The 71,861-nt window shown below is 34.1% G+C and overlaps 5 protein-coding genes and 1 long non-coding RNA gene across 11 annotated transcripts in view; 4 read left to right on the top strand and 2 right to left on the bottom strand.

The window, feature by feature from the left end:
- Positions 1-806, top strand: part of LOC117922756 (ethylene-responsive transcription factor LEP-like) — a 1,271-nt gene extending 465 nt beyond the window's left edge. The window contains exon 1 of the mRNA XM_034840963.1: positions 1-806. This exon is cut by the window's left edge and continues 465 nt beyond it. Within this exon, the coding sequence (XP_034696854.1) occupies positions 1-568 (568 nt within the window). The 3' untranslated portion in view covers positions 569-806.
- The window catches only part of LOC117922757, a 6,469-nt gene extending 1,369 nt beyond the window's left edge, over positions 1-5,100 (bottom strand). Inside the window, exons 1-4 of one of the 3 annotated variants that reach the window (XR_004652540.1) lie at positions 4,801-5,100; positions 4,442-4,593; positions 3,426-3,925; positions 3,085-3,291 (exon numbers count right to left, since the gene is read on the bottom strand). This is a non-coding gene — a long non-coding RNA (uncharacterized LOC117922757). Of the gene's footprint in view, positions 1-3,084; positions 3,292-3,425; positions 3,926-4,441; positions 4,594-4,795 lie in introns of all 3 variants that reach the window. The other 2 variants (XR_004652541.1, XR_004652539.1) reach the window with 2 other exon arrangements.
- A 13,661-nt stretch (positions 5,101-18,761) lies between these two features.
- LOC117922043 (histone acetyltransferase HAC1-like) lies at positions 18,762-34,849 on the top strand. The gene is made up of 17 exons (XM_034840021.1): positions 18,762-19,105; positions 19,935-20,219; positions 22,124-22,235; positions 22,570-22,885; positions 22,967-23,452; positions 23,530-25,367; positions 26,670-26,966; positions 27,062-27,340; positions 29,004-29,132; positions 29,222-29,422; positions 29,533-29,675; positions 29,798-30,110; positions 30,357-30,496; positions 31,044-31,122; positions 31,249-31,641; positions 33,683-33,900; positions 33,982-34,849. The coding sequence occupies exons 2-17, from the start codon at positions 20,026-20,028 to the stop codon at positions 34,094-34,096; spliced, it is 5,253 nt and encodes a 1,750-aa protein (XP_034695912.1). The 5' UTR covers positions 18,762-19,105; positions 19,935-20,025; the 3' UTR covers positions 34,097-34,849.
- Positions 34,850-35,309: 460 nt separating this feature from the next.
- Positions 35,310-46,078, top strand: LOC117922044 (protein HIGH CHLOROPHYLL FLUORESCENCE PHENOTYPE 173, chloroplastic). Of its 4 annotated transcripts, XM_034840022.1 has the most exons (13): positions 35,319-36,019; positions 36,115-36,327; positions 36,625-36,829; positions 37,078-37,153; positions 37,289-37,424; positions 37,550-37,654; positions 41,393-41,473; positions 42,418-42,507; positions 42,635-42,700; positions 45,325-45,381; positions 45,453-45,530; positions 45,603-45,650; positions 45,757-46,078. In XM_034840022.1, the coding sequence occupies exons 1-13, from the start codon at positions 35,429-35,431 to the stop codon at positions 45,826-45,828; spliced, it is 1,818 nt and encodes a 605-aa protein (XP_034695913.1). In that variant the 5' UTR covers positions 35,319-35,428; the 3' UTR covers positions 45,829-46,078. The 4 variants fall into 4 exon arrangements, 2 of the variants coding, with proteins under 2 accessions (XP_034695914.1, XP_034695913.1); XM_034840023.1 differs by lacking the exon at positions 41,393-41,473 and having other exon boundaries at positions 35,310-36,019; XR_004652431.1 differs by lacking the exons at positions 45,453-45,530; positions 45,603-45,650; positions 45,757-46,078 and adding an exon at positions 44,267-44,371 and having other exon boundaries at positions 35,312-36,019; positions 45,325-45,363.
- Positions 46,079-50,591: 4,513 nt separating this feature from the next.
- On the top strand, positions 50,592-52,206 carry LOC117921493. Its single transcript, XM_034839374.1, has 3 exons — positions 50,592-51,168; positions 51,399-51,443; positions 51,908-52,206. The coding sequence occupies exons 1-3, from the start codon at positions 50,747-50,749 to the stop codon at positions 51,963-51,965; spliced, it is 525 nt and encodes a 174-aa protein (XP_034695265.1). The 5' UTR covers positions 50,592-50,746; the 3' UTR covers positions 51,966-52,206.
- A 239-nt stretch (positions 52,207-52,445) lies between these two features.
- Positions 52,446-53,327, bottom strand: LOC117921494. The gene is made up of 2 exons (XM_034839375.1): positions 52,937-53,327; positions 52,446-52,829 (listed from the first exon to the last, which is right to left on the bottom strand). Exons 1-2 carry the CDS (start codon positions 53,276-53,278, stop codon positions 52,659-52,661), a joined length of 513 nt encoding a protein of 170 aa, XP_034695266.1. The 5' UTR covers positions 53,279-53,327; the 3' UTR covers positions 52,446-52,658.
- Positions 53,328-71,861: the final 18,534 nt, after the last annotated feature.

Here is a 71,861-nt window from a genome sequence, read left to right as displayed (position 1 = left end):
CCGTTCCATGCGTGGTGTACGTGCTCGCACCAACTTTGTTTACTCTGACATGCCACCTGGCTCTTCTGTCACCACTATCATCTCACCTGATGAATCACAGAATGATATCTCAGCCCTCTTCATTCCTCCACAACAAAACAACCCCACCAACCAACTCGTCTTTAGTCAGGACCCAGTTAATGCATGCCAGTTTCCAAGTGAATTTTCAGGTGCAGGTGGATGGGTTCCTGGAAGTGTCACTGGTGGGTTCCAACAGGCTGTCACAGGTGTTATTGGTGGTAGTGGTGTGTCTTACCAGTTCAGTGGTGACGACACGCAGCTCCCTCCTCTGCCTCCTGACATTTCAACACCTTCTTTTGGTTCAGATATGGGTCAGGGGGTCTGGAATGAAGCTAGTTTCCTCGGATTCTCGGAGCAGACAACTGGGTTAGATTTGGTGAGTGGTGGATCATGTTTTGGAATGATGGACTCAGGAGAGTTCGTGCAACACAATCCACTATTTGGGAGGATCACTCCTTCAGCCATTAACGAGTTTGATTTGGGTTCAACATCCTCTTATTTCTTTTAATAAATTTTACTTATCAATGTTCAAGTTTTTGGTAGCCAGTGACTGGCTTGAGGATGTAGGGTTAACTGTTGATGAATCAGTTTGCTTTCAATATCTATATGTTTTAACATGCCTTGGGTTGGAGTGTAAGTGTACGGCATTCCATGAGTGCTCTGTTGGAGTGTTTTTGATTGTTAAATCATTTCCCTACATTCACCGCTATATAAGTTACAAAGCAATTAAGATTTTTCTGCTTTCAGCTTACATGTAAATTTAGCTATCTTAGAGTTTATACCTACACCTTACAATGGGTTTTGTATGTGGAGATTGACCACATAGATGCCAAGATTTTCCAATTCAAGCGAGAGCAAAGCAGAGTGAAAGGCAAGAGGTACTTTTTAAACAAGTTAGAATTATGGGTTGTTCACGTCAATTCATATATAAATCCAATCCAATCCAATCCAACTCATTTATTAAACAAGTTAAATAGGCCATGTCATATTCTAAACATATCTTATTTATATCTAGTCATCCCGATACAATTATTAAACAGATTAAATAAATTTTCGGTATTTCTTACCTAAACACAATGTAAACTTGACACAATCCGACCCCATAACCACCTCTTGAACCTTTTGGTAGGAAATGTAGTGGGAGCAGTACTCGTCCATGTAATGACACCCCTTTAATCTAAATCCAATCAAATTAGGCATGCCAATGTCTAGGCCGATCTCATCTCAACAACATGCATCCAACTCAAACCAACCCAACCCACAATCAAGATTCACCAGGACCATGTTAAGCTCCTAAAGCCTTGCTCTTGATTCAAGGAGGCATGAAGCCTCTTGGTGTTATACCAGTAGACACCTTCGAGGAAAGTCTCAGAGATTGCTTCTATACGATGACAACATGCTAAAGTGACCCTTGTGGACATAGCCATCAAGATATCCTCTTAATGCAGTGAAAATGAACTACCATGGACGACAAGTGGAAAGGAAGGGAGTGACATCGGGGGAAACCCTCGTTCATTCACCTAATGCCGTGAATGCTTCCAGCATGAGTTGGATAGGAGCAGTGACAGCCCCGACGCAATAGCGGTAAAGTAGCTGCAACAGTTTACTGGCAACGTTACTTATCAAAAAAAACAAAACAGTTTACTGGCAACGTGTCGCAGGGTAGGATTGAGTTTTCTGATAATGAAATTCCACTCATTCATCCACATGTTACTAATACAGCATGTGATGATAGTTGGGTGGCAAATATTTGTACACGTTGAATAAGAAATTAGGCATCTACGCCTAAAAACATTACTTTTGGTTCACTGTTGGTTTTGAATATTTTTTTTCCTTGTAAATTCTATTAAATATTAATCACGGATATGCGGAAATAATCTATATTAATTTATACATGCTTACCAAGCAAAATAATCACCAGAAAAGCTAAAGGTACTAAACTGATTAAGAATAGTATTTAAATTTTGATTTTCACATATTTCAACAAGTAAACCAAATTATCAAACAATTTTGTTTTGCCTATTGACAGAGATTGACAAAGCAGAGAAGACATATGAGAAGAGAAGATCCTGATTTCTATTTTTAAGAGATTTGTCTTCTTCCCTGCATTTGTTTGATTCACTCCAGTAATTATTGGCTAATGGTTACTGGTCACCTTCTCCCAGCAGTTTTGTTTTTAATCTTTGCTTTCATACAGTTTACCTGTTGAGGAAACTGATAAAAAGCCATTCGTGTGATCTTTGTACCATATTCCAAATTGATAAATCAAGTAATACCTAGCATTAAGAATCTAAGACCTCATATCCATGCCCTTCTTTATGCCCAACATCTACTGTGAAAAATTAGTGGGTACAGACATTTAAGATTACCAAGCCCTGGCTCCATGTTCTTTATTTACTGAGGTTTACAATTAAACATAGTTTCTAGGACTTGTGCATCATATTTTTTTTGGTCTAAATCAAGAAAGATATTTGTAACACACGAGATAAATATAGTTATGCTGGAAGACACCATCCCCTTGTATGCCTAATAAAGGGATGCATATTTTTATGCCTTAAGAGATGAGTATGTGCCTCATAAGCAAGCTACCCCTACATAATTTTAAATATCATTCATAACAAAATATAAAGATATTCTGCAACAAAAATTGCTCATTGCTATACCTTGTATTGCAGCTCTGTGACACTTGCAATATACCTCAACCAGGGCTTGGCAACAGGCTCATATTGCAGAAGGGAAAGATTATTGAAAACAACAATATCATCCCGTTGTGCCCTTGAGGCCTGGCTCAAGTGCTAAATGGGATGGGGAGGGTTTGTGGGAGGTTCTAGGTTCAAGTCTCAATGGTGACAAAAATTTACCTATCAAAAAAACAATATCATCCAGTTGTTCAAACAACTCAGACCAGAAATGCCTTCTTACCAGTAAAAATAAGAAACAAATACCAACCAAATACATCCTAGCACATCAATTTTCACTAAAATTTAAATGAATGAAATATAACAAGCATTGCATCTTACTAACCTCTCTCAGAATAGGGGGAAAGACATATTCATGTTTCCTGGACCATCAATACACATTTGCAAGAACTTTTTAGGAACTTATCTTCTCCAATCTTTGGCATCACGATAATTGATGTTCACTGAAGCCAATGGTGCTCCCTCGGCCATCCATTAGCCCACCATGATTTAAAATTTCAACCAGACCCACAAGACCATGCTGTTTATAGCACTAGGATGAAAAAAAGAATCGCAGCAACACAATCAGAAACTTGACCAAAACTCAAAGCATACCCTGCCTCAAAAAAGAAAAAGGGAAAGAAAAACAAAAAGGACAAACAAAAAAAAAGCCAGCCAGCCATTTACCTGATTCGAACACCAATAAGGCTTGATCAGAATACTAATTATGCCAAAATATCAAACTGTTTCCGCACGTTTTTGTTATCAAGGTGGAAAACTCTTGCTTCCCTAAGCTCTGCACCCCCAAGCCCCCTGCTGAACCACGTGGGCTACATAGGAAGGGAAATGAACCAAAACAGTGCAGACCCACTTCTTGCAGGCTTATATACTTGGTAAGGCATTGGCAACTTGAATTATACCTTGTTCTTGAACAACTGAATTATAACCTACAGAAACAAACGCCAAAAGCATGCTAGTTCACCTGACAAATCTCTGTAGCTCTTCTTTAGGATCTCTACCCATGTAACAACAATGCAAACAATGGATTCCACTTCCCCGCAAACATGTCACAAACCATAAGCCATATCCAGCCTCCACTTCTCTTCAAAGCTTCCTGTGAAGTTAGAACATTTGCCATTATTGTCACTCAGATCCTAGAATAGAAACAATATTATATCAGCCAATACCTGCAATAAACAAAGTTTGTAAGCATATAATTTCATAAGTATGAGTTGAAGAATGAGAAGAAAAGAAGGAGAGAGGGGGAGGTAGGTAGAAGAATGACGGTTGCCACAATGAGGATTCATAGAAAAAGATGAAAATAGTTTGAACAAATAGTAGGAGCAGGCAGCAGTGGGAAGATTTGACATTGGAGCTTTTGATATATCTTTATTAGACAATCTATACCATCTATATCGATTAGATCTTACGGATATAGATGTCTACTTGTTATAGTTATTCAAGCTCAAGTCAAGGGTGCTTTGGGATTGAACTAAATAATATTTTGAAAAAATAACATTGTCTCCTGATGTTCCTAACAACTAAAGGACCTTCTCTCTAGTTTTTAAAGCAATATTACCCTCTCTTGAATAGATGGATGGAATTTGTTTCCTTACATTTTAAGAATGTCACCTCCCCAAAGCTTAATTAAGGAAGGAGCCAGTAAATATAAGTCAGTTTTGAGAAGTTCTGCAATTACTTACTTCCCTTCTTGATTCTATTTCCAAAGCAATTGAAGCAAGTGGTGAGATACGTTCAGAAGACCATTCACAACATATTCAAGCCATTTAAGCAGTGTAAAAATCTCGAACTTATTCAATTCTTTCTTTGTTCAAGAGCTCAACTTTCCCACTCACTGCTAATCCACAACATGCAAGTTAGACAAAAAAAATCCATTCCAAGTTGCAAGAACCTTCGTACAGAGAAAAGGGGAAAGAGGTGCTAAGATCGATTAAACCCTAACTTCTACCTAATCTGCAGTATCTTTACATAATGAATCACTTCCAATCAACCCAACAATTCTCATTACAAGATTGCATAAATTAAAATGACATTACCCGACCTCATCTTTTATCAGGTCTACTATGTTGCTCCCAAAACCATGAAAGTTATTCAAAATGCCTTTTCCCAGATTGATAGGAGAAGAATATGAAAACGAAGAAAAAGAAAGGAGGAGCTGGAGGAGACAGTGGGGTGCCGAGCACGGGGCTGGCACATGGATGATGATGGCCTAGCGGAGTGGAGTGTGGGAGTTGGATGATAGCGGTGGAGGTGTCAACACCGGCACATCCTTGGCCGTGTCTGCTTCATTTGATGACGCTGTCTTTCTTTCACCTAGAGGCGTTTTTTCAGACATTTTGAGACAAATGTTAAAATTGTCTGTTTCATTTCTAAAGAGAAGTTGTAAATTTAAATATTTAAATTGAAATTGCCTTTTCAAGATACTTCAAAATGATATTTTTAAAAATAATTTTAAATTAACTTTTTTTTAATAAATATTTTTTTTAAAAGAAAACCTTATTTTTTTCAAAATCCCACCTTTTCTCTCTTTTCTTTTTTATCCGTTTATCACATATGAAAGGTTAATTTAAATTTTTTTGCAATTAGGTTGTTCGTTTTAATTTTGCATATTTATTTTTCAATTTATTTTCTAAAATTTGTATAAGTTTTTAAATAATTTTTTATTATATTTTTCTTTTTTTATAAAATAAGTTAGAGAATATGAAATTCATTTTTAAGTTTTTTTATCTTTTCTTTATATAATATTAGAATTTATCACTCATTTAATTAAAAAAGTTATTCAATGATTGAATTTATATATATATATCAATCTTTTGTCTTTAATATTATCAAAACATAAATATATTAATATTTTAAATTTAATTATAGAAATTATGTATAAAATTTAAATATGAAGATATATATATATATATTGAAAATGGAATAATAATTCAATTATTTAATTCTATCTATCTATTAAAAGTTATATATCCTATTATTTTATAAATTTAAAAATATTATATTATATTATTTTATTTTATTTATATTATTTGATATTCGTTATTATAAAAATTTATAAGAGAAAACCATATTACTTTACGTATAGGTATATTATTTTGTCCAAATACCAACATAGTGGTCACACGCACTACCCTTTAACTCTCAAGTCAAAGGATCAAGTCCCTATTTGTTCACATTCTTTAAATTACCAATACCACATCGGAATGAGATGGAGATATAGAGATATAGTGGAGTTCAAAATAAACACTAAAGCTTCCCTTACCCATACCACATCAAAAGTAGCCTCTCTAAATTGCCCATACCCCATTATAAGGAGATGGAGATGTTATGGAGTTCAAAATAAACACTAAGCATGATCAATCATGACTTCAGCAAGTCCAATAGGTGATCTAAGGCCTGACCCAATCATAAAGCTTCAATCTTTTGCTTAGGAGAAAGAAAAAAGAAAAATGAGAATTGATAAACCAGTTCACCGATTCATGGTATAACCATAGATTTGTCTCTTTAATATCGATTCAACATGTCCTTCAATTTAAAAAATGAACCAAATTGGACGAAGGCATAGTTGGCAATTTATTCAATTGAATTAGCATATCTATTTAAAACATTAAATATAAATTTAATTATATGTAATTGGTGGTTTATCCATGATTAGGTCAGAATCAATTCAACACCTTTTCAACAAAATGACCTCATGGCTTGGACAAGCCTATCAAACTGCTCAATCAAGCCAAAGCCTCATCCAACTATTCTAAAAGAAAAACTAGTACCTTTAAAGGTCAATCTATCCATAGGATAAGATCCATCCAAGTATAGCACATGCCCAGGGATAACCCAATTAATATGTCATCTATTTAAGCTCATAGGATGGTTAGAACATACTATGATGAATGGTCCTAACCCACTCTAACTAAAAAGTCATATGACTTCTTAATATGGTCATATCATGCTTGATGTCAACTAATTTTGAGAAGTCGATTAAACAAGGTTCTAATAGTTGGAATCAAGGTTAGAAGTTTATTAGTTGGTAGGTTATCCAAAAGAAATAAGAGATTATTACTTTTATAGTCAAGTCAATCAAAAGGTAATTGTTAGTACAAATGTTAAATTTCTGGAAGATGACTATATGATAAGTAATAAGGCTAGTAGTGATACCAATTGGAGAGCACTAATGACACTCCCACAATAGCATAGAATACTATGGATCCAATACCTACTATTCCTAGCATTTCTAAAACACTACTGCCTCATCGTAGTTAGAGGGTTGTTGTACAACTAGACTAATTCATGTATATGGGAGAGTCTTTTAAGACAATTCTATAAGAATATGAGATCGACCCCATAGATTATAGTGAAGTAATGAGTAGTGTGAGTGCACATCTTTGGCAAGGAGTTATGGAGGTAGAGTTAGAACCTATGCATTTGAACAAAATCTGGGAGCTTGTAAAAGCTCCTAATATGAAGAGACCTTCTTAACGATAGCCATGCTTCAATCCATTAGAATAATTTTGTCTATTGCAATATATCTCGATTATGAGATATAACAAATGAGGATGAGTCTTATGTGTACAAGAAGGTGTAGGGAAGCATGGTGGTCTTTATGATATTGTGTATTGATGACATTCTACTTATTAGAAATGATGTAGGGTTATTATCATCAATCAAAATTTGGTCGTCTACTTAATTCTAGATGAAAACATTTGGGAGAAGCATAATATATTCTTCTAATCAAGGTTTTAAGAGACCACAAGAATAGGAAGCTTGCACTATCTCAATCCACCTACATGGACAAGTTCTTGGTCAAGTATGTGATATAGGATTCCAAAAAATTGTTTCCTACCCTTTAGGCATGGAGTTATTTTTTCTCAAGATAAGTGTCTTACGACACTTAAGGAGAAAGAATGCATGTAGGTAGTACCCTATGTATCAACAATGGATAACCTTAAATATGTGATGTTATGTACTAAACCAAATATTTGCTTTGTTGTAAGGATGATAAGTAGATATTAATCTAATCCAGGTCTAAAAAACTAGACAATAGTCAAGCATATACTAAATCATCTTAGAAGAATGAGGGATTATATGTTTGTGTTCCATAGTGATGAGTTGGTACCCAATGGTTACATAAATTCAAACTTTTGATCTAATAAGGATTCTCATCAATATACCTTTGATTTTTTATTTACTCTAAGTGGTGCAGTTGTTAATTAAAGGAGTATGAAGCAATCTTGCATTGTTGACACCATTATGGAAGTCAAATGTGTTGCAACTTTTGAAGCTTAAAGGAAAATGTTTGGCTTAAGATGCTTCTCATGGGACTTAGGGTAGTATCCTTAGTTGTATCGCTCATAACATTGTTTTGTGACAATAGTAGGGCAACAACACAGTCCAAAGAACTAAGAAGCCATTGGAAGGTTATACACATTGAGAGAAAATGTCATTTGATTTGTGACATAGTATTGAAGGGTAATGGAGCAGTGAAGAAGATACTTTCTACAAAGAACCTAGCAAATCCCTTCACTAAGACTTCATCGAGCAGTGTCTTCAATAAGTCATAGGTGTTAGTTGCATTCTCGGTGTGTTTTGAGAGCTAGTGGGAGATTGTTAGGATAAATCCTTAAAAGCATGAGATGCAATCTATATACTAAGACCAATTAGGGTGCATGGAAAATCTACCTAAGGCTTTCTAGATCTATGCACAACAGAAACTATTGCATTTAAAAACTCCATCTAGAGATTAAGATGATTATACATGCAATTTGGATGTTCCTAAGTCGATTCTAATCCAATGAAGTAACTTTATAGACATAGATCTCATAGACCCCATAATCTTTCACCTGGTCACTCTTTTCACAAATCTTGATAAAAGAGAATGGTGATCTTCTCTTTAAAGGGGATGTTATTCTCTTTAGAGTTTGAAAAACAAAATGTTAAATTGAAGCCTTAAACCCCTAAGGGAGTTTACATAGGCTTCCTTATGGGTTTAAGTGAATTGAGTCCAATTTGTGTTTGACTTACTTAATCCAACCCACTTGGGTCCTAATTAATTAATTGGTTATATTAGACCCTAATTAATTAATTAACTCAATCTAGAAAGACCGTTTATAAGATCCAATGCAGTTTTACATTTTTACTAAAACGCCTTTATGCACCCATATAAACTAGAAACCCGAATTTCTTAAAAAAAAAAAAAAAAAAACTATCCCACATGAACCAGAAGCTCAAGTAAAGACCACTATAACTCATAGGAAAATATTAACTCATTCATAATTCAATTTTAAAATTAACTCAACATCCTACTATAGAGAGTTAATCCCACTGTAGTATCCTATGCATTACAATGAAGAAAAACTTGGATTTATGACCTACCATCCATTACATGTAAACTCTCTATAAACTAGTGTTCGTAATCTAACAAAACATGTGTTGTCATTCTTTCAAGATTATCTCTTTAATACTTGAGTTACAGATCCTTCTATTATGTAATCAATTGATATAAGAATGAGAATGCTTACTCTGCCCTAACTTGGGTTTGGGATAAGGATGGAAAATAATTTTAAATTTTGAGACAGGAATAGGATAGGGGTGCCTTGTTCGAAACCCGCCTCATTAACATCCCCATTGCTATCCAATATGTAAACATATACATTAGTGCACTTATCATAGAAAAACCATAACCAAGACAAATCATCCTTCAAATTAGGAAGTAGTACACTACAATATTTGATGGATAACCCAAATCTATGAACCGACTATGAACTACTTATGATCTTGCAAGGAACACCATTGTGGGGGTGGTTGTTCCCATTATGAACATGTCTAGTATTGTCTATTTAGAGAATCTATATCTCTTGATTCCTAGGATTGACCCTACCATGAGGGTGGTGATGAACCTAAATGAAGATGGGCTTAACAATGGAGACTCATGGGCTTTGTTAATGTCATCTCCTACTTAATCTCTTAAAAATAGATATTTTAAGTAATTTTGGTAATTTTTCTTAAAATAAATTCTTTATCATGAAATTTTCCAAATTCGTTATTTGTTTCTTAAATTATGATTCATGTGCCAAAGAGTTGCTCTCATATTCCTTATCCTTGAACTATTCATATCCATCATAGTTCTTTTCTTAGGGTAGGAGAGCTTAAAGGACTTGGTGTTATCCTTCTTCTCTTAAGGTAAGAGAGCTTAGAGGGCCGCCACCATAAGTGTCATTTTCCTTTTCTCAGGGTGGGAGTGTTTGAAGAACCACCAATCAAAACCAAATGAGTAGTTTAAAAAAGGAATAGAAATCTCCTTAGCAACAACCAATTTATATAAATAATATTGAAAAATGTCTTTTCATGAAAGTTTACTCTTCTAAGAAAAATCTAAAATTACTATTTATTATTATCTTTTAACAAATATTTTGGTAGGCCTTCTTAATTATAAATGATCTATCATGGATTTTCCAAAATTAACATTTTTTTTTTTAAAGTTAGAATCTTGTGCATAGTAGGAAAAATCTTATTTTATAAAGACTTGGAAAATTAAGAGCTCCTCCTTAAAAGGAAAAAAATTATTCTTGGATATCTCAAAATTTGAGAAGATTTTAAATGAAATTAAAATCTTTAAGAGTCAATTTTGGAAAAAAAAAAAACAAAAAATCTTATTCTATTTTCCAACTTGCCTTTTCCTAAAACAAAAGATTTCATAAATCTAGCACATTTCAATTTAATAAGTTATCCAATTTAGAAAAATCACATGAAAAATTATTTCCTTAAAAATACCAAAATATTGAATTTATGCTTATCACATTCCAAATAACATATATAGCATAATAACATAAAATATTTCCCATGGTCATAAGGACTTTGTTGCATATTTGGTAATTAAATTTGGACAAAATCCAAATTACCAAAATTACCATAATGATCCTGTAACCAAAAATTAGGATTAGTTAACCAAAAACCCTAAGCTAATACATAATATCCTAAAAAGCCATTTTTGCCCTTACCCCCCATCTAGCACTCGAGTGCACAGACTCTTGTAATGCTTAAGCTCTAATCTAAGCGTTTGAACTCTTATAATGCTCAAACTCTCTTTCTCCATGGATTTTGATAGTTTTTTCTACCAAAAAACTAATGTTGGCCACTTGATTTCTCTACCATGGACATGATTGAAGTCGTGGAATGCTTCTTCATATTGTTTTAGATTACAAAAATAGGGAAAAAAATACAATTTTTATATAGAAAACAAAACTCATGCTCCATGCATCTGAAGCTTATAACATATCTATCAAAAGGAAAACTTTTTACAAGAAAAAAAAAATTTCCTATGCTCTTAACCATGGAGCTTACAACCCATCTAGATAAATAAACAATTATTCATTAAAAACAACAATCAATATTCAATATATATGAATGAATACAAATCATTCATTCATCATTGGGGTCATAGGATAAATTAAACAACCCCTACAAATAGAGTTAGTACACCTTAGAGCAAATCTAACATGTAAAGTTCTATCCTAGAGCTTTGATACTAGTTGTTGGGAAATCTAAATTTCTTTGTTCTCTGGCCTTAGATCATATAGGGTGTATGCCTTCTATCCTAGGCTTCTCTAAATCTATCACAAAAGAAAATATGGTATCAAAAACCATAAAACAAACTAGATCTAGAGAACTAGAGAACATATCTTCAATCTAGATGTTCCTAGATCATTTCCAAGTCGATGAAGTCCTTGAAAATGCTATAGAACTCGTCTACGTTCTGTTTTTCCACCCAATCTTTCCTTCAAGGGTCTAGGCACGAGAAAATGGTAGACTTTTCTCTTAGAAGACAACTAGGGTTTCTCTTGTTGGAGGCTCTCTGAAAGATAACAGGAAGAAGACTAAAACCCTAACCCCTTAAGGGATATTCATTGGTCTGACTATGGGCTTAAGTGACTTGAGACCATATTGAGTTTAGGTCACCTGATCCAATCCACTTGGATCCCAATGGATTAATTTTTCCTATTGAGTTCCAATTAATTAATTAGCTTGATCCAAAAAAAACAACTCATAAGGTCTAGTTCAATAATGTGTTTTACCAAAACGCCTTTATGCACACTTATGAAGCCGAAAACCAAAATCCTCAAAACAAATATGCCACCAAGATCTAGAAGCTTAGGTGGAGATCACTAGAACCCTTATGAAAATACTAGCTCCTTTGTAATTAATTAACAACCTACTTGGGTTCTAATTAATTAATTAACTTAATCCTGAAAAACCATTTATAAGATTCAATGTTGATGGGAAACCTAGATTACTCCATTTTTAGGCCCTGAATTATGTAGTGGTGCATGCAATTTTGTCGTAGGCTTCTTTAAATCTAACGTAGGGGAAAACATGACATAAAAACCATTATTAAATATAAATTTAGAGATTGTAAGTTCATACATATGATTTAAATGTTCCTAGATCAAATCCAATCCGAATAAGAGGTTATAAGCGTCATAGACCTCATCTAGTCAAGGATCTTTCGCCTAATCTCACCCTTCACGAATCTTGGTAAGGGCGAGTTTCTCTTTCTCTCTTAAGGGTGGCTAAGGATTGTTTTCTCTCTTTGTTCGGAAGACAATGATAAAAAAGTTAAGCCTTAAACTCCTAATGAGGTAGATAAGCTTGAGTGACTTCAACCCAATTTGGACCTTAGTCACCTAATTTAACCCACTTAGGTCCTAATCAATTAATTAGCTGACCTAATCTATATGATGCAACTAGATATTTTCATAATAAAGGGTCATGTGTGTATAAGAAGAGGTAAGAAAGCATGGTGGTGCTCTAAGATCTTGTCTTGTGTTGGGAATATCCAAATTTCCCCATTCCTTGTCCCTAGATCTTGTAGGATGCATGCAAAATATCCTACGTTTCTCTAAATTTATCATAGTGAAAACATATGGCTATAGACCATATTAAAATAAAGATTTAGAGAAATAGTACTCATACCTACATCTAGATGTTCTTAGATCAATTCATGGCGGTAGAGAACATGTCTCAAGGTCTTGTACACCCAAGATCTTCTACCTTATGACTCGAACCTCAACCTTAACACTCCAAAGTATGGGCTTTAGAAAACTATGGTTCTCTCTCTTTTTAAAGGTGAAATACGGCTCTCACTTAAAAGTGATGGAAACTATTGTTTTAAAAATTGGATTAGATCGGTCAATCCAACCAATTGAACTGTCGACCAAAGCCTTGTCTAGTTCAATTCAATCTCTAAGCCACCTTTTTGAGTTGGCTTTTTTTCCCCTCAACTAAAAGGTTGGGTCATGGGTGGAACTGGAAGGTTAGCCCAACACATACCAAACCCAACCCACCTTATGGGACCATGACAAGCTTTGCCCTCAACCTCTTTAATGTTGTTGACATCATGAAATGAACATTTATTTTTTAAAGTGTTCTCATACTCATGAGCTTCCGATGTGGGATGAGTTATAAAAAATAACAAAACGATACGACAATTGATGGAGTGAACCATGGACCTTTAAATCATGTTTAAGCTATCACCACTTTACTATAATGGTTGTTATTTAAAAAATGTAAAGTAAACATAAATTAACATAATGATTTTAAATTTTTTTAATATATCTAAAATAATGTAATATAAGTAAAATAAATTGTGAATAAAAAATTATTTTATTTAAATATATTTCTTCATATTTGAATATTACACAAAATTTATTTATAAAATTTAAAATATTAATACATTTATATATATTTATAATTTAAGTTTGATAATTTTAAAGATGAAAAATAAATTTTAAAATTTCATAATTTATTCTTTAATATATAAATATATATTTATGATGTTACCGGTTCAATCGTGATTCAGCCATTGGTCCAACAACTGAACCGTGAACCGATAACTGATAACTTTTCTAATTCAATGATTGGTTCAATTCTAAAAACATTAATGGAAACCCTAATCCCTAATGAGACGTTTATAAGTTTCCTCTACTGGGCTTAAGTGACTTAAGCCCAATAAAGTTTGAGTCATTTAATCAAGTCTAAAATGGGTTCTAATTAATTAATTAACTACATAAGACTATCTAATTAATCAATTAACTCGATTTAGAGACCTTGTTCACTATCCTTTGTGCAACCTTATATAATTATCAAAACATTCTTATGCACTAAAGTGAACTTAGAGTCAATCCAACCTTCATAAACCGTGTCATCATGGTATATGAGCTCAAAGTGGGAATCACTAGGACACATAGGAGTACTGACTCCCTTAGAATTCAATTATGAATTTAATTCAACATTCCACTAAAGATAATTAACTGCACTCCAGTACCCTATGTAAATAACGAGACAAAGCTTGAGTTTGTGACTTACTATCCACTGCATGTAGACTACCCATGAATTGATGTTCGCAATCTAACAAGGTAGTGTTATCACCTATTAAGATTACCTCTCCAATTCTTGGGTTATAGATCTCACTTATTATGTGATTAAATGACATAATCTAGTTCATAAAAACCATATGTCAAATTCCACTTAAGGAATTACTACAACGCCATAGATTTCATGATTACATGTCATTTGGATCACCCAAGAGGACACACTATCTCAATCTTACGAGATATCATGGTGTCTATATTGAAAATATATATTGCTGCAAATTTTTATTAATAGTGACCTAATCCATAAGGATATATGACCACTTTAGGATCTCCCTTATAGGTTAAAACCACTTATTAATTTTGGTATAAGCTCAATATTCTCTCAAGGTTAAGAGTCTATTCAATACAATAGTTTGATGAATTATGATAATTCATAGTCTTGCTTCATGATTAACCATAGGTTATGTGTAGTGTACATCACATACATTTGTGCACTGAGCATGGGAAACCCATCCTGACATCCAAGACAAGTCATCCCTCCTATTAGGAGGTGATTCAATACAGTTTCTATTGGATTGCCCAAATTCATGAACTAACTATAGAAAACTTATCTACTTATAAAAAACTTATGACTTGTATCTTCTGTGCAACTCTTAATGCACTCAAGTCATGTACAATGTAAGAAACATGAACTAAATGTTCAAATCAAAGTCAATGCATAAAAGAGATATTAAGGGGATAGTCAAATATAATTTTGTTATATCATGTTTGGCTTTTAGGGGCTTAATCTCAATAGTGTTGTAGATGACAATTTATTCATTGAAAAAGATGTAAGGATATTGTCATTAAACATGATCTGGTTGTTTACTTGATTCCAGATGAAAATCTAGAAAGGACACAATATATTGTTAAGTTTAAGGTTCTTAGGAATTGCAAAAATAGGAAAATTGCGTTATGTCAAGCTTCTTACATTTATAAACATTTAGTCAATTACATGGTATAAAACTGTGAGAATTTGCTACTTTTTAGGTTTGAAGTTGCATTTTTTCAAGATTGATGTCCTTTGACATTTGAGAAGAGAAATTTCATTAAGGTGGTACATTATGCCTCTACAATGTGTAGCCTTATTTATATATGCAATTCTATATGTTAGACCAGATATTTGTTTTACTATAGGTATGGTGGGTAGATATAACTCAAATCCAGGTCTAGAACACTGAACAATTGTCAAGCTTATCCTTAAGTATCTTTGAAGAAAAAAGAATTATGTGTTTGTGTTCCATAATGTTGAGATAAAACAGAGTGGTGATATGATGGTTAACAAAATACTTTTGTGGAGAACCCAACAGATCCTTTCATTAAGACATTGATGGAGAGAGTATTTGTTGGTTATAGGGATAACATAGGTTTCAAATAAGTATCTAATATGCTTTGATAACACTATGCTTTGTGGGCTAGTGAAAGAATGTTAAGATAAAACTCTTAAAAGCATGATATGATGTAACATATTTGGAATTCATTATTTATATAATGATATTCTAGTTACACTTTTATTTATCATTATTCCATGTATTGTATTTTATGAGCATTCTCACCTAATATGTCTTGCATTGTACACAACATGGATGCATCTGGAGTTGCTTAAAAGATCTAAGTCATGAGTTCCTTGCAAGTAAACAATTTGTTCATAGCTAGTACATAGGCCAAGGCATATCTAATAAAGTTTGTAGTGTTACTACCTCTTAAGTGGATGGATGATTGGTCTTGGCCATCAGAATGAACTTTCCATTGTGAATGCACTAGTGTGTGATCATACATTGAACAATAATTATGATGAGTCATGACGTAAGACTATCAAGTAATTATGATTTAAACAAACTGTTATGTTGTATTTGTTGGGATTAAACCCTTAAAAACAAGACATGATATAACAAAATCAGATTTGACTATCCCCTTGCTACCTTTTTATGCAATTTGAGCATTCAACCCATACTTCTTACATTATATATGACTTAAGTGTATAAAAGTTACATGGATGATACAAGTCATAGGTTCCTTGTAAGTAAATAAATTGTCTACAATTAGTTAATGGATTTAGGCAATCTTGTAAATATTGTAATACTACTTCCTAATCGGATGGATGACTTGTCTTGATCATCGAGATGAGTTTCCCATGGTGAGTGTACTAGTGTATATGAAATACATTGGACAAGACCTTTAATGAATCATGACGTAAGACTATTAGTTGTCCTGATTCGCTGAGCTATTATACTACATAAACTTTCAACCTTAATAGAATATTAAGTCTGTGCTAAAATCAACAGAAGACTTTGACTTATGTCTTAGACCTTAAAGTGATAATATATTCATATGAATTGGGTCACACACTAGTGTATGTGATGTACATTGGGCAAGACCTATAGTGAATCATGATGTAGAACTATCAATTGTCATGATTCACCAAACTACTATATTGTATAGACTCTCAACCTTGAGAAGATATTGAGTTTGTGCTAAAATCAACAATAGACTTTGACTTATGAGTGAGTGAGACTTTAAATTGATCATATATTTCTATGAATTAAGTCATTGTTGATGGAGTTGGTAGCAATAAGTATTCTCAATAGAGTTACTATGATATCTCAGTAGGTTTAAAACAACATGTCCTTTGGATCATCCAAAGGACATGTAATCATGAAATTTGTGGTCTTAGTAATTCCTTTAGGGGGTGTTTGGTACACGGAAATGAGAAATGAGAATTGATATTTTATTTTCGTTCTTATTTATTGTGGAATAGAAATAAATTTGTGATTCCATTTTTAGTGTTTGGATGAACTTAGGAATCTAAGGTTGTAATGATTATTTGTTTTCATTCCAACATTTGATAACAATAAGAATGGAATGATGGAAATGAAAATAAATAAATTGACAATAATACACTTATGTTTTAAAAGAATAAATTTTGGATTTTTTTTTTGTTACTAAATGATAAGACTAAACAAATAATATATACTCAATAAATAAAGAAAATTAACCATAAAAAAATCATACAACCCTAATATAGAAATATTCAATTATTCTTTTTATAAAAAAAAATTGAATAATTGTCATGCTTAAAAGAAGCTATAAAATTATATTTTATCGAAAAAAGAGAAGAAATATATTTATTATCATATTTGAATTCTCAAAGTTAGCAAATACCTTTCCTATTTCTAAAAGAGGGAAAAAAAACTCAAACTTCATTCTAATTTTCAATAAGTATTGTATCCAATAAAATTCACAACCCTAAAATATGCAAAATATCCATTTATTCTTTTATTAAATTTTGAATAATATGTCATGTAAAAGAAGCTATAAAATTATATTTTACAAATATATATATATATATATATATATATATATATATATATATATAAAAGAACATTTAAATTTCCAAGGGCAAAACAATAATTTTATATCATTTTATATTATCTAATAAGATGAATGAATCATAATACTACTTACCTAGGATAAATTAAAATCCCACTTATAAGTGGGATTTGATTTCTACCAAAATCAATTTTGATTCCATTCCTATCTTAATAAAATTTATTAAAACATGAAAATGAACCAAAAAAGAATGAAATGCCAATTCTCACTTTCCATTCTCATGTACTAAACTCATGCGGTCCTATGAGTTAGAGTGTGTTAATTGTAGACACAATAACCTTGTTATGATTGATTGTAGAAGATTCTTGAGGTTGATCACTATGTATGAACACAATCATAAAACATTTGCGGAGATAAAATAATTAATTTTGGCTAGAAAAAGTGAATTCCTAAAAATATTATACATGTGAGTAAATACCAAATTGTTACACGAAGAATATAAAACTTTCTTTGATTCATTTTGTAGATAACATGAGAGTTGACCGGTTGGTATGAAGTTATGCTAGCTAGGTTTGGTTTGTATATCATTTTGCACCCTTTGTCATGACTCATGGTGCGCTTCTCCGTGTATTTACTTTCAATTTGCCAATAATAAAAAAAAAAAAAATCAATTTGGATTAGTCCTTATTGTATTTCTCTGTAGATTACTTAACAAACACAATTTAAATGTTTGGCTTGTATTTTGTCCATACATGGCTACAACCTTGTTTTGTTTTGTGCCAAGAGACTTGTACTAATTTTTTTAACCCCACCTAAAATTTATGGACTCTTTTCCTTAATCTATTTGGATTATTTAGTTATTGTATGGTGTTGATATATTTAGTTTTAACTTTGAATAGCTCTATATATTCTTATTAAATGAAAAACTTGTTAACAATTTTTATTCATATACAATTAAATAATTTGTAACTTAATAGGTGGATTTTTCAAGGTAAAACACATGGTTTTTTTTTTTAATTAATTAAGAGTAGGCATGAGATATTTTTGTCTTGCAATAAGAATGCACGTATTCTCAAAAAGGCTGTGCTTGGGTTGGATGGTTTGAAAAAAAAAAAAAAAAAAAAAAAAAAAAAAAGATAAATAAAAACATAGAAGGAAGAGTGTCAGAATGCGTTGCGACGGGCTAAAGGGATTGGGGGAGATTTGTGAGTAATGAGAAGGGCAATTTGATAAATTCGCAGAGGTAGTTTATTGGGTGACTACGAACCTCCCCGTTTACTCATCTCTCCTCCTCTCCGTTGCTGCTGTTGTTTTTTTTATTTTTATTTTTAATTTCCAATTTTATTGCTAAAATTTAAACTTTCGTATTATCGTCCAAAACTCCATATTTTTGATTTTCAGATTTTAATTTTTTAGCGATTAATCCCCATCATCAGATTCGGGAGAAAGAGAAAAGTCTATATCTTGGTCTGATTTCTGGTTGTGTTGGTGGTGGTGGTCGTGGTCGTCTTCTCATTTGGCGGTCTCCCGACCGTGCTTGCTCCTCTCTGCAATAATCAACCAACCGTCTGAATTCATCCTGCAATTTCGAGCTCCGATCGCTGCTCTCAGGTTTTGTCACACCCCTCTTTGTTAGGGTTTCTTTGATTCTATGTCTAGGTTAACCCTTCCTTAGGGTTTTGACTTTTATTTCCCAATTTATTCATTTATTCTTTTAATTTGTTATTAATTTTCTTAATTTCCATCCTGGTGAAGATATGCATATCATCAATGTGACTATTTGGTGCTTTTCTTGGGCCGATTGGAAAATTATGCAACTTTAGGCAAACCCCTTTCGATTCGATTTTGTTTCTTGCTTTTTTGTGTTGGTTAATTCTAATGGCGATCACCATCGCCCTCGTTCTTTGTCTCGCTTCCAATTACTCATACAAAACCCCTAAACTTGGTATTGCTGGAGGATGGCCCCAATTGTGGTTGTGTTTGTGTTTGGATATGTATTTGTAGTATGCTGTTACACCAGCAGTGTTATTATTGTGCAACTCGATTTGATTACACTTGTCCTACTTGCATGTGTTAACGAACTTCCGCCACACTTGAAAAAGTATAGGTTGATCTTCTACTTGCTGATTATAAGTTGTAGATCTACATTTTTGTTGTGTACTATGATTTATCCCATATTTTAGTAATATAATATTTTCCCTATTCAATTCTGGTGTTTTTCTGTTCGATTTTGTCAATTGCCCCCATGTAAACCTATGACTTGATTGCCCCCATATAAATCTATGACTTTTGGTATTGAACTCTCTTTGTTTTTAATAATTGCTGATTTGAAATTTTCACATAGTAACTTGAAGTTTGATTGATCGTTCTTGGGTTTTATAATACAAGGAAGCTTTTTAATCGATCAAACATGAGTAGTTAATGATGCATGTCGTGGCAGGTGACTCAAATATGGGATTCTGGTCTGAATTGTGAACGTGTGAAAGTCTGAGTTATGCGGTACTTGGTGTTCAGAAGCATACAAGGGAAAGATGAATATTCAGGCGCATATGTCAGGACAGATGTCAGGGCAGGTACCTAATCAAGCTGGAAGTCAGTTGCCGGGATTGCCACAGCAAAATGGAAGTTCTCTCCCTTCCCAGATTCAAAATCTAGGTGCTCATCGCAATACAGGCAATATGGATCCCGACATTGTGAGAGCACGAAAAAGCATGCAAGTCAAAATGTAAGGCATTCTTTGACTAATGTTTTCAGTTTATTATGGGTTATGTGTTGTTAGTGTGTTGGCTTTGTTATTATCTCTCCTTTTTTTTGGTATGAAATGATTCTTTGTTGGCTGATTACGTAGTCATTCATATAGAATGTGGATAAAAGCCATGCAATAAACTATGCATTTACATTGGCAACTTGAGGTGAACTCCATTAACCACGCTGCAGTTTGAATGCTATTAATGGCAATTAATGTACTTTTTACTTCTTCATCTTCCTGCCCTCTTTTTTGTGACCTCATCCATACTCATATATATGATAGGTTTTTGCATATAAATATATTGGAATTATGGAGGCTTTCTTTGCATTCCTTCGTCAGACAAAAGTTTTACAAGTGAGAAATATGGTTATTTCTTGCACATGGTTTCATAATCATAAATGATATTATTCCTTCTTCCGCCCACCCCCTTACAAAAACAATTCATTTTCCCTCATATGGAAACAAAAGCATCTTAATAGTTCTAATAATAAAGTTACACCTTTACATGTGGGGAATGTTGAAATGGGGTGTGAGCACTCAGTCGCATGGTGAATTGATGAGCGCTCAGTTAAACTTTTTCTGCTGTTCTCTTGTTAATGTTTTATACATTTGCTGGAGGAATAAAACATAGATTTGAAAGCATGAAAAGGACTTATAGAGTTGTCTTTTGGTATTCATTTGGAGTGGTAGTTCATAGAGGAGATAGAGGGAGGTTTCTTTTTTCATCATCCAGGGTCCCAATAATCTGAAATAAGGTTAGGTCATCCTAGAAAAAGTAGTGGGCAGTTTCTTTGTAGGGAATCCAGAGGCCTGAAAAGGTGAGTGATGTCACTATTTTTATGTCTAAAAGACTGTGAATGGACAAATTTTCATGGTGTAAAATGTTTTATGGGAAACAGATATGGACCGTACATGCTGTACAATATTTATAATTGTGTAGCATGCATCCAATATGCCTTTGCTTAGTTCATGTTTGAAACAAAAATAAATTGGGGTTCAGGAATGGATATGGATGATTTATGCACATTTAACTCTCTTTTGGCAGTTTTAGGGAAGTGTAGTTTTAAAATTTATTAAAAAGGTGCATTTGAGGTTAAAGTATAGCATTTCTTGCTGTCTTTTTGCCTTGCTTTCCAGTTGCTAGAATCTATTCCATTTCATGTGTAACAGTGTTTAGGAATTTGATCTCTTTTTCAGAAAATTCAAGCTGTGTCTCTTTGTGAATCTTCAAGTCCAATTCCCTTTTTCTTTTGTTTCTCTCTATCATTTTTTAACTTGTTTTCTACATCCAAGGAGAAATTGATATATTTTGCCAAGGTTGATCTTATGGCTTGTTTTTGGTATACTGGTGAAGAGTGGTTGAGTTTAAAAGTATGCTTAAGGGTTTATTTTTGGAAATTTGTGATGAATTAATGCAGTAAAATGTCATGTGTTGTTAAATATGTTTGATCTAACTTCCTACAAAAAGTGTTTTTCATGTAACTCCTATATGGCATTAATTGATGCATGCCTTACTGGGAACTGGTTAATATCTCCTTATGTTTCATTCTTGTTGTATATATTCATTTAATAGATGCATTTCTATTTTTTTCTATCTATTTTTTAGGATGCTAGTGTATCTTATGATCTATGACACAGTACATGATCTAAAGAAATAGGAAAACGATTTACAACATAATTCACATGGGAAAAGTTTGATTGTTATCATGATCATTATCATTATTATTGTTGCTATTTCTATTTGTTATTTAACATAAACTTCAGATCAGATTCTATAGAGAAATTTCTTCATTTTATATTCTTGTGGCAATCACTTTTGATTGTGCACATGGTAATTATAATTGAACACTGATCACACTTTTTAATCTCCTCTTTTGCAGCTATGAATATATTACACAACGACAGTCATCTCCTCACGATCTTCAACCGAAGAGGGTGGCAGATCTTGTTAGACGCTTAGACGATGTTTTATTCAGGAGTGCTACCACAAAGGTTTTTATACTCATTTTTTGTTTTGTTTTTGGGCAAAGGTTCTTTATGCTCATATTTTGTTCCTTATTTAAGCTTTTAAGCAAGCTTGTGACAATATCTTGAGTGTTATTTCTTATTGATTGAAGTCTCAAAGCCATTCAATTAAAGGAAGCATAGAGCAATTAGCTGCTGGGCCCTCTGTTATCGTTTTGGGTTCTTTTTAGTTGTATGATAGCATAGATGCCTGATGTGGATCTGTTAGAATCCTTGGATTGTTGTTTGGTGTTTTTGAGTTTTAATAATGCTACAGTTAACTGTTCATTTTGTTTATGACTTGTTCACTTTTTATCTTCAGGAGGACTATGCTAATCTGGATACCTTGGAGAGCCGTTTACATGGTTTGATTAAAGGCCTGCCTCTGAGTAGTCACAACCAACAATTTCCACAAGGAGTTAATTCTTCCTCTGCTATTAGTACAATGATACCAACACCTGGTATGTCACACAGCGGGAGCTCAAATTTAATGGTTACATCTTCTGTAGATACTTCCATGATTGCTGCTAGTGCATGTAATAGCATAGCACCTACAACTGTCAACACTGGGAGCCTGTTGCCAGCTGGCGGTGGGTCCTCAGTTGGCATACACAGCAGTTCATTCAATTCTTCTGATGGTAATTTCTAACTCTACTGATTAATCTAATGTTAATAGCTTTTTTTCCTTCACACCACTGTAACAGAATCTACTTTTGCAGGATCCCTGTGTAATGGATATCAGCAATCAACATCCAGTTTTTCCATTGGCTCTGGTGGAAACAGCATGATGTCTTCAATGAGTGGGCAAAGAATCACAAGCCAAATGATTCCTACGCCTGGATTTAATAGTAATAATAATCAGTCTTACATGAATTCAGAGTCTTCCAATAATGGGGGTGGGTTTTCGAGTGTTGAATCCACAATGGTATCACAACCTCAACAACAAAAGCAGCATGTTGGTGGTCAAAACATCCGTATATTGCACAACCTTGGCAGTCAAAGGGGTAGTGGAATTAGGTCCGGTTTGCAGCAGAAAACTTATGGTTTTTCAAATGGGGCTTTAAATGGTGGGTTTATTGGGAACAATATGCAACTGGTGAATGGACCCACCACTTCTGATGGCTATCTGTCTGGCACACTGTATGGTGATTCATCCAAACCTTTACAGCAGCAGTTTGATCAACATCAGCGACCCCTTATTCAGGGTAATCACTGTTTTTGTGTGTGTGTGTGTTCACATGTGATGTAACAGCTTTCTCACAGAAAATAGTTCATTTGGCAGGTGATGGATATGGGATGAACGCTGCTGATCCTTCTGGGTCTGCAAACTTCTATAATACTGTAACATCAGCTGGATCAATGATGAATACTCAAAATTTGAATCCAGTTAGCTTGCAGTCGATGTCCAAAACCAACTCCACTTTGATACCCAATCAGTCGAATTTGCACAATGCACAACAGGCTGTACATATGAAGCCTCAATCGGTCAGTCAATCAGAAAAGGTGAACTTCCAATCTCCACTCTCATCGAGGGAAAACCTCTTACAATCTCATCAACAGCAACAATTTCAGCAACAACCTCATCAGTTTCAACAACAGTTCGTTCCACATCAACGTCAACAGAAGCCACCAAGTCAGCAGCACCAGATTTTGATAAAGAATGATGCTTTTGGTCAGCCTCAGCTGACATCTGATCTAAGCAGTCAAGTAAAGGCTGAGCTTGGAGGGGAACACCATAACGAAATTCTGAATTCACAAGTTTCTGACCAGTTTCAACTTTCTGAGTTGCAGAATCAATTCCAGCAGAACTCTTCTGATGACCATTCTAGAGGTGCTCAGTTGCACTCTCTACCATCTGGAACGCAGGATATGTGTTCATCAGTGTCTCAAAATTCACAACAAATTCAACAGTTGTTACATCCACAGCAGTTGATTGCGGAGTCTCAAAATGATTTTAGCTGCCTATCTATTGGAGAACAATCAGAATCAGTTCTGCATGGTCAATGGCATCCTCAATCACAAGGCAGGCCTCAAATATCAGGCAACTTGTCGCATGATCAGCATGTCCAAGAAGAGTTCCGTCAGCGAATAACCAGGCATGATGAAGCTCAGCGCAATAATTTGTCTTCAGAGGGATCTATCATTGGTAAAACTGTTACTCCCCGAAGCACAGGGGAGTCTCAATTAAGTGCTGCTGCCTGTAAATCGGCAAACAGTAACCGGGAACGGCAGTTTAAGAATCAACAGAGGTGGCTTTTGTTCTTGCGACATGCTCGTCGTTGTGCAGCCCCAGAAGGAAAATGTCAAGATGTTAATTGCATTACTGTTCAAAAGTTGTGGAGGCATATGGACAGATGTAATCTGCCACAATGTTCATTTCCCCGTTGCCAGCATACCAGGGTATTGCTTCATCACCACAAACATTGCAGGGACCCAGGATGTCCTGTTTGTATTCCTGTCAAGAATTATTTGGACTTACAACTGAGAGCACGCACTCGTCCAGGTTCTGATTCTGGCTTGCCAACTCCTATAGATGGATCCTGTAAATCCCATGATACTGTAGAGACAGCTAGATTGACTTCAAAGGCTTCTTCAGTTGTTGAAACCTCTGAAGAACTGCAGCCTTCATCAAAACGCATGAAAACAGAGCAGCCCTCCCAATCTCTTCTTCCTGAAAGTGAAAGTTCTGCAGTATTGGTTCCTGTAATTACTGAATCTCATGTTCCACAGGATGTACAACGCCAAGAATACCGACATGGTGATGTTAGTATGCCAATTAAATCTGAGTTTACAGAAGTGAAGATGGAAGTTCCTGTGAACTCTGGGCAGGGAAGTCCTAAGATTAGTGAACTAAAGAAGGATAATTTGGATGATATCTACAACCAAAGGCCTGATAGTGAACCTATTATATATGATGAGTCTGCTGGTTTTGCTAAGGAAGAAAATGTTAAACTTGAGAAAGAGACTGATCAGGCTAGGCAGGAAAATGTGACACAGCCTTCTGAAAGTATTGGAACCAAATCTGGGAAGCCAAAAATAAAGGGGGTTTCATTGACTGAACTGTTCACGCCAGAGCAAATCAGGGCCCATATTACAGGTCTCAGGCAGTGGGTTGGACAGGTCAGTCTATGGATCTGTTTATATTGCAATTCTTTTGAGTTCATTAGTTGTATTATTGTGGATGAATGAACTAAATGGTATATTCACTCCATTTTAAAGTGTGTTTTGAAAGCAAATACTATTATTGATGTGATTTAGAAACGACATGTGAGAGTTGCTATTTATGAGAAGATAGGATATATGAGTTATTCTAGAAATTAGAAGAGCTATTTTTGAGATGTCACATTCTACTTTTATATTTTGACTCTTAACTATTTTGCTTAATCACATAGAAAATTGTCCTTCTTTTCTTTTAAGAACTTAATAAACCTTGAAATAGTGTAGCATTCCATGATCGGTTTCTATTATTGGTAATTTGAAGTGCGTAAATAAGTTGTCAGGAAGAATTTAAAAGTGGTTGTTCAACTCACCCTCTCTTGACATTGCTGCCAATCTTTGTTAGTTGTTCCATCAGGTAAACCAAAATTTTAATGTATTGTCCTCAATTGATTTTTTCTTTATGCAGCTTCTTTTGTTGGTCTAGGGTGCGTCGCATCCTTTTTTGGTGTCTTTTCATGTCATGTTTATCCTGTTCAGAGCCTTCATGGAAATTAAATAATTTTTTTTATTGCTTTTCAACCTTTCTACAATTTTCTCTTTTGTGGAATTACAGGGTCTAAATTTTTATTTTTTTCCTATCCCTTAGCTAGCTTGTATAGGAAAATATCTTTTGCCTGTATTTTGTGCCTGTGAAGGTATTATGGAATGTATGGTTGGCTTTTCTTACTTTTTATAGCTTTCTTTTTTCTACATTTACATTTTTTTTTTTTAAATCCTCTCATTTATAATCCTTTTGCCAGCTCCATTAGCACAATTTGTTGGGAATTGGTGTTTGAACTTGATTGTCAGTTTTCTTAGAAAATTCCTTCAAATAGGTCAATCAAAAAGTTGTTGGCTGTGGTGATTCAGTTTCTTACAGGATTTCTTTTCCTTCTGTTCTTTAATGCCACCTTCATCTTCAGTATTGCGCAAGTCCATCAGTACATAGTGATTTTTGGAGGTGATTGATATTGTTAGGATGTTCAGATTGTGTCTTGTCCTGCCCCTGAGGCCTAGCTCAGGTAGCAAGAGGTTGGGGTGGGGATGAGAAAGTTCCTGGTCCATAAAAAGGAAAAAGGGCAAAAAAAATTATGTATTGTCCTGTCGAGGGTATTAAATCTTGTGGCTGTTGAGAATGATTTTTCTGTTTTGTTTTTATTTTTATTTTTTATGTACTTTGTCTAGGTTTGGTGGTGATTTTTTTTTCCTCTTCCCTTTTTCTAGAGCAAGGCCAAGGCAGAAAAGAATCAAGCAATGGAGCGTTCGATGAGTGAGAACTCTTGTCAGCTGTGTGCAGTTGAGAAGCTTACTTTTGAACCTCCACCTATTTATTGCTCACCATGTGGTGCTCGTATTAAGAGAAATGCAATGTATTATACCATGGGAACTGGTGATACGCGACATTATTTCTGTATACCATGCTATAATGAAGCCCGAGGAGACAGTGTCGTGGTTGATGGGACTTCTCTTCCCAAAGCAAGGCTGGAGAAGAAGAAAAATGATGAGGAGACTGAAGAATGGGTATGTTTTATTCATTTCTTTTAGTATCTGTCATTATGTTGGATTATTGTCTGGGCAATCGCTCTTATGTTTGAACATTTGCTTCTATTTTGCAGTGGGTTCAATGTGACAAGTGTGAAGCTTGGCAACATCAAATTTGTGCCTTGTTCAATGGTCGGAGGAATGATGGTGGGCAGGCTGAATATACTTGCCCTAATTGCTATATAACAGAGATTGAGAAAGGAGAGCGTAAACCATTACCTCAGAGTGCTGTTCTTGGGGCTAAAGATTTGCCAAGGACAATTCTTAGTGACCACATAGAACAGCGGTTATTTAAAAGACTCAAGCAGGAAAGGCAAGAGAGGGCAAGGCTTCAAGGGAAAGGTTTTGATGAGGTATTTTATTGCTGTTTTGTAGGATGATGGCTTAATATTTGCTGTGAATCTTGATAGCAGTAAGATTTTCTCTGCAGTGGTTCAATTCACCTGCTATCCATTATTGACGACTTCTTCAAAAGTTAACCTATCCTCATTAGATATTTAAGAAGCTAAAGTATGCTTAGATGGATGGTTTCAAAAATGATTTTAATCATGGCTGCTACACTGAAAAAATGTTATCCATAGTTGTAAGATGAACAACTCACTTACCCTTTTAGGAATTAAGGGCTGTTTTGATTCAGGAATTGACTGCATCATTGGGATCTTAAGTATCCATCCAACTATGTTTTAGGGTCAGGTTGAGTTCTCTTAAATATGTCAGCTTCTTTTGATGATTATAAATTGATAATGTCCTGCATATGCGTCTACATCAAAAAGGAAAGAAGAGATGGAAATTAAAGATTAAAATGAAAATGGCCATGCCTCAATTCCAGGATATCAATAACAAAATTCCATAAAGTTAGTTTCAAGCTATAGAGGATTTCTCCAAACAAAAAGAGAATTTAAGGTGTCACCCTCTGCATGAGCTTCCTTTGTGTCAACCCATAGCTCTGAAACAATTTTATTTTATTTTATTTTTATATTTCTTCCTGGGGTCTGGAGCAAAATTTTATGGCTAAAGGTAATAAGTTCCCATTGAGTCTTTCAAACAGCAAGTACATCGAAATCACCTCCCATTACACTCAACTCTTCTGTAAAATCCCTCTCATGCTTCCTGCCATTGGCCCATAAAACCTGCTGAAGACCCACAGAAAGCCATCTTCCAGCATCTTAGATCTGGAAGGATAGAATAATCCCAATCTGTCTCTCGCTCCTAGAAGGTCTAGGATCTCCCTATCCCAAAACCCTGAACAGTAAAACATCAACTTCATAGTCAAGGATTTAATCACTCCTTATCTTGAATGGATACAGTGCCTTCCAATCCTTCACATCACTGCCCTTTAACCCAAATCATGCAATCCCTTTATGTTCCAAGAAAAGTGGTGGTACTTAATGAAAGCATGATGATATATCCCCACCCCCCCTTACCCCATCTATTCATTTCTCCCCCATATGCCAATAATTAATGGACGATGCTTACTTCCTCGACTATCTATCCTTCCTTGAACTGGGCCCCACCCTCCCTTTACTGGAGCTTTCCCATACTATGCTCCTACCTCTTCTTTCAATGGCTTAAAACAAGCTTATAGCTTCCTCATGTCCTGAAGAGGAATCTCCAACCAGTATTTAATCATTGAATCTTGCTCAGAACTGAATAGTGGCCAGTTTAGGAGACCACTTCAGTATAAATGGTCAAAAATCCAATTTAAATTTTCAAGGTGATGCTATGTTTCTGAACTAGTTGTCAAGGGAATGTGACATAGTCATTAACTTGAGCTTTTGCTCTTTACTTGGAATATTTGTTTACTTAGATATGTAGAGATGATTGTTTTCTCAGTTAATTTCTGCATGGTGTAACTGTTAATTACTCATCCTCCATCCACATGTATTGTTGCATGTCGCATGCAGTAATGTGGGTAAAATTCTACTGTCATGGATTCTTGTGAAATTTTTTTACCTAGAATGTGCAAATCAGAATTCTAAGTGTGCCAATTTTCTCCCTTTTACATTGTTTTGCCAGGTTGCTGGAGCTGAAGCACTTGTGATTAGAGTTGTCTCATCAGTTGACAAAAAGTTGGAAGTGAAGCAGCGGTTCCTTGAAATTTTTCAAGAAGAGAATTACCCAACGGAATTCCCTTATAAATCTAAGGTATGCAGGATGTATATTAAGTTGATGTTTTTTCATTTAGTTGACAAAGACTTAAATTATGAACTGAAGATTGTCTTTTTCGTTTCCAGGTAATTTTGTTATTTCAGAAGATTGAAGGAGTAGAAGTATGCTTATTTGGGATGTATGTTCAAGAATTTGGATCAGAATGTCTATTCCCAAATCAACGTCGTGTTTATCTCTCATATCTGGATTCTGTGAAGTACTTCAGGCCTGAGATTAAATCAGTGACTGGGGAGGCTCTCCGTACATTTGTTTACCATGAAATTCTGGTGAGTTTTAGTATTCCACCAATCTTTTATTTATTCTTGATGAGCAATTCTTATGGTTTGGAATCTTTTTATATTGGGCTATTGGCTTATATATCCTATTCTCTTTCCAGATTGGATATCTCGAATACTGTAAGAAGCGGGGTTTCACAAGTTGCTATATATGGGCTTGCCCTCCTTTGAAGGGTGAAGACTATATATTGTATTGCCATCCTGAAATTCAGAAAACACCAAAATCTGATAAACTCAGAGAATGGTGAGAGTAGTTATCATTAGAAAATAGAACTTTGAATCATTTTACTAGTTTCAATTTCCTGAAATAAGTTTTTATTCCTCCCTAATCCTTCTGGTTGGTGTGCACAAAATTTTCTATTTCAGGTATTTATCAATGTTAAGAAAAGCTGCCAAGGAAAATATTGTGGTCGACCTTACTAATTTATATGACCATTTCTTTGTATCTACTGGTGAATGTAAGTCTAAGGTAACTGCAGCTAGGCTTCCGTATTTCGATGGTGATTACTGGCCTGGTGCTGCGGAGGATATGATCTATCAGCTTCAACAAGAAGAAGATGGCAGAAAACAACATAAGAAAGGAACTACCAAAAAGACTATAACAAAAAGGGCTCTAAAGGCATCCGGTCAATCTGATCTTTCTGGCAATGCTTCAAAGGATTTACTACTAATGCATAAAGTAATCATAAAATTTCAGACCTTCTAGCTTATGAATTTTTCTTTCTCCAAATAAGTTTGCATATTCAATGCATAAGTGCATAACATGTGGTCCAAGTTTTGCTAATTTTTGAGTTATTATTAGATTATAATCAGTAGATTGTAGAGTTTCAAACGTCTTCACTGATATTATATTTTCTCCTGACACTTTTGAACCAATGAAAGTCAATTTCTGTTTGTTCTTATGAAGCTATCTATTCTTCTCCAGCTTGGTGAAACCATAAGCCCAATGAAGGAAGATTTTATAATGGTTCACTTGCAACATGCATGTACTCATTGTTGTCATCTGATGGTATCTGGAAACCGTTGGGTTTGCCACCAGTGCAAGAATTTTCAGCTTTGTGATAAGTACGTATTATGCAGCCTTTACCCATGTTGTTTTAAAGAGCTGTTCAATTTTCTTTGTTTTAAGTAAATAAGAAATAGAAATATATAAATGATACCTAGTGGAAAGGGTACAACCCGGTAAGCAGAAGGTATACAAGGAGTCCCAAAGCAAAAGGAAATATAAGAGTCTCTAGACAGAAAAGAAAAAAAGACACAGAGACTTGAGGGAAAACACTTTCAGAACCTGCTCTAAACATTCCACATCATAAAAAATTCTTCAACTCTGCTCTTTCAAGAGGCTCTAAAACAATCAAAATGGGTCAATCCTTTTTTTTAATCAGAAACAACATCAAAACGGGTCAATTCTATGCAGTGACTTTCCATCCTAGCCTTTGAAACTACCATACCAACTAGTCTATACATTGCTTAACTGAGTCAGAACCCATGTTACACCAAAGATGTCAAACAAAAAGGATGACAACCTATGCTCACACACCTGTGATGAAGTCAGTAACCTCCAATTTTGGTTTTCTCAGTTATCCCTTTGGGGTTTCTTATATCCTTGCAGGTGTTATGAAGCAGAGCAAAAACTTGAAGAGAGAGAGAGACATCCTGTCAATCACAGGGACAAACATCTACTCCATCCAGTAAGTTCTATAATCTATTAGTTAATATAGTTAATTTTTGTTATGTTTTGGTCAACTATTTGAAGGTCACATCAATGCTTATTTGCAATATTCTGATCAGAAATTTGAGCTTGCTAAACCCTGCAGGTTGAAATCAACGACGTACCTTCAGATACTAAGGATAAGGATGAGATTCTGGAGAGTGAATTCTTTGACACCAGACAGGCATTTCTGAGTCTTTGTCAAGGAAATCATTATCAATATGATACCCTACGCCGGGCTAAACATTCCTCTATGATGGTCCTTTACCATCTTCACAATCCAACTGCACCTGCTTTTGTGACTACATGTAATATATGTCACCTTGACATTGAAGCTGGTCAAGGTTGGCGTTGTGAGGTTTGCCCCGATTATGATGTGTGCAACGCATGTTATCAAAAGGATGGGGGTATTGACCATCCACATAAATTGACCAATCATCCGTCCATGGCCGATCGTGATGCACAGAATAAAGAAGCAAGGCAGCTACGAGTTTTACAGGTAATGCATGTTGTTCCTTTGTGATTAAAGAGTCTTCATAATTCTTTGGAGCCATAATCATTTTCTTCAAGTTGCCTATCAAAAAAGAAAAAGAAAATCATTTTCTTCAAGTCATTTTTGCTATATGATATGCTTCTCGTGGTGCAGTTTATTGCACATCTTGTTAGCATACCTCTGCTTAAAGTTGAAGTATTGACAATGAGCAACAAAGGATTATTGAGTTTTCTAACTTATTGTTGTACCTCTGCTTCTCATGTTGTACCTCTGCTTATTGTTATTCCCATGGATATCTTGTTTTCCAACTTCAAAACAAAGGATTAAGTAGAAAATAAGGAAATTAAGGAAAAATTATTGAAAAAGAGGCATTTTGATGATGTTTAATAGATGTTAACTTGAAGTTGGTGACACGTGTTTCTTTGACCTTTGATAATTTATTGAGTTTGACGGTGCAAATCCCTCGGAAATCTTGTGGCTGTAAATTCATAAAAAGCTTAATTAGCTGTTGATTATCTATTTATAGGTTTGGATCATATCAAATTAATGAAAGAAGTTAAGAAGACATTTCTTGTAGGATAATGGTTATTCATCTCCTTGAAATTATTGCCACCCTTAATGTTAAGTACAGACCAATATGATTTTTCCAACTCTAAATATGTTTCTTAACTAGTGAGATGTTAACTAGAGTAAGGCAAATAAATTGAAGTTCAGAAGTTGCATTAAAACCTTCCTAAATTTAGATAGTAGTGCGCAAGGTACCTTCTTTTTTAAATGTATAAAGGGTGCCAGGTTTTGGGGTTTTCCCCTAATGAGTGCTTCACATCTTCGCTACTTGAGGCATGAGCCATAGGTGAAATCAAGGCTCTACCCTGTGGCCTGAAAGTGTTTTCTGGATGTAGTTTCTGTTGGTGCTTATGCATGTAGTTTTGTTGATATGTGTAGCACTCATGTGGATCATGTTATGGCAAAGTGTGAATATTGGGTATCGTGTTTAGCATGGCCTTTAGTGGGAACACTTTCATATATGCTCTAGGTCTATTATGTTTCTTTGTTGCTTGGAGATTTTAATATGTTGGAAACCTTATGTTATACCTGATTTTGGCCTAAACTATGGAAGGAAAAAATGGATAATTAGATTGGACAGCTTCAAGTTTATCATATTGGAGCCCTCATGCTATGGCTTAGGATAAACCTCTCTTCTTTGTTTTTCTCTTTTTCATTTTTGAAGTGACTCGTGAAATTCATTAGTGGATTCTTTCATTTTGCTTCAATGTTTTCCTTTGATTCAGTGCTGATGATTGAAAATCTCTGATGCATTGTGTGTTCTACTTTGATTGTGGAATTACATATATGGTTCTTGGTCCCAGGAAATTGCCTTCTTGTGGTATTCCTCCATGTTATGATGTGAATATCTTATTTCTTTTCTGCATTTTCCAGGTTGTCTTGTTTAGTGCACAATTACCATAATTTATGAACTTATTGGTGGTACAACTATGTATTCTGGACGGCTTCTGTTACATGTAAACTTGGAGATATGTAATGTGGCCTTGTTAGTTGCAATATTACATGCTGATGCAGAATTATAAGAAATCTTGTATCTGTGGGTTTTGGGCCCTAAATAGTAGGACATACACCTGCACGAGATACAATAATTCATCTGAGTCGGTGAAAGGAAACGTATGACTGTTGCTTAGAATGAGAATTTAGTTGTTCTAAAGGATGAAAAGATGATCACTTGATTTTGAGATGAGTGAGGATAAGGATGCCATTAATTAATATAGAAATGATTTCTCTTTGATTCAACAATTTGAATAGACTTTTTCTTTCTTTTTTTTTTTTTTTTTTTTTTTTTAACATAAGACACTGCATGTCTTAAATTACAACTTGTTGAATAGTTTTCCAATTAATTTCCGTCACTTCAATCCCCTCCTGTGCAGTCCTCAGAGAGAAATGAACATGGGGGATCTTGCTCTGTGCATGCATTATTGGAATATTATCATCTTTCTACAAAGGCCTGACATTATTTGGTTATTTGACACTGCAGCTAAGAAAAATGCTTGATCTACTGGTGCATGCATCTCAATGCCGTTCTCCACATTGTCAATATCCAAACTGTCGCAAAGTGAAGGGCCTTTTCCGCCATGGGATACAATGCAAAACACGGGCGTCTGGTGGTTGTCTTCTCTGCAAGAAAATGTGGTATCTCCTTCAACTTCATGCTCGAGCTTGCAAGGAATCTGAATGCCATGTACCACGTTGCAGGTTTGTAGTTGTCAACTTGTGGTCAATGCCATCTTAAATATTGTCTATTAAATCTTATACTTTCTCTTTTAACTCATTCAGAGATCTGAAGGAGCATTTGAGGAGGCTGCAGCAGCAGTCTGATTCTAGGCGAAGAGCTGCTGTGATGGAGATGATGAGACAGAGAGCTGCAGAGGTTGCTGGTAATGCTGGATGACCAATTTGTACATAAAAAAATGGACGTCTTGGAGAAAAGCTTCCAGATAGATAGAGAGAGAGGGTGGTAGGTTATAGTTTTGTGCTACTCTGCTAAGGGACTGTTCGGAACCAGGTTGCGAGGACAAAAGGGGCAGGTCTACAACCATCTGGGGCTGAAGCAAGTGAAGTATAGCAGATTGGTTAATAATCACTGGGTAGGGAACAATTCTTTCATTCATATCTCCAATGCAATATCAGAATTCTCCCCAAGAAAGGAAAACAGAAGGAAAAAAAGAAAAGAAGAAAAAAGAAGAAAAAAAGTTTGAGTTAATAGAGCAGAGCAGAGCAGAGCAGAAGGTGAGTGGTGCCCTCTTGTTCCACAGTTGCTAACCAATGCCCTCTTTGGAGTAGAAGTACTGATAGTGTTGTGTCTGTCTGTGGCTCCCCCATTCTGTGATTCTTTCATTTTATCCTCTTGTATTCCAACCAAGATGTGTCCATCCCATCCTAGGTTGGGACTGTACTATAATTGTTCTAATCTGTCTAAAAATGTTTGCTTACAAAGGAATTTGGGAGGGAGCTTAGTCTCAGTCTCAGGTTGTTCTCCTCTTTCTTTACTTTTGTCCTTTTGGGGGTTTTATTTTTATTTTTATTTTATTTTCCTCCCTTAATGTTGACCCCTTTTTGGTTTTTCCTTTGTAGAATTGCCCTTTTTTATTTGAAGAAGGAAAAAATAAGTAGCATGATCTAAAAACTGCATCCATTCATTTCCCTTTCATGCCATTGCCATCTTAATATCTCTTATAGGATTACATTATTCTTTTATGATATTTAGAGCTTATTAATGGTGGTTACAGATGACCTCTTGCTAATAAAATCTGAAATAATCAAATTCAAAATCCTTCAAATAAAATTATTTTTTGAAATAAAATTTTGTGTCGGAGTTCGTTCTTCCGATTTATTCGTCCAAAAAAATTAATTATTTTTAAAAATCGAAATTAAAAAAAACCAGAAAAAATTTCTTCCGCTTTTATTAAAACAAATAATTTAAAAAAACAAAAAACAAAGCATAACCCTTGTGTGAATGTAGAAGAAAGGACGTGGCACGTCGGCTGGCTGTAGTCTGTAGCTGGTGGCACATTAGAATTTGTGGCTGGAAATCTGAAGTCGGAGCTCCGCCAAACTCTAGCCAATCAATCAACCATTCCTCGTCTTTTTCTAATTTATCTTTTGGAAAAATGTTAGGGATGAAATTATCCAATTACGAGTTGTGGCATGGAATTTCTATGTACATATGGTTACTTAATGGAGTAGTTGAAGGAGTTGATGGTACCTGCAACTCTCCAACAACATGACCATGGCTGCAACCTCTGCCACCACAACCGCCGCGGTCCTCAGTAATACCAATGCCCACCACCACCAGAAATGGATGAGATGTTCGGATGTGGGAATGGTTTCTCTCCCGACCTCCAATTGGGAGCCATTTGCTTCTCGATGGCGCCCTCACACCCGCACTCCCTTGCTTGTCCCTAGGGCTGCTTCCGCCGAGACCGCTGGCAAGGACAATAAGCGGAAGAAGAAGAAACGCCCCGACGAAGAAGAAGATGATGATGGTGGAAAGGACAAACAAGAACAAGAACAAGAACAGCAACTGCAGCAGGCTTCTGTTTCTATGATAAGCTTAGACGACGTGAATCCGGTTGGCTTAGGACGGAAATCGCGCCAGATATTCGATGAGGTGTGGCGGAAGTTCTCTGGATTGGGGCAGATATCGAGGACCACTCGCACCGATGAGGAGACTTTGCTCATAAGGGAGGGTGGTCCCATGTGTGAGTTCGCCATCCCTGGTGCTCAGAACACCACTGTCCTTGTCGTTGGTGCCACCAGCCGTATCGGCCGCATCGTTGTCCGCAAGCTCATGCTCAGAGGTTACACTGTCAAGGTCTTGAAGCCACTTCTCTGTATCAAAATCCCCTTATTTCCAACTCTTAACCCTGAATTTAGGCTAACTTCACTTTTGATTGATTCTGCATTCAGGCTTTAGTGAGGAAGGCGGATCAAGAAGTGGTGGACATGCTTCCAAGGTCAGTAGAGATCGCGATCGGGGATGTAGGTGATCCGGACGCTGTCAAGGCTGCTGTTGAAGGTTGCAACAAAATAATATATTGTGCCACTGCCCGCTCTGCCATCACCGGGGATCTCAACAGAGTTGATTATCAAGGAGTTTACAATGCCACCAAAGCATTTCAGGTTTGTCACTCTTCTTTAGCTCTCTCTTCCACCCACCTTTCCAATTTAAGAGAGTCCATTCTGTTTTTCCTGGGATTTGAATGAATTCATCTGCCTACATGTTTTTTCTTCAGACTTTGAGAAATTAAACAATTTTCAAATAAAGCAATATCTATTATATAATGATCATTATGGTGATGTCGCTGCTTTGCATTCCCAAGATTTTCAAAGTCCACGCAACACGTAGACTCCATGAGGGGTTCTACTGCTTCTTTAGGATATTGCTCGCCAAAACTGAGGTCTACCACAAATTTGCAGGACTACAACAATAAACTAGCACAGCTCCGGGCAGGAAAAAGTAGCAAAAGCAAGCTGCTGCTTGCAAAGTTCAAATCAGTAGATTCATTGAATGGGTGGGAAATTCGACAAGGAACCTACTTCCAGGATGTGATTGCTGCTAAGTATGATGGAGGAATGGATGCTAAATTTGAATTCATGGAGACTGGAGATGCTGTTTTCTCAGGTAAAACTACTGGACATCAGCTCAACTATAGCACATGCACTTTTTGTGGCATTTACGTCATCGCCATCTCCTTACTTCCATCAAATTCCTCAGAAATGTATGCATTTATGCACAAGATTTGGCTGTATCTATGGGGGATGAAAGAGGGAAAATGACTTAAAAAAATCTTAATAATTTGTTCTAGTTATGCAACTGTAACACGGGAAAGTTCTAAAAGTCTAAGCTCTGTTTTTTGTTGTATAATACAGGGTATGTTTTCACCAGAGGAGGGTACGTGGAGCTGTCAAAAAAGCTTTCACTTCCTCTTGGGCGCACTCTTGACAGGTATATAATACTTGCATTATCTCTGAGCTCTTGTTCTTGCTAGAGCCAGCTACTATTGAGGCGTTTTGTTTTCTTATCCATTTTTTGAGCTGCAAATCTCGTCATGGCTTCCATAATCAAAATCATTTTGGTCAGATATGAAGGTCTAGTTCTATCTGTTGGTGGGAATGGAAGATCTTATATTTTAATTCTTGAAGCTGGTCCATCAGCAGATACAACGCAAAGCAAAATGTATTTTGCAAGGATTAGCACAAAAGTTGGATTTTGTAGGGTAAGTATTCTCTTTCCCTTATATAGAAAGCTTGTGGTTCAACCAAAGACCCTATCATGCTTTTAGATTTTTGCTTAGCTGCATTTGAATATAATCTTCATATTTTCTCCTATTGTATTTTGCAGGTCAGAGTACCATTTTCTTCCTTCCGCCCTGTGAAACCAGATGATCCACCATTAGATCCATTCCTTGTACATACTTTGACTATACGCTTTGAACCAAGAAGACAGGTTTGTTTGTTACTTTGACTTATTTTACATATACAATTGGTCAATGTTTCCTAGCCCTTCTTTCTCTAGTTCCATAACCAGTTAAAGTCATGTGGCTTTTCTACTCACTCACACTACCATGCACTCAATATTTGGATGATTGTTGGTGATATATGATAAAAGATGAGGACCCATACTTGGCTAAGAGGGTCTATATAGTGGATAAGTAACAAGAATATATAACAGTCTTGTTTAACTATTTGGTTCTGATGACACTGATCTGTCCTCACCATTTTGCTCTACCTAGAGACATCTTTTATAGAATCATAGGCAAATATTTTTTTTCCACAATCATTATTTAATCTCAGTTTGATATTTCCCATGTCATACACAATCAATATGAACTGATGATTATTCCTTCCAATTGGCATATATTGTGAAGTATTACTCCTTGTTGAATTTTATCAAACCATTTCAACTAATTTTCAATCATCTTGTTCTTGTGCTCCTCCATTTGACTTCTAGCTTCTTAGGAATGCATTAGTTTCTGTTTATCCTTTTCTTTTTGTGTAAGAAACTATTCTTGCAGTAGTATTAAAAATGGAAAGATCTACAAAAGAAGGATGAGAAATCCTTCAGAACAAAAAATGTAAATGAATCTATAAAAGAGAAAAAACTCCCCAAAGAAACCACCTAGGCTTCTCAATCCCAAGGAATCCACTAAAATCACAGAGAACATGGCATCTCTATCAAAGTCAAGGGAAGTGGTTCCTTTTTTAGCCAGCTTATCAGCTTTCTTATTTGCTGCTCTAGACTTCCACAATAAAGAGTTATTCTAGTGAGATCCACAGTCTTCAACACCCAATGACCATATCTCCATGACCATCTCTGACCATTAGCCACCAGGAGTCCATCTCTCTTTGAGAAAGCTTGGATAATCCTGCCCCTGTATTTTTGTATGGATCCCCCTTTGTCACATCATCAAACTTAGATAGCTTTCCATACTACCCTCTCCTATCAATCATATATTGTAATGCTACACCATAGTAGGCTAATGATCTCCATCACTGGTATCTCTAGTCACACAGAAGTCAGTTAATGAATTCCTTCTCAAATGTATTCCTCTGAACGTGACTTACTTGGCAATAGTGAAAACCCTAGGATAAACAGGTGCCAGAATTCACCACAGGTTTAGACCTTGCTGGAGGAGACTGAAATCACTGTTTCATATCATGTAGATGAAAGAACACAGCCTCAGAGTTGTTGGGGTATTTCACATTTTCAGGCACAGACCTGCCTATCACCTTGGGAAACTAGTTGCCAATTATGAAAACAATGCCTTATTCTAAGAATATACAGAAATTTCATTTCTACATCCAACTGACAGTCTATAACTGTCATTTGGAATTGTTTTTCCCTTGAAAAATAACTAAATTCATTGTGGAAGTATCTTCATATAGGATTGAAGACATGTCATGTAGGTTGAAATAGAGAAAACACAAAGTGAAGAAATTAATACAAAGCATGACTGACAAACTAATTTGTAAAAAATTTCACATGTTAGTACATTAGTTTTACATTTAATTTCACTTATACTATCAATATTGAGGACACATTTCCCTTATAGATTTCACAACACTATCAATGTTCAGGACGCAATCGTTGTATAGGTCTAACACTCCTATCGTGTGATGTATTGGAAAAAGTTCATGACATTATACATGTAATAGGCTTCTTTTAATTGTTTAGACATATTTTAAAGCCGTGGGGGTGTGTGAGATTGTGATATCTCACATTTATTAGGAGAAGTTCTTGATACTATATATGTATTGGGCTCCTCTTAACTCTATAGACAAGTTTTAAAGTTGTGAGGGTCTATTGAGCCTAGAGTGCACAATATCTACATGGAGGGAGTGGGTTGTTACACGTTGAATATTCCATTTTCTGTGTCTATCATTATTGGGTTATGAAGATTATTTATAGACGACTCTAACTGAGTTAAAGTTGGCTCTACACTAGTTGAGTTTATAGCTATCATTGGTGCAACACTCTCCCTGGTTCTACATGTGGATGGTGGTGACTTCCTCAGAAGCCAGTGGCGGACCATGTCTGAATCATATGGAGGCACAAGGTGCAGTACTAGATGCAGTTGTCACCGTCTAGTCATCTGCAAAGGCAATTGCACCAGGACCCTACATAAGTGGGCTTGAGAGCCTAGAAGTTGCAGAGAGGATGGTGCTGAGCAGAGTCAATACCCCTTTTGATCAAGGATCATAGGGCATGCAGAGTCTGGATGGTCAGATGAACCAGAATATATCATGGTTCACTGCCACATGGCGATGTGGGACCCTTTTTCAGGATAAATAATTTTCTTCATTGTCAATAAGGCATTTCAAACATTTCTGTCTAAACCCAATTGAAATCAGAAAAGTCATGCATAGAAAGAGAAGAAAAAGAGGTTTGTTGAAGCCGAAGAAGTTGAATAAAATCTCATTTCTTCAGAACCTTGAGAGCTTTACTCCAATGAACCTTGGAGAAGATAAAGAGATGGAGACTATGGCCTGTAAGAACCCTAAGATGCAAACCAAGGAGCGTCTACAGGATTTTTCCTTTAAAGGTCCTCTCTCTCATTCTGTACTAATCAGCTAGAAGTAGAATCTCTAGGCTTTCCTTAATCTTGACTCTAACTACTTATCATTCCACAAATTAACTCAGTTAAATAATAAACCAGTTAATTATTATCATTAAATAATAATACAATGAAACACTTGTTAAATGACTTTAATTATGTCCCTCCAATCAATATCTATAAGTGACACTAGGATAAGCTAAGCATACAGCCTAACTACTGTGCAAAAACATCTTATAGTCTTTCTAATTAAACATCTTTTAATCACTACTTACATTGTAGTAAATAATTTACTAAAATACTTGATCAGTTTATAGTAGTTCACATTTTTATTAGCTTAGGAAGTCGTTGAGAATTGCTACTTCCACAGTCCTAATAATACAATTACAGTGATCATTAGCTTAGGAAGATATTTTATTTCACTCAAAAAATGGGTAGATTCCTTCCTGAGAACAAATACTCCCAGAGTCCTAATCTTGGCTATCTAGGTTACCAAGGTGTTGATCACGAAGACCTCATTCTTTGTCAATGGTGAATCGAACCTTAATTGGTACACAGTACACTAGAAGCCCTAAGAGTAGGGTAACACATCAAATCAAAGCCACATACATCACCATGCTCCCAGAGCCAGTGTGATTGACAAACCTCACTGTGGGCATCTTTTACCCTGGGGGTAGGTAATCCTTTCCCCAACTTTAGATATGTCACACTTTGCTTTAAGTGGACCTTTCTAATGCAGCTCTCACCGTAGTGGTAGATAACCTGTTTCTCTATTTTGAGGCAGTTCTCTCTCTGCTCTGGGAGGCCTACTTTCCCATGACTTGAGCTTGAGAAGTGGAGCCTGCTCTAATACCAAATGTTACAAACCTTGACAAATACACCATTAGTCCCAGAACTGATGAATGCATCAAATCAAAATCCTATAGTTCATAATATAACATCAGTAAATGTAGCTAATGTAATCCACAGTTTAGATTTTGTCTTCATCTTTGTCATATAGGAAATGAATCTGCTTGATGCTTGAGTCATACAATTCATGATGGTGACTTCTTATATGATACAAAGAAATCTAATTCCCCTAATTCTACTATTTTGTTGAATGCTGATATGTAATACTTTTCATATTGCAGAGACCTATTGATGGACCCACAGGAACACAGCAAGACCTGAGAAGCTTTAAACTTATAATGGAATACATAAAAGCCTTGCCTGTAAATGCTCTAATCTATTTTTCCATTAGTTTGTTGCACAAATCTATCTCTAGTATTGGTTCTGGACTTATTACACTCAGGTATAGGAAGAATGTAGTGAGTGTTAGCTTACTCCTGGTCATTATATACAGCATGAAGTTACAGGTCTCTCTCTCTCTCTCCCCCTCCCTCCCTTCCTCGCTCACTGTCATTATGGCTAGAAATATACTGCATATTGATGTGTTTACTTGAAGGGTAGCTTGCAGAAGATTTTCATGCATGTTCCCTTAGGAATCAAGCTTTTTCCAACTTAAAAACTCTCTTAAAATTTTATGCTGAATTCACCATCAAGGCACATTCCAAAATGATTGGCATTCAAATACTTTATTTGATTGCATTAATGGGAAGTACAAATGGAAGATTCGTTGTCAAAAATCTATTCACAAAAACAGATTCTGATTCTAATCCTACCATCATCTGGGGTATTACTTAGACCAATTCAAGGGTCTGCCCAGTCAACATGAAAATCAGTAACAAATAAATAAAAATTTATTGAGTTTGCAATCAGTCCATCTTGTGATTACCTAATTTTAATAGTATCTTGAATTCAGTCAACTTTATAAACCGAAAGTAATTATCTTCTGAAATGAATTTTAACTGTGGCAGTTCATTAACTTTTTGTATGGCATATATTTTTATTATGGCCATGCTTGCTAAAGATTGCATACAGATCATATCTCGGTTATCATCCTGAATATGCAAATCAGAAATGTTTCTAAAATGTGGAAAAGTGAATCAATGAGATAGGGGGACAAAAAAATTTGATTTATGTGCATCACTGTCTGGATAATGATCCCTGCTGCTATGCTGCAGGGCTTTGGTTTACAAGCTTAAGTTTATATGGAAATAGGAGTTTCCTACATTCTTCTTCATCCTTAAAAGAATAAAATAATGGATGTTTGCAGACTGGGCAAGAAACGGACTTCATCTTAGTTTCATGTACAGGATTAGGGATAGAACCTACTAGAAGGGAGCAAGTTCTGAAAGCCAAAAAGGTTAGCCCTTCCTTCATCTTTTTGTTTTTTCTTTCCTTTTCCTTTTTCCGCCTTTTTGTGCATACAGTTTCTGTTTCCTTTAATTTTGCTCACATGACATTGGTTCTAAGTAGTTACAATTCTCCAGGCTGGGGAGGATTCATTGAGAAGATCAGGCCTTGGATACACAATCATTCGCCCTGGTCCCCTAAAGGTAAAGTTGTTATATGAGATGGTGGGTTTATGAATTGACTTTGAAAAGCCAATGGACATTTCTTTTTTTTTTTTATCTGAAACAATCTGCACATTTCTTTTTTTATCTGAAACAATCTGCTATATAAAATCTGATTAAAAGAAGGAAATAGATCTATACTAGTCTACAAAAGCAAATCTAACTGCAGTTGGTCATTGACACATGTTTTTTTCCAAAGTTATGACATACTAAGCAGTTGGCTATGTCGGCTGATTTTCTTCCAAGTTATGACATGCTATGGAGTTGGCTATATAGTTAGTGCCCAAGTCATTTGTCCAGGTTCTGCTTAGTTTCAGAGCTTCGAAGAAAATTGTTAGGAGTTTGCTTTTGAACTGGCTTTAGAATTACACTAGCCAGCTGGAATCCTTACCATAGAGAACATGAAAATTTTAGGCCTTGTTTTGAAACTGTTGATGAAAACAGTTTTTTGATCTTTTAAAATTAGTTTTCTAAATTAGAAAACATGATTGACAAAATAGAAATAGAAGCCCTTTTTTTTTTTTTTTTTTTTGAAACCAAAAAACAGGAAAACATCTTTGGTAACTAAAAAACGGAAAACACTATAACATGGTATTTTTTGAGAATATATTTTAGTTGTTTTCACTTGTTTTCTGAGGTTTGTTTTTAAAAATATTGGGACAAAAATGAAGAATAATTGAAAATAAAGCACTATATATATATTTTTAAAAATATTTGGAAACATAGAAAACAAATTGCAAACATTCCAAATTCCCAAATAGAATTTTATTCAATAAATCATCAGAGAATTGTTTTTAAAAACTGTTCTCAAAAGTTGTTTTTTGAGAACAATTTTTTAAAATGTTCCCAAATAGTCCCTAGTTTTAAATCGGAAAACATGATTGACAAACTTTTGATAGAAACAGTTTTTTGAGGATTCATTCTAAAAATAGGTTGTTTTTTAGAACAAATTTGAGGTCTTTTCAGTTGCTTTTTGTATGGTGATTTGAGAAACAACAAAAAATATAGATAATACTTTGAGAACTTTTGCATTGTACATAAATGTATAGTACCTTCATGGAGAATAAGCCAAGAAAACTATATTTCATGTTTGAGTTCCCAAACAGAGTTTTGTTCCTAAAAATAATTGAAAACTGGTTTTGAGAACTATTCTCAAAAAACAGTTTTCGAAAACAATGCCAAATAGACCCTTAGAGTTGGTTCTTCCACATCTAGTTTTCTTTCTATCTCATGAACCTTGGGATAATGTAATTTGGACGTAAATCTTACTACATTGAAACCTTGGATGGAAATCTTACTACATGGAAACTGCACTGTTTACCACAAACATGTCTATGCAGGTAGAGATAGAAATATTTCCATTTGGAAGAGAAAACAAAAACCCTTATTGCCAGTTCTCCTCTTCCAGTTGCTTTTCAACTACATGCATCTTCAAGTCATGTGATTAGGATTTGATCTAATATGCTTTTCAACTTCTGTATTAAATAAGATGTATCCTAGGATGTTTTTTGCTAAATAACATTAAAAATGTACTTTAATACATTGTAGGAAACCGGCTGAACAAGCACTATGTGCTGGCATATATAGGAGGTGCATGTGCAAAAGCATCCATCTTCTCCACTGTGTATCAACTATAAAACCCATTTGTAATGTGTATGTACCATAAGTCAGTGCTAATAATCTGTTTTTCCATACAAACAATGGTGCTTCTTTTTCCTCTAGTGAATTGTATGCATTTCGTCGATTTATTTTCTATTGTGGGGCTTTTTGTTCATATCATAGCTGGGCATTCATATAGAGCAAACAGCCACCAATTATCTGGAGCATTTGGACCATCAAAAGTGATCAGGTACCCCGATTTCATGGTGGGATTAGAGTGGCCATAACTTCTGATGTAAAAGGAGCTATATCAATCTTCATTTGCCATATGCACTAAAAGTGCCTTCAACCAATTCATTGTTGAATGATGCCATTTGAATGTTCTAGGATAGGCAATTTACAGTAGAAGTTGCCAATTTTGCCGATTGAAAGAAAGTTTTTGGTTTCTTCAAGTTTAATTGTTGTTCTGCTTCTGAACTGATTTCTAGTACTATCTTATAGCAGCTTAAGTGATTCTATGGATTTTGATTGATATGGTTTTTGAAAGAGTTTTATTTTCTATTTTTCCTTGTGGATTCAAAGAATGAGCTTGAAATTGAAGAAAGTGATCTTCCTTCCTTTTCTTGCTTGCTGCTACATTAGAAATGGGCCAGGCAAGTATACTTTTGCTAATGGTAGTGCAGGATGCTGTGAAACTGTTTAGGGAAAGGGGAAAACATGTATATCTTGTAAAACCCATGTCATATAGGGGCTTGCAGGCTAAGTTATTTCATGCTCCATAAGGATTCATGCTAGGGTAATTCATGATACATATATTGGAAAAGGACTGCAGAAATGTATCAATTAAAGTCAACAGAGAAAACAGTCATGAGTCTGAATACAAGTTTGCCTTCTCCTGTCAATGGTTAGTAGTGATATTTTGATATCACATATAGCATTTCTTTTGTGAGTTGAATTGCTGTTTCCACAGCAAAACTTGAAGTGTGATTGCTAATTAATTCTTTCAGGAAGAACCTGGTGGGCAACGTGCTCTCATATTTGATCAAGGAAACAGGATTTCTCAGGTGAGGATGATAAATTCTATGGACAAACAGCACATTACTGGATTTACTTTAATCTTTCTATTCACTTGTAGGGAATCAGCTGTGCCGATGTGGCTGATATCTGTGTGAAAGCACTGCATGATTCAACTGCAAGGAACAAGAGTTTTGATGTGGGTAACACTTGTTAGTTTTGAAGTTCCTTTTAAGTGGAATAGAGCTAAGGTAACTTTGATTGTGACCAGGTATGCTATGAGTATGTGGCCGAGCAAGGGAAAGAGCTCTATGAGCTGGTAAGTACTGTCAGCTTTTATATATTGAAAAATGAAATTAGATATCTTCTCAGGGCCTGTAATTTCTTGAATTTAACTTGCTAACAATCTTTTTTCTCCTTTTCAGGTTGCACATTTGCCTGACAAAGCAAATAACTATTTAACACCGGCAATGTCGGTTTTAGAAAAGAACACTTGACATGTTTGATGTTTATTCCCCAAGAAAGTTATTTATAGATTATACAAGATATCCTTCCCCACACCCCACCTTCTTTCTTTTTCTTTTTTTAATCATTTGTTTCAGTGACAATCAGAAGTCCCGTACTGCTTTCTCAGTGAGTTCATGTAGATGAGTAGTGTAACACATGTATTTCTATGAACTGGAAAAAGTGTAAATGACAAGAACATTACTCTATCTCTTTTATAAAGTCAATTTCTTTTTGAGATAACCTGAAATATTTCAGTAGGGTTTAAAAGCAAGAAAAAAAAAAAAAAATGCCAAGATGGCAAAAAAATAGAGATGGTGGAGCATGTCAACAATCCCATTTGTAGGGTGAATTGCTGCCGAACAGAAGTGATGAAAGCCCTCAGGTAAGCATTTTCCTTATCCTTATGAGTTTTTTGGTCCATTAGGAGAATCAAATTAGTAACTCAAGAAACTTTTGACCCTATGTAGATATTGCCTGTCTTAGGTTCATTGACCTGCAAAACTTTAAAACATGAATATAAATTAAACGAGTTGCCTCGTGCGAGTATCAGGACTTGATGACAAGCGATCATTCCACGAACTTGTGATTTTACGTGGATATTATTTGTTTCAATACATGAATATAAATCGGACGAATCTTCTTTTATAAGAATCATAACCTCTTTTGCTAGGCGAATATAATATTGCGAAACCCTTGCCATATGCTAGTGAATGCATAGATGAACTAGAAGTGAAACATTGCTGTATCAAAGATGAATGGGAGAACCTTTGGATGAAGAGAACCCCAGCAGCAATGGGTTGAAGAACCTTTGGATGAAGAAAACCCCGGCAGCAATGGTTTGAGCTGACAAGCTTTGGTTGCAATTCCATAATTTCTTCTTTTCCACCAAATTGGGAATGTCATCTGTGATGATCCCCTCGCAATATATATATATATATATACACACACACCATCCACATATAGACAAACTCCAAATGTTTTTTAAATTTAGCAAAAAAATTTACAAAATGAATGATATTGTCCATTTTGAACCTAATATGTTCGCACAACTTTAAAACACAAAATTAAGAGGAATCCACACACATATATAAGGAAATTTGAGGGAGAAGAAAAAATACTTCTTTTTATTTTTCACCTACTTCCAAAATGATTCTTGCATCGATATTTATATATGAATGATTGAGATTACTTGTCTAAGAAAAAGAAGTATAATCCTTGATCTCAAGAGAAACTCTCATAAAATCAGGAAATAAAAATAGAATAAAAAATAACTACATCACAACTATGCATTTAGCTTTGACATAGCTCTAACACAGTTGTGGCACAACTGTAGTTGTAACACAACTGTGCATACAATTGTACCTCTCAGATTTCCTTTGGATTTCCATTCCCCCCTTTAGCTAGGTTGTAAATGTTGATTGTGCCTAGCTTGGATCTCAATTCTTCAAAGTTGGTTCTAAAAAGCGCCTTGGTAAGAATGTTTATCGTCTGGAGAGTTGTTGGAGTGTAAACCAATGAAATCTTTCATTCTTCTATCTTCTTAATAAAATGAAGATCTATTTCCACATGTTTTGTTTGATCATGATGAACCGGTTTCTTAGCTATACTTATGGCAGCTTGATTATCACAAAATATCTTCATACTCTTCTACTAGAGTTTTTAGCTTGTTTAGGAGTCTCTTTAACCACATTTCTTCATAGATTCCATGTGTCATAACTCTAAATTTTACTTCTGCACTACTCTTAGTTGCAATAGATTATTTCTTGCTTCACTAAGTAACCAGATTCCCCTATATGTAGGTGCAATATCCTGAGGTTGGTCTTTAGTCAATTATGGAGCCAACCCAATCTACATTTGAAAAATTTTCAATGTTTCTCTTCTATGTTCTTTTGAAATAGAGTCCCTTTCTTGGAGTCATTTTGAGATATCTTATAATACAATACACAACTTTCATATGTTCCTCAGTTAGATTGTTCATGAATTAGCTAATCATGCTGATTGAAAAAGCAATGTCTTTGATATCTCCCTTTATTCATTGGAGCACTTCCTTCGACTATTCCTAGTTTAGTAATGTAGTCCATAGGTGTATCTGTAGGTTTACACTCAAGCATCCCAATCTCCTTTAGCAAGTCTGAGACATACTTACGTTAGGAAACTATATAGTACCAATTTTTGATCTAGTAATTTCCATCCTAAGAAAATATTCAAGATTTCCTAGGCCTTTAATTTCGAACTCATGGGCAAGGAAATTCTTGAGCTTGCTTATTTATTCTTCATGATTTTCAATCAGGATTATGTCACCCACATAAATAATAATAATGATAGTTCTTCCCTTAGTAGTGTGTTTTTACAAATAAAGTGTGGTTAGATTGACATTGGGAGCAACCATATCCCTTTACAGCCTTGGTGAAACGCTCAAACCAAGTTCGAGGAGATTGCTTGACTTAGTCTTTAGACCTAGAGGAATCTCCATGTACACTTCTTCTTCTAAGTCACCATTGAGAAGACATTTTTTTATGTCTAGTTGATGAAGGGGCCAATCTTGGTTAACAACTAACAACAACAGAACATGAATTGTGTTCAATTTGGCAACTGAAACAAAAGTTCTTGGTAGTCAGTTCCGTAGGATTGCGTAAATCCCTTATCAACTAGCCAAACTTTGTACCTATCAACACTCCCATTTGCTTTGTACTTGATTGTGAGGATCCACTTACTCTTGATTGGATTATTTCCTTTTGGAAGTTCAACAAGCTCTCATGTCCCATTCTTTTTTAGAGCTCGGATCTTTTCCTCAATGGTTGTCTTCCATTCAAGTATTTGTATGGCTTACTGGATATTGTTGGGAATCCAAACATCCATAAGACTAGTAACAAAGGCCCGATAACTTGGTGACAAACTCTGATAAGAGATGAAGTTATAAATTGGATGATTTGTGCAAGATCTTACTCATTTCCTTTTGGCAATTGACAAATTGAGCTCATTATCTTCTGACTCATTAGGATTAGAATCAATGTTACTTGAGTGTGTCTTTTTTAGGATTGAATTCGGTTCAATTTCATGTACTAGCCCAAGATGTGTTTGCAACTCTATATCTTAATCTTATTGAAACTTCTTCTTTTTCCTTGAGTAGACAATGAACTCATTGCTGTTGATAGTTTGAGATTGGTTTGGGTGAAAAGAAGTACTTGGCCCGGTGTCTATGGATTGAGTAGTTTGGAGCAAGAGACTTGGAAAAAGAGAGATAGAGTTAGAGTTGTGAACAATAACAAACTCAAGTGTTTGAGGTTTGGTCATGATTTTTGTTTCCTAAAATTGGTACTCATGAATTCTATTCTCTCCTTGAATATTGGTTTTGGAGTAATAGGATTGATTTTCAAAGAATGTCACATCCATGGAGGTATGAATTAAACTTTTTTGTGATAGGAGAGTAACACTTATAACCCTTATGGTTTGGAAAGTATCCTAGCAAAGTACACTTAGTGACCCTGGGATCAAGCTTACTTTGATGTTGTTGAATGTGAACAAAGGTTGAGCACCTAAATACCTTTGGTGAAATGGTGGAAATGAGTTCAGTCTTAGGATATGATTTGAGAAAGACTTTCCACAGTGTTTGAAAACTCAAGACATGGGAAAACATTCTATTGATGAGATAGGCTGCAGTATGTACAACTTCTCCCCAAAAATTCTTTGGGACATGGGAGGAGAGCACAAAGGCTCTTGTAACTTCTAACAATCGTCTATTATTTCTCTCAGTTATCCCATTTTGTTGAGGAGTATTAATGTAAGAACTTTGATGAACTATACCTTTTTTTAATAAAAATTCCCTTAGGTTAGAATTGAAATAATATCTTGCATTGTGAGTTTTCAACACCTGTATTTTGACATGGAATTGGGTTTGGATCATGTTATAAATTTTTTTAAAAAAATTGATCCACTTTTGATTTTTCTTTCATCAAGAATATCCAAGAAATTCTAATATCATCATCTACAAATGATACAAATCATTTAGTCATTGTTATTATTATTATTTTTTTTTATCTTAGATGACCCCTAAACATCATTGTGTTTTATGGAAAAAGGATGAAATGGTTGTTTGTATGGTTGAATTGGATAGGTTTTTCAAACATGCTTCGATAATTGACAAAACTTCAAGTGAATAAAGATGGAAAGAATTTTTTGAGGTACAAGAACCTATGATGTCTTATATGATAGTGCCATAATATAATATCGCTATCTTTATTACAACTATAGACAGAAAGAAACAGTTGGGGTTGTCTTTCAATATAATCAATTGCTTTGAAGATATAGAGGCCCGAACACACCTCAGTAGAAGACGAACTCCAATTCACAAACAAATGTGGCTATAGGAAAAATACGATTACAGGCGAATGATGCCTTTCCATACTTGCCTAGAAACTCAGTTGTGAAATTTTGTTTACTGCAGTAGTCAAGTGAAAGGAGAAGACTGTAAAGAATTTTGATAGAAGAAAACCACAGCAACATTGCACTAAAATTTCACTTTCAAGCTTTTGCAAAATTCTAAATACCAAATTTGAGAAATCTGTGGTAATTTAGAATTTTGACCTTTTTTTTTTTTTTTTTTTTTTTTAATGATTATTAAGCTGAAGGTCAGCCCAAAGGCCCAGTTCAGCTTAATTGCAGTTGTTTGTTTGTAATGCAACTCTCACCACCCAGGGCCTAAGTCTATCTCGTGTTTACACGTGGATGAGCTCTAAAGCTGAAGAGATAAGGAGGGCTATTCGCCTCTTCCACTCTTGGGTGTGTATTGTATCTCTTTTGGAAACAGAAAGAAGAAGAAAAGGGGACGGGTAATGAGAGACATATACATCATCATCATCATCATCAGAAGAAGACAAGGCTAGAAGAAGAAGAAGAAGAAGAAGAAGAATGCTAATGCTAAGATATGGCGGAGGAATTTCAAGTGTTTTGATGTTGAAGAAGAAACGACCCAGCTCCAACTCCATATATGTGGCATCAGCAGTAGTTGGTGTGGTGAATAATGGGAATGGGGAGCATATTGGTAGGAGGTGGTACGGGCGGCCAGCAGCAGCAGCAGCCGGGTTGGTTGCAGCTGCAATGATGTTTTCAACGGCATGGGCATGGAGGTCAGGGGCAATAGAGGCGCCGGAGACACTGTCCAACATCCCACAGACGCTGTCGGGGGAGTGCCCATCTGTGCAGGACTGCAAGAAGGCCAGAATCCAGCGCCCCAAGTCCAGAAAAGCCGAGTCCTGCACCATCAAGTGCGTTACCACCTGCATCCGCGGCGGGGACGGCTCCCCTGGTGAAGGCCCTCTCAACATCCGCAGGTGTTCTATATATATATATATATTTATCTTATCTTCAACCATTTCATCTTGTGGATATGGAGTAGCAGGCGAATAGGATTATTGCCTTTTACCAGTATTTTTGTTTTCTTTAATATTGTTAATGGCATTATGAAATGTTGAATTCATATGAATTGGAACTCATAGTTGATGTATCACCCTCAAAGGGATAATTAGTAACCTAATTTTGGATTTTCTGTCTTTGTTTACAGGCCTCTAGTCGTATTTAAGCAGGGGTTTCGAAGCCGTCAATATTGGTATGTTTTAGCCTTCTTTTAAATTAACATTGCATCATCCTTATAGTTGTTGCTCTGTTTCTGTAACACAGACAACTCCATCAATCAACCTAACTTCATTCATTCGACTGGAGTACTAGATTTTGAACCAAATTCTATTAGAGAATTTAAATTCTTTTTAATCTTTTCTCTATAAAGATATCGCACATTAAAGCTTTCAAACTTTCAATTATTATTTATAACATTTCATAAAAAATTTGTCAACAACTTACCACTTCTAAACTCTTCTTTAATTCCATTGTCATGAGGGTGTGCATGTTTGAGTATCATTCACAAATTAAGAAAGTGGCCAAATTAGAATTACTAGAAGAATAAGTGGAGGGCATTTGATTTTGTGGCAAATTGCCTTGATTAGTTACAACTAAAATTGCATTTGGATTTGTGATATATTGATGGTAGTTTTTCCTTGTCTGTGTGTTGTGCAGTTTGGTGGAGTGTTCTGATATTTGCAACCTGATTGGAGATGGTGATGATGGTCCATGAATTGGACCTATGTTGTTTCATCACTGAAAATAATCTTTCATTCATGTACATATATAAAAACCCTCCAAAATTTTTCCTTCCTTTTGCTTTTTTGATATGTTAATTTCCATTTTTGAAGAGGAGAAAGTTGAATATTCATCCCCCAAAAATCTGAGTATTGTACCGCATTGTTAAAAAAGGCTTTAATTAATACTTTCATACACCAAAAAGATTTTAGGGTGTGTGTAAAGTTTTCGAACAAGATTAGATTTCTAACAAGAAGAATTATTCCCCCCCAAAAAATAAAAAAATGGAAATAAGTCCTTGATCATGATCTTATCAACGCATGTCAGACAGGCCCTTAATGAGAAGCAATTCTTATCAGGAATGATGAGTAGGAGAGGGTGTATTACTAATTTACCATTAGCTTGGATTGTGATGAGGGAAGTTTTGAAGGCAAACCAAAAATCTCTTGATCCCCCATGTTGAAGATGGAACTAATGCTTCTAATACCCCTGGCCATCTTCGTCCACAAGGACGTCTAGCCCAGCGCCTTTTTATTAGAGGTCTAAGATTCATTACAGTGGTGCACCAAAACTGCATGTTGCTTGCATATATGTGAAACATCTGATGGATTAAAAACATATGTAGCTACGTTGAAAGCAGGCAAGGAAGAGAGAAGGTGGTGGTGCTTGTACTACATATATACATAGCTTAGAGCCTTGACAGCGGTTTAACCAATGAAGCAAACAAGGATGATGCTGGGGACATCAACGACGCAGACTTATTATTCCCACTGCCTCCCTGTTGCTGCTGCCCTTTGTTTTGCTGCTCATCATCTCCCTCCTCCTGCTTTGCTGCTTCCTTCTCCGCATCTTCAACCATCTGTATGTTCATTAATTTACTACTGTTACGCATGCAAATACAACTCCAAGATATGTACATAGATATATGTAGTTGAACAGCTAGGAAGAGAGAAGCTAGAGAGAGACCTTCTTAGCTAGAGCTGGGGAGAGAGAAGGAAGGAAATCGGAGAGGTGAGACTTAATCCGGGTCAAGGCGTCCATGGTGAGACCATGAGCGGCCACCCTCACATCCCTCACCACTGTCTCCAAGAAGTGGCGGGCGTTCTCCAAGGCATCAGTGGGGACAGCAGCAGCACTCAGCTTCTCCAACAACCTATCCTTGATGGCCCCCACGTTCCTCCTGATTCCCCTCCCGTTGCTCTCTTCCTCCTCCTGCTCATCATCTCCCTTATGGCTGCTCCTCTTCTTCACCACTTGTATTGCGTGTGCCGGTGAGTACGGCTTTCCCTGCCCAACGTCCTCGTCCATAGAAGAAGATGATCAAATGGGCAATGGGCAATGCGCTCTCGGCCGGAATGTAGGTAAGCCGTGTAGTTGTGTGGGCCCTGAAATGATGGAAGCCACACCGCTCGTAATTAGTCGTATCTTGTTGGTGTCGTTACTCGCACAGCCTACATGAGGCGGTGGTGTCTGCTGTCATTTATGCCTGACGCGTGTTCTCTGCTTCTTGTCTCCATGCGATAACATTTCCGTCGCTGACTCGCTGTACGTGGACGGCAGTCCTAACCACGCCCGTACATTCATCCGAGCTAGTTATAACTTATAACCAATAAATAAATAAACTTAATACTGATGGAATATTTGATTTTTTTTAAATATAAAACATGTAAATGCCTTTATATATGAAAATATTTTTTAAAAATTCATGTCATTAAAACGTTTTCACTTTATCAAAATTTTAAAATTTTGAAAACTGTTCTAAGAATATAAGATATAATTTTTTTTTTATCTTATGTAGAATTTTAATTTTATAAAAAATAAGAAATAAAAAAATTAATTATAATTGTTTAGTTTATACATGCATAAGCCCTTGAAAGTCAAATAATTTAAAGAGTTTGAAGCATTTTGTAATTATTAAAAATAAAGTGTTTAACAAACTTTAAAAAATCTAAAAAGTGATAGATAATCATCCGTGATTCTTTCAAAATTTATTTATTTTGTTGTATGACATAGAATTAAAAACGCTATTCATTCTTTTTATATATAAAAAGGTTAATTTGAAGTAATATATAAAAATAATTTATTAATTTTAAATTTATTTGCTATTTTATTTCCTCCATATTTTTTGGACCCAAACAAAACCTTAGTGCAATCTTTTTAAAAAGAATGTTACTAATGAAAGCATGATATGATAAAATGTTTTAATTGGAATTTTTATGAAACAGATTCTATGTCATATTAAGCTTTAAATTTTAATATTAAGTAATTTTATTAAAAGTAATTAATATGCTTAGTAATTTTAAATTAATTCATTAAATTCATTGATCATGCAACCTCTAAGTATTGTTAAAATGAATGAGAGAATACTATTAGGTAGTTTAAATAAAAAGCAAAGTTAAGTATTAAAAGGAGTGAACATTGACAAAAAATATATATTTATAGTTACATAATTATTTTATAATTAAGATAATAAAAATAGTAAAAGATTAATAAATTTTTTTTGAATATAAAGATAATATTAGAGAGACAAAAAGATGTAAATTGAATATAACATCAATGTGAGATATAATTAATCATTTAATTATAAAATTATTATAATATCAATGAATTTTAAAAAATTTAATTATTTATCGAATTTGTGAAACTTGAAATGAGCATGAATTAAAAAACATCAAAAGTGAAGTGAGATTAGATTGAACTTGAATTCCATATGGACCGAAACGTGCATTACAAATTATCCCACTCACAGCCCAATAATTCAAAGTTTGGGCCGGACCGGGATACCCCGTGAGCCCAACCCAATCTGTGGTTATACCTGCAAAGCATTCAATCATCCCTTTTCCGAAGGCCGCGATTCGGTCCATTCTCTATTAATCCACTTTTACGATACATACAATCCTAATTGGATTCAATAGTTGAAGAAAGGCTGTCCCTGAAATACACAAAAGCAGTTATGTAGACGGCCTCTACCCCTTTATCTTTCACAATGAATCATCAGCAAACAGTTGTGAAACTAATCAAAATCTCTCTTAAATATTAATGTGACAGGTGAACTTTTAACCTTTTCTGCACCTCTATAAGCACTGATGATTAAAAAAAAAGCTTGATTTTTCTTCTCTTTTCTTCTTTCTAACTTTTGTTATAAATTTGTATGGGATGAGGCCACTATTTTTGTCATATGGAGACACCATGTAATAACATTATTCCTGTTTTCGAACGCATAGCCACACCTGATAGGCAGAGTCCATTACGTCTTCATTTGACTGTAGGCATCCTTCCTGGTACTGCATCCGACACCATTGTTTTGATGTTTACAGATTGCGTATGGTAACATGCATGTGAACTTATGCATAGACAAACAAGTGTGTTTGAGTCTGGAAGCTCATTTTGATTTTGCCTCAGGTTAATTATGAGAATCTTAACATCCGACTGAACAGGAAAGTGCTGTGAGAGCTGTCCGTGCATGAGCCATATAGCTTCAAGGCACCTGTGGACATCTCGCAAAACGCTTTCTCTGGAAATAAGAAAATGGAGCTTCCTCCCAGAAAGGAAGGCATTTATGGTTCTTCAATCATCGATCTTTAGGGTTAGTTTGCCAATCATTGAATAAAGCTATTCATTTGATCAACACTTTCAGTGCTTCAGGTTCGGTGGTTTAATTACATGATAAAACAAGACAATAATGCAGATGACCAAAGTGAAGACATTTGGTGGGAAGATGAGAAAGACGTGTTTTGGAAGTGCAAGTAAGCAAAGTGGCTTAAAGCTTACATTAGTTTTAGTGAGAAGATGTGAGAAAGTTGAGTGTTGAAGCTTGTCAAAGCATTTAAGCATATATATATATATATCGAAGTAGTGGGTGATGTTAATAATCTATGATCTCATCCCCCAACATTAATCCTACTAATGTTGTAATTGTTAGATATTTTTCTAACCCACATGACAAGTGTATGGCTTTAGTCTTTTATTAAAATGGAGTTATATGATCTAAATCTCTAAAATATTGGTTATACAATTAGAGAAGTAGTTTCCTATTTTTTACTCCTTACTTTGATGGGAAGTGGAGTGGCGGTTACTAAACCGTTGGCAGTTACCAAAAGGAAATAGGTCCTCTCTCTACCCATTTAAGCAGCATTGTACGGTTTCCATCGTTTTGTGTGTGGAGTGTAATTTTTCATTTAAGAGAAAGGGCTAAGAGAGAGAAACCTATCTCTTGGAGAATTCTACATTTTCAAATCAAGAATTAATTGAAGAAATTGCTATGGATTCCGGTATGTTATTTATGTTTGTGAAAATCATGATAGTTAAGATATTGGAATTTATAAAGCATTAAGTTTACGTTTAATTTCATTTACATGTGGTATCAGAGCACTTATTAAGACTTTCATGATTTTCCATTATGATCTATTTGCTGGAATCAATTATTTGGGGAAGATTTCATTTAGATTTGCTCGGTTATATTTGATTTCATTTTTTTCGCTGCGACTATTAAAGTTTTTCACAAAATAAATTAAATCTCTTTTTTATTTACATTATATATTACTTATTATTCAGTGACTAACTAATTCCTAGATGAGTGGGATTTTATTTTGTTGGGTGATTCATATATGATGCTATGATGGTTTGACCATTTCCATGAGAATTTCTAGTAATGTCGTTGGCTTTTATTGAACAAATCACATATTTTCATGCATTTTCTTTTCCGCGTGATGCTACATGCCTATCTTTTAGTAAATTGATAATATTGCCCATAATTTGTTCTACAGTATAGAACATAGTGCACGAAATGTGTATCATTTACAAATCTGATTCATGTCTAGATTTTATAAGTGACATTTCTTCTATTGATATGTTATAATTATTTTCTATAGTTTATATGAACATGAAATTGTCACATATATGAAACTATTTAAATGATGATGTGATGTAATTAATGATAAATTGTTTTGCGAAGTGATTATTTCAACTCGAAATCCTATTTTATGAAATAGTTTGGTGATCACCAAAGTGAACCAACTAGAAAGTCATAGGTTTTAAGTTGTATTTTGGATCTTAATACTCATATCCCAAGTACTAAGAAAATAGCTTTGCAAATTTTTGAATAGGTATTTATATGTATCTTTGATCATGAGAATATTTTGGCTTGACCCAAAGGTGTACCACTTTTCTTGTGATTAATATGCTGAGGTAAAATAATTAATGTGTACCCTTAATTGAGAGTTGGAATTGGATACCCAAAGGTAACGGACCTATCAGATTATGGATACATTATTAATTATTTTTGATAGGTGAAAAAGAATCACCATAATAGTCAAAAGTTTAATTTTGTATGCTGTAATTTTCATCCAAAGATGTGTTACAGTAGTACTATTTATTATTTATTATTTAACTCAAAGCATTAATGTGTGAGCATATATTTAATTGCAGTTTCAGTTCCTATTTCGCTTCATCCGCATGCTTCATCTGTTCCGATCCTTAATGGAGCAAATTTCTCAAATTGGTCTGAGCAAGTCCAATTTCACCTAGGTGTACTGGATCTTGATTTAGCACTTTGGACTGAGAAATTGCCTGCTATTACTGAGGAAAGTAGGGCGGAAGAAAAAACTTTAAGTCATTATTGGGGAAGATCGAACAGATTGAGCATTAGACTTATGCAAATGAGTATAGCGAACAACATTAAGTCAACACTTCCTGAACGTGACACTGCTAAGGAATTTTTTAAGATTGTGGAAGAACATTTTCGTTCAGCTGACAAGTCTCTTGCTGGGACATTAATGGCTAAACTCACCACTATGAAGTTTGATGGTACTCATGGGATGCATGAGCACATCCTTGAGATGTCAAATCTAGCTACTAAACTGAAGGCTCTTGGGATGAATGTGGATGAGTCTTTTCTTGTTCAATTTATTTTGGACTCCTTGCCTCTTTAGTATGGGCCATTTCAAATTCATTACAACACTATTAAGGACAAGTGGAATGTAAATGAATTGGCCAATATGCTTGTTCAAGAAGAGACAAGACTTAAGCAATAAGGACATCATTCAATTCACCTTATAAGTAAAGGAGCCAGTAAGAAGTGGGAAAAACCTAAGAAATGCAAAAGGGCAGAACCACCTAAGATCAATGGGTCTCCTCAAGGAATAGAGGCTCATGAAAGAGGACAAAACAGTATCAAGTGCCGTTTCTTTAAGAAGTTTGGGCATGTTCAGAGAGATTGCCACAAACGTAGGGCATGGTTTGAGAAGAAAGGTAAGCCTTTAGCTTACATATGTTTCGAATCAAATCTTATTGAAGTTCCTTCTAATACTTGGTGGATTGACTCAGGTTCCACTATTCAGTTTGCTATTCAATGCAAGGCTTCCTTACAATCCAGACTTTAAACCAAAATGAAAGTTCCATAGTTGTGGGAAATGGAGTCAAAGTTCCAGTGGTTGCTACCGATACATTTCGTTTATTTCTAGACACTGATTGTTATCTAGATTTGTTTCAGACTCTTTATGTTTCTTCTATTTCTCGTAATTTGGTTTCTATGTCTAAACTTGACCTTGAAGGTTATTCATTTTCATTTCGTAATAAAAGATTCAGTTTGTTTAAAAATTCTTCTTTTGTTGGTTCCTGTAGTTTATGTGATGGTTTGTATAAATTGAATCTTAATAGTTGTTTTTCTGAAAGCCTTTTAACCCTGCATTATAATGTTGGAACTAAACGTAACATGATCAATGAAAGTTCTTCTTACTTGTGGCACAGACATTTGGGTCATATATCCAAAGAAAGAATGAAGACATTAGTGAAAGATGGGATCTTGCCTAACCTAGATTTTATTGATCTCGATGTGTGTGTGGATTGTATCAAGGGAAAACAAACCAAACATACAAATAAGGGTGCTACAAGAAGTGGAGAACTTCTTGAAATTGTCCATACGGACATTTGTGGGCCGTTTGACTCGCCATTTTTTGGTAAAGAAAAATATTTTATCACTTTTATTGATGATTTTTCACGTTATTGTTATATCTATTTATTGCATGAAAAATATCAAGCAATGGATGCTTTAGAGGTGTACATTGTTGAGGTTGAAAGGCAATTAGATAAAAATGTGAAAATTATCAGATCAGATAGAGGTGGTGAATATTTTGGTAGATATGATGGATTAGGTCAACGCCCTGACCCATTTGCTAAACTCCTAAAAAAGCATGGTATATGTGCACAATACACTATGCCAAGTACCCCTCAACAGAATGGAGTGGCTGAAAGGCGTAATCGTACATTGATGAATATGGTTAGGACTATGTTAAGTAATTCCTCTTTACCTATTTCATATGGATGGAAGCCCTTAAGACCGCTATTTATTTATTGAATAAGGTTCTTACTAAAACAATTCCAAAGACTCCTTTTGAACCGTGGACAGGAAGGAAACCAAGTTTAAGGCACATGCATGTTTGGGATTGCCCAGCGGAGACTAGGATTTATAATCCACATGAAAAGAAATTGGATTTCAAAACCATTAGTGGTTACTTTATTGGCTATCCAATGAAATCCAAAGAGTATAGGTTTTATTGTCCTAATCATAGTACGAAAATTGTTGAAACGGGTAATGCCAGATTCATTGAGAATGGTGAAATCCGTGGGAGTGATCAATTACAAAAAAACAAATATTCAAGAAGTTAGGGTGCAAGTCCCACTACCCATAACTTCTAAAGAAATTGTTGTTTCTACAAGTGTAGAATCATTTGACAATGTTGAACAACAAATTAATGATCAATCACTCTCCAATGAGATGATCACTAATGAACCAATTATGGAAGAACCACAACAATCAACATTAAGAAGGTCTTAAAGAGAACGTAGACCTACTATTTCTGATGATTATGTGGTTTGTTTACAAGAATCTGATTATGATATTGGGACAAGTAAAGACCCAATTTCATTTTCACAAGCCATTGGTTGTAGTGATTATGATAAAATAGATTGATGCCATGAATGATGAGTTGAAATCAATGGATGAAAACAAAGTCTGGGAACTTGTCGAATCGCCTGAAGGATATAAAACAGTTGGTTGTAAATGAGTCTTTAAGACCAAACGCGACTCAAAAGGCAATATCGAACGACATAAAGCCAGACTTGTGGCCAAAAGTTTCACTCAGAAATGAGGTATTGATTATAAGGAGGCCTTCTCTCCTGTATCTAAGAAAGACTCACTTAGAATCATTATGGATTTAGTTGCTCATTTTGATTTAGAGTTACACCAAATGGATGTGAAAACTGTTTTTCTTAATGGGAGTTTAGAATAAAAGGTTTATATGGATCAACCTGAAGGTTTCTCCATAAAGGGAAAAGAACAGATGGTTTGCAAATTAAATAAGTCAATATATGGACTTAAACAAGCTTCTAGACAATGGTATCTTAAATTCAATGATACTATTACTTCCTTCGGATTTAAGGAAAACACCGTTGATCGGTGTATATACCTAAAGGTTAGTGGGAGCAAGTTTATATTTTTTATTTTATATGTTGATGACATATTGCTTGCCAATAGTGATCTTGGTTTATTACACACAACCAAGAAATTCCTCTCTGAGAATTTTGAAATGAAAGATATGGGTGAGGCAACTTACGTGATTAGAATATAAATATTCCGTGATCGCTCACATGGTTTGTTGGGGTTGTCTCAAAACTGATATATTGAAACAATCTTAGAGAGATTTGGTATGGAGAACTGTTCAACTAGTGTAGCCCCAATTCAGAAATGGGATAAATTTAGTCTCATGCAATGTCCACAAAATGAATGGGAACGTGAACAGATCGAAAAAATTTCTTATGCTTCTGCTGTAGGAAGTTTGATGTATGCACAAACTTGCACCATCCCAGACATCAGTTTTGCAGTTGGTATGTTAGGCAAATACCAAAGTAATCCTGGAATGGATCATTGGAAAGCTGCGAAGAAAGTGATGAGATACTTGAGGGGAACAAAAGATTATATGCTTACTTTTAAGAGGTCTAATAATTTCTAGGTGATTGGTTACACTGATTCAGACTTTGCTGGATGTGTTGATAGTAGAAAATCAACTTTTGGTTATGTATATCTGTTGGTTGGGGCAGCAATTTCATGGAAAAGTGCTAAACAAACTATTATTGCTGCATCTATAATGGAAGTTGAATTTGTGGCATGCTTTGAGGCCACGGTTCATGGTTTATGGTTGTGAAATTTTATCTTAGGGCTTGCTATTGTCGACACTATTAAGAAGCTGTTGAGGATTTATTGTGATAATTCTACAACTGTATTTTTCTCCAAGAACGACAAATACTCTAATGGTGCTAAACACATGGAATTAAAGTATTTTGCCGTTAAGGAGGAAGTTCAGAAACAATGGGTGTTTATTGAACATATTAACACTAAGCTCATGGTTGCAGATCCACTAACTAAAGGGTTACCATCAAAGACATTTAAAGAACATGTTAAAAGGATGGGTCTTGATTGTAACCCTTGATGCCTATTATGTTTGGATTGCAAATGTTTATTAGACATTTTGAGATCTCATTAATCATGTTTCTGATTTTTCCTGCTTTCCATTTTGTACGTACATCTATGAGATTGGATAAATGATAACAGGAAGTCTTTTACAAAGACAGTTTTTGTTGGACCAATTTTGGATACTTCTCATTTATGAACCATGGTTGATTGGATTGCTAGTGTTGTAGTACATGGAAGGGACTATGTCGCCTTATTAATGTACAACCGCCATGACTCATACTAGTGATTCATTTAACCATAGTATTTATGATGACCAATTTGAGTTAGAAATGGATTATGCGCATAATGTTGACTTCATTGGGGCTAAAATAAAGTTAAGTCATATGGGATAAGTAGGAGAATGTTAGATATTTTTCTAATGTCCCACATGACACGTGTATGGATTTAGTCTTTTATTAAAATGGAGTTATCTAAAATATTGGTTATACAATTAGAGACGTAGTTTCCTATTTTTTACTCCTTACTTTGATGGGAAGTGGAGTGCCGGTTACTAAACCGTTGGCAGTTACCAAAAGGAAATAGGTCATCTCTCTACCCATTTAAACAGCATTGTACGGTTTCCATCGTTTTGTGTGTGGAATGTAATTTTTCATTTAAGAGAAAGGGCTAAGAGAGAGAAACCTATCTCCTGGAGAATTCTACATTTTTAGATCAAGAATTAACTGAAGAAATTGCTATGGATTCCGATATGTTATTTATGTTTGTGAAAATCATGATATTCAAGATCTTGGAATTTATAAAGCATTAAGTTTACGTTTAATTTCATTTACAGTAATGTGATTCATATACAAGACCAGAAAGAAAAAATGAAGAAGAGGAAAGAAAAATGCTGAAACTCATGATTGAATGCTCTCAAAATTAGAATATGCCTAAAATATATATATTTTATGGTTTTCTCTAAGTTGTTGCCCTTTCTTGAAAAATAATAAATGGATTATGAAACTATTATAACGTACGTCCTCAAAAATAGTTTCAAAAATAATTTTTAAAAATTCTTCTTAACTATTTTTAAAAACAAAATTTAATTTTCCTGTAAATTGAAATATAAAAAATAATTTTTTTTTCTTTTTTTAACTTATATGGGTGTACATTTCCTTTAGTGAAAATATTTTTAATATATTCTTTACATATATTTTTAATTGTTACTTTGAATGTTTTATACAATATAATGGAAACATCTCAATTTTTTTTTTTCCTAAAGCATGTTATTTTTTTGGATTGCATTCTCAAAAAGTTGTTTTTTTATTAAAAAAAAAAATTGCCAAATCTATTTTCTTGTAAGTTAGGTGACTTTTGATATGCTTCTTGTTTTTTATTTTTAAAAACATAAAATGATAATAAATTATATATATATAAAACAAAATCTCTTTGAGACTTAACTAAAAAAATTTAAAAATTAAAAACCATTTATAAAATTAAAAATTTTGAGTACCTTAAATACTTCTAAAAATTTAATCATCATGAGTTTGAAATTTAATCAAATAGAATTAAAGAGGGGTTAAATGGATTTAATCTAAACTTAAGGAAGGTGAGTGAAATTAACTTAATAAAAAAATTGTTATTCTCATTTGTCTCCAAACAAAGCCCAATCCTCTAGTAAAACTAACGAACATGATAAAAGTCATTCTCCATTTTTGTAATGATTTATTGAAAAACAAAAATGAAAGTGAAATTAAAGAAAATATTAGACTCATAGCTTGCTATTTTTTTTTTTAAAATTAAAGGTGATTACAAAATTATATAACTTTGACTACAATATTCACAAGAGTTTTACAAGTTGGAATTTGAACTCATGACCAACTATTTCTAGAAAATGGTGGTTTGAAAGTCATGAGAATCATATTAGAATACTCTACTATTGATAAATACATCTAATTAACAGTCACAATATTATATGTATATATATATATATATATATATATATATATATATATATATATATATAGAGAGAGAGAGAGAGAGAGAGAGAGAGAGAGAGAGAGAGAGGGAGGGAGGAGGATTCTCAAATAAATTATGAAGAGTAGTTAGTTATGGGTGCTTTGAACTATGAGAAGAGAACCATTAACTCTCTTATACTCATAGAATGACCGTCAAATCGATCTTAGGTATTTGATGATATCTTCAACTTATGAATTGAATTTCTTTATTTTAAATTAGAACACCATGTTTTGAAGTTTTGAAGTTTTGAATTAGAATTTAGGAGTCATTGTGAGCATATCTCAAGTACTTAATAGTTTATAACCATTTAAAAACAACCCTCATTAATCCCTAATTTTATGGTTTGCAAGCCAATAAATAGTGAAATCCTTAAGCATAACATATGGGGGTCAAACTCATAAGGTCAATTATGATTAAGCAAGTAGCTTAATTATTAAGAGTGGATGGAGAGAACGTTTACCTCTCTACTTTAAAGAATTCAAAGTAGAGCATGAGACTTTTCAAGACCCCAACTACAACATGGACTTTGTGACGTTTAAGCTATATCCATTCCCTTTAAAAAAGGGAACAAGATTATATCTCCTTGGATTAAGCCCTAGGTTGATTAGTGCTTAGCTTGAAATATAAATTAGATTTTTAAAGTAATACTTCCAACCTAAATGTACAACAACTCTAATGAGGAAAATTACACTTTTCAAACAAAGTACAAGAGAGTTGTTTTATAATTGTGAATAGTGAGTTTTAGATCATATTGTGACGTTTTAACCATGTCTCCATGGATTGGGCCCAAGGTCAATTGGTACTTGGCTTGAAATATAAACTAATTTTGACCCGATAAGTTACTTCATTTTATTTTTGTATATACTATACACATTTCTAGAAAATTGTGATTTGAAAGTCAATAAATGTCATGAGAGTTACAATACTATACACATTTATAAAAAAATTGTGATTTGAATATAACTACACACATTTTTAGAAAATTGTGATTTGAAAGTCATGAGAGTTATAATACTCTACACATACATGTGTGCGCAAGGATTCTCAAATAAAATATGAAGAGTAGTTAATAATGACGGTTTTATCTATCCAAATAAGTTATTTTCTTATTTTTTTTAAATATGTTATGAAGAGTAATTAAGATGGTTTGAACTAGATAAGTTACTTTGTTTTATTGTTTTATTTACCAAAATGTGGGGCTTTCTCTCTCTCTTTCTTTTTATATTGTCTTTTGAGTTGTAGTTTACACTAAGGAGGAGAAGAGAGTTATTAACTCCCTTATGCTTATAGAATGACCGTCAATTCTTAGGTATTTGATGATATCTTCAACTTGTGAATTGATTTTTTTTTTTTTTTTTTTTAATGAGAACACCATGTTTTGAAGTTTTGGATTAAAATTTTTGAGTCATTGTGAGGGGATCTCAAGTACTTAATAGTTTATATCTATTTAAAAACAAACCTCATTGATTCCTTAATTTTACGGTTTGCAAGCAAATAAATAGTGTAATCCTTACGAATAATGTATGGGGGTTGAACTCATAAGTATGAAACACTGAGTTTGAATAAAATGTGCATATGTTGAAAACCCTCCAATTGAGATTACTTGCACATAATTTTAGCTTCATTGAAAAAGGAGTCCAATGCATCCCTCTATCCTTAGTACTTTTAAAAATATTTTATTTGTGTATGTCAAATTTCAATTTACTTTTATCTAATTTTTCCTTCGTTTTTTTTGCAAAATTCACCAATCTTTTTTGCAAACACTTGAACAAAAAAAATTGCATTGAGAATTTTCACTTACCCTTGAAATATTTCAATTCCCCTACACCAAGGCCTCCTCACCATGGATGATCATGAATCTCTTAAGATTCTAATTAAGCTATAGCCTCTCCTTATATATATTTGGAGAGACCATCATGCAAAACACACAATTTGGAATGATTAAGTTTTTAGTGTCATTGCCAAGAAAGGTACATCATTGTGAGGATAGTGAAGCAATGTGTGGGTTTATTTGGTTGTCATTGTCAACAGAACCCTATGAACGCCTTTTGCTATGTTTCCTTTTATTTCACTTTATTTGTAATTGTATATATTAGTCTTTATTTAATTATTTGGGGATTGGTGGATTGTTGGAATTATGTATGTTTCTTAAAAAGATTTGCATGTTTATGGTTGATCTTATAGACTAAATTAAACTAAGGATAACTAAGACCAATTTGTTAAATCCATATTGACTCTTCTTAACCTTCATAACATGAGTTAACTTGGTAGCAACCATCGTGAGAATGAGGGGAACTAAATTCCCTAAATTCAAACCCTTAAAGATTACCTTCAATCATGCGCCTACAACAAGTGTTCTTTCATGAGTAGTAATTCTCTACTATGTTTAACCATTCCATGTCATTAAGCCAATTATGATTAAGCTACTAACCCTAATTATTAACGGTGGATGGAGAGAACCTTTGTCTCTACCCTAAAGAATTCAAAGTAGAGTATGAGATTTTTCAAGAGCTCAACTACAACATGGACTTTGTGAGGTTTAAGTTATTTCCATTCTCTTTAAGAGAGATGACAAGATTATATTTCTATGGATTAAGCCCACGGTCAGATTGGTATTTAGCTTGAAATATAAACTAATTTTTGAAGCAATACTTCCAATCTGAAAGTACAACACCTCTAATGAATAAAATTACACTTTTTAAACAAAATATAAGATAATTGTTTTATAATTGTTAGGAGAGGCACCAAGATTCGATCAACTCGTGTTCTCAACATGGCTATAAGCCACGTTGCATGGTTAATCCATTTTACAATGGCTATTAGGCCAATACACTTATGAAGCAATTGAATGTTGAGTTTTAGATCATATTGCGAGGTTTTAATCATAGTTTTTTCAAAACGCTAGTATAGGAATGAAATAGATGCTCAAATTAATATAATTGATTTTGAAATATATATATATGGACGAGAGGATAACTCACTATAGAAAAGTCAATTAATTAGCTTAGGCAACTAATCGTATCATAGATTAACTAGGTTTTGAATGGTTGATTCCCAGATTAACTAGTTCTTGGAGAGATTAATTGCTTGGCCTTTTTTAAACAATCTTATTCTTGGAATAATGCCTTCTGCCAATAGTGCATATTGTCATATTTGTCTCTAGCTAGATGAGTTGGGGTAATTTTGTTCTTCCTAGTAGTAATTAACATATTGAAGTAGAATTTTCTAAGAAGGAAGTTGTCAATGACTTAAAAAAACAAGTGGTTAGAAAATGATGAGCTTATAATCCAGAGATGCAAAGGATGAGAGGATTGTATTTGTAGGCATAAGAGGAGATGGAATTCAAAATTAGAGGAAGGTTTGAATATTCTAGTGCTTATGATAAACCAGTTGTCATGACCCGTAAATAGTGGCGAAACTAATGATTGAATGAGAGAAAGGATGCTTTGTCATGACCCATAAATAGTGCATCCAACCGGGATTTTAGAAAGAAAAAAAAAATGGTGGTTGGAAGTTCTGACAGTCAGATCTAACTACTTTTTAAAAAGGTGGTTGAGAAAATGAGGATGGTGACTTTTTTTTTCAAATTAATGATCTCTTGAAAATTTCTTTAAAATGGGCTTTTTTTTTTTCTTTATAATAGAAGATAATAAAATAGTTTTTATTTATTTAAATTTTTTATTTTTTAGAATAAGTTTAAAATATTTTATATTTTTGTAGATTATTTTGAGAAATAATTAAAGATATGAATGATGTTTTGAAATTTTTTATATTATATATAAATGGATAGATAACAAAAATTATTTGAGAAAATTTAAATTCTTATATAGAATTTTATTTTAAAAACTAAGGTTCTAGAAAAAATTTATTTTATGAGAGGACTATTTAAACCATATACTATGCTAGTTATAATATATAGTAGGTAGAAAATAAAATTTACTTTTCTATTCTTAAGAAAAAAAAGTAGAAAACAGTTTTTAATTAATAAACTTGTTTTCGTGGTTTTTTTATTTGAAGAACAGAAAAGTGTTGTCAAATAAGCCTTTAAACTTCAAATGGTACTTATCCAATCCAACTACCGCTACTCTGGCTAGGTTTTCTATTCATAGACAATTTATGACATGCTTATACAGTGGATTGTTTCTCAGTACATTCTTATGTCTAATTGTCTATGAATAATAGAGAAACAATCCACTGTATCAGCATGTCTTAAAGAATGTACTGAGAAAACAAACTTCAACTGCAAAATAATTTTATATTTTCAGATTCTTAGTATTTATGAATTCTACCTTATTGACATCTCTTATTTAATTATCACATCTTTATGTACTGATATAGACTTTTCATGCCATAATAAAAGATTGTACCGCCCAGATAAGAGACTTAGACTCCAAACTAACTACTTTTTATTTTTTTACACATTCAACATGAATTTGTCACATCGATATGTACTTGAATATTAGTACATAAAATATTTTGTATAATATCCTTAGTGAAAAGAATACTTTTTAAATGAATTTAAAATTGAGAGGCATGGGGAAGTACTTCATCTTTGTTGTGGATGAAGAAGTTGACATTCTAATTAAGGTTTGTATATATAGGCCATGGGGAGAGTAAGAAACATCAGGCATAAAAATAAATGTAGGTTTGAAGAATAGGAATATGTCCCAAGTAAGACAAATAGAAAACTTAACAAAAATTATAGGAAAGATATATAAATTTTTCTTACTTATATTTGGTCATTATTTGTATAGACGTTGAAATTAGGATAAGTTCATGATGTCAAGTTGGTTTTTTAGGATAAGTTTATGATGCCTGGTTTTCTATTTTGGATTTCTTATTATTAATAATTTTGATTTTAATTATTTATTTTATTTTTAAGAAAGTCAATGTTTATAAAATAAAAAAAAAAGAAGGAATTTGTCATTGACTTTAAAAAAAAAAAAAAAAAAACAAGTGGTCTGGAAATTATGAGGATCTGGAGATGCAAAAGGTGATGGAATTCAAGTGGTTAAAAATTTATGAAACTAAATGCTCCAAGAAAAGAAAGGATGCTTTGTTATAAATAATACACCCAACTTGGATTTTAGAAAGAAAAGCAAGAGAAATCACAAAAACATAATAATAATGATGCATTTGGGAGATGAATAGCTGGTTCAAGTGGGACTTTGCAAACAGTAGGTATAGTAGGAAATCCTGAAACTTACATCTTGACGATATCTTAAAAATAGGTGCTTGAGAAAGCATGAAAGTTGTACCATAGCTAGCCATAATGACCCTCTTTTAGAAATCACTTGAAATCAATAATGTATTAATTTCATAATTAAAATGTAACAACTCGTATTCAATCATATAGATATTATTTGTTTTAGGTTGAACTGGCTCTTATGACTTTAAAACGCATCTATAAGGTTCAAATGAGTTCACACTTATATTACACCGATAACTTTTTCCCTAATTCAACATGGGATATCATAAATATCTTGATATTTGCACTCAATAATATAAATATTGTTCGTTTTTAAATCCTTCATGGTTTTAAAACGCATTTATAAGACTAAGAGAAGTTTATATTTATATAACATTATGAATTTTCTCTTCTATCCGATGTGAAATATTATATAAAATAACATTTATTCTTTAAAATAGAAAATAATGGAATGCCTTTTTTGATAAATTGTTTTAAAAGTATATTAACTTTTAGAATAAGTTTAATTTATTTTTAGATTATTTTGAAAAAAAAATGAATAATATTCTGAGAATTTTTATATTGTATATAAATATACAATAAGGATTAATAAAAAAAAACTGTTTTTCATATTTCAATTTTCATGCAAAATTTAGTCTTAAAAAAATAATTAAAAACCGTTTTCAAGATCAAATTGTTTTTAAAATATTAATTCCCAAGCAAACCCAATAATCTGACAACCATAGTAAATTGATGGACAGATTTTGTCATTCTGAATCCATCTGATGGCCCCCAAATTCATGTCTATATACTGTAGTTTTCTCTGAGCATTTACGAGGATCTTGGCCTTCGCAGTAACTTTATTATTATTTTTAATGATTCAATGGCAGAAGCATCTATATGATATTGAAAACATATGATCATCACGTGAACCAGTGAGTTTATCGAAAGAAGTAGGCATCTAACATGGCTACTTGTGTACATTTAAAACAATGTAATGACTGATGACTAATGATATTTACAGGTACGCTAAGTTAATTAACTGCTAGCATATATATTCAATGGCTTGTTCCCACTTCTCATAAATGCTTTGTTTAACATATTTGATTCAACAACTTCAATGAAACATATTTGGTTATAGTTTGACCATGTATCCTATTAGCTGGTCTCGATCATTACATTGTTTCCATATGAATTCAACGCCTCCTCCGCATGTTTCATGCTCAGCTGCAATCCACTTTATTGCTATTATGGGCGATGGGGGACAAACAAGAATACATCCCACTCGTTCGAATCTTTAACGTCATCCAATTAATCATTGCTTATATCTCATAAACGAGCAGGAAGAGAGTCGGTAGAACATTTTATAAAACAGGTGTTATGTGATGATTAGAGATGGGATAATTTTTTCTTGATTTTTGTTTTATTAAGCAATCATCTCGTCTTGTTGTCATCATCTGTGCGGGGACTGATAGACATCTCACCAAATGCTTTACCTACACCCCTTCTCTCTCTTCACCCCATTATTTAATTAGGATAAGTTCATCGTTGTCCAAGACAATTTCTGGGTTGATTATTAATAATTTACCTCAAATTATTTTATTTATATTTTTTTAAAAAGCCAATATTTGTATCATTTAGATTTGGGTAAATTATCTATCCTAAGTTTAACTAGATTAGAGAACTAATTAATAAAAGTTAGCTATATGATTCCATAAGCACATTAATTTACCTAAAAAATAATTTAAAAATTATTACATTTTCGAATTATTCATCTTTTAAAAAATGAACTCAATATAAAAATGAACTTATCTTTTTAAAAAATAAGTTTAATACATAAAATAATTTTGTTTTTTTTGAAGTACGAGTTCAGTTAAAAAATAAAATAAATGAAAAATATAGTATTTTTCATATTTATTTCTTAAATATTAATTTTTTTTTTTAAAGTAAGAAATCTTATAAACAAATGTACATTGGATTCGGAGGAAAGAGGTTGAGAGAGGTTAATCTCCTTCCTCCCGTGGGCAGTGAGAAGGTGGGCGACTACGTCCACTTCAATCATTTTTTTTACCGTGATTTTTCCAACACTGATGTGAGATTGATTTGCCCCAAAGATTGGCGGTTTATCTAATTAAAACAAGACTAATTCAGATGGCCAAAATAAAGAGATTTGGTGGAAGATGAAAACGACATATTTGGCTCATGCAAGAAAATTGCAGACCTCATGGGCCATAGTCCATACCATCCAAAATTGTGACTGATCGATGAGAGTCTACTTTTCCAAGGTGGTTTGGAACTTGGTTTGGAAATTTTAAAAGCAGGATAAGATTAAAAATGATTAGGAAGTTGCCTGAAAAGTGAACCCCATCATCCATCACAAATAGTATTAACGAATACAAAGACTAAAGGTGGACAGCTCGATAAAATATTATCAACTTGATGTGATAGCAAATTAATTTTTGAAATAAAAATAGTTATTCTATATAATAATTTATAACCGTTAATTTTACTCAAATTCTTAGATAGATATGTTTAGCAATTCTTCAAAAATAATTATTTTTAATGTAAAATATATTTATAAGAATGTTAACTAACAAAATCTGAAATTACCAATGAATTAGCTTAAGGGTACAAATGAAATCAATCCTAATTTATAATATAAGTTTATTGACTCAAAAAATAATTGAATATAAACGTATAAAATCAAAGTGGTGACTTCGATCCCTTTATCAGAAAAAATTAATGTTATCCTTAATTTAAATATTGATATTTATTTATTTATTTATTATATATTAATTTGAATTAAAATAGAATATAGAATTTGAATTAAAATAAGAAATAGAGTTTGAATTATAGTAGAACTTATTATAAATATCTATTATCATAAATGAGAATGGTATGTCATATTTTATTTTTCTATACCCTTAGCCTCGTGGGTAAAGCATATACTTTTTGTTCCATCAAATATTATTATCTCTTCACTTACCATCCTTGAAAATAATTCTTTTATTTGGACCTCTCCTAGATCATATTTCTATCTCTACCTCTAGGATTATAGTTATGTATTTATTTATAATTTTTTCACGATTTCTTTTATAAAAAGACGAGTAATAGTAACTTATATTGTATTTGCATTTTCTCTTCTCTACTCTTTTACTTTATATACAATTATTTTTATATTGTTTTATTATTTATTTGCATATAATTATATTTTGTATTCATATAACTTAAATTTG

Source organism: Vitis riparia, chromosome 9, assembly GCF_004353265.1.
Source record: "Vitis riparia cultivar Riparia Gloire de Montpellier isolate 1030 chromosome 9, EGFV_Vit.rip_1.0, whole genome shotgun sequence".
Lineage (NCBI taxonomy): Eukaryota > Viridiplantae > Streptophyta > Magnoliopsida > Vitales > Vitaceae > Vitis > Vitis riparia.
This window is presented reverse-complemented; position numbering and strand designations above follow the sequence as displayed.

What these genes read in the sequence shown, in the direction of transcription:
- LOC117922043 (XM_034840021.1), top strand. Translation starts at nt 20,026, where the DNA reads ATGAATATTCAGGCGCATATGTCAGGACAGATGTCAGGGCAGGTACCT. An exon ending in TCAGGCAGTGGGTTGGACAG is followed by an intron (nt 25,368 to 26,669) that starts GTCAGTCTATGG and finishes CCCTTTTTCTAG; the next exon opens with AGCAAGGCCAAGGCAGAAAA. An exon ending in AATTCCCTTATAAATCTAAG is followed by an intron (nt 29,133 to 29,221) that starts GTATGCAGGATG and finishes TTTCGTTTCCAG; the next exon opens with GTAATTTTGTTATTTCAGAA.
- LOC117922044 (XM_034840022.1), top strand. Translation starts at nt 35,429, where the DNA reads ATGACCATGGCTGCAACCTCTGCCACCACAACCGCCGCGGTCCTCAGT. An exon ending in ATGCCACCAAAGCATTTCAG is followed by an intron (nt 36,328 to 36,624) that starts GTTTGTCACTCT and finishes ACAAATTTGCAG; the next exon opens with GACTACAACAATAAACTAGC. An exon ending in AATACATAAAAGCCTTGCCT is followed by an intron (nt 41,474 to 42,417) that starts GTAAATGCTCTA and finishes GGATGTTTGCAG; the next exon opens with ACTGGGCAAGAAACGGACTT.
- LOC117921493 (XM_034839374.1), top strand. Translation starts at nt 50,747, where the DNA reads ATGCTAATGCTAAGATATGGCGGAGGAATTTCAAGTGTTTTGATGTTG. An exon ending in GGCCCTCTCAACATCCGCAG is followed by an intron (nt 51,169 to 51,398) that starts GTGTTCTATATA and finishes CTTTGTTTACAG; the next exon opens with GCCTCTAGTCGTATTTAAGC. An exon ending in TTTCGAAGCCGTCAATATTG is followed by an intron (nt 51,444 to 51,907) that starts GTATGTTTTAGC and finishes TGTGTTGTGCAG; the next exon opens with TTTGGTGGAGTGTTCTGATA.
- LOC117921494 (XM_034839375.1), bottom strand. Translation starts at nt 53,278, where the DNA reads ATGGACGAGGACGTTGGGCAGGGAAAGCCGTACTCACCGGCACACGCA. An exon ending in CCCCAGCTCTAGCTAAGAAG is followed by an intron (nt 52,830 to 52,936) that starts GTCTCTCTCTAG and finishes ATGAACATACAG; the next exon opens with ATGGTTGAAGATGCGGAGAA.